Source organism: Lactuca virosa, chromosome 3 (genome assembly GCF_052849685.1).
Source record: "Lactuca virosa cultivar CGN04683 chromosome 3, Lactuca_virosa_CGN04683_v6, whole genome shotgun sequence".
In the NCBI taxonomy this organism is placed as follows: domain Eukaryota; kingdom Viridiplantae; phylum Streptophyta; class Magnoliopsida; order Asterales; family Asteraceae; genus Lactuca; species Lactuca virosa.
The window spans coordinates 331257887-331329975 of NC_136428.1; the positions used below are offsets into that span (position 1 = coordinate 331257887).

The window sequence follows — 72089 nt, forward strand, 5'->3', positions numbered from 1 at the left end:
GCCTCATTGCATAGCTCTCGACAAAGTCATTAGAAGACGACGCACCAATCGTCACTACAACTAATGATACAACAAAGCATCAACTGCCATCATACTTTGGCCCGATCCGGACACAGATTGCCGGCCGCTATGCCCAATTCTGCAAAGTTCAGTACCCTTGCCTTGAGTCGCTTGGCTTCTCAGCCTGACTCCATTATAGTGGCAAGCTCCGCATGCGAGGTTCAGCACCCTTGCCTTGAGTCGCCGGGCTTCTCAGTCTGACTCCATTATAGCGGCAAGCTCCACATGCAAGGTTCAGCCCCATTGCCTTAAGTCACCTGGCTTCTCAGCCTGAATCCATTATAACGACAAGCTCTGCATGTGAGGTCCAGTACCCTTGCCTTGAGTCGCTTGGATTCTCAGCCCGACTCCATTATTGCGGCAAGCTCCGCATGCAAGGTTCAACACCCTTGCCTTGAGTCGCCTGGCTTCTCAGCCTGACTCCATTTTAGCAGCAAGCTCTGCATGCGAGGTTCAGTACCCTTGCCTTGAGTCACCTGACTTCTCAGCCCGACTCCATTGTAGCGGCAAGCTCCGCATGCGAGGTCCAGTACTCTAGCCTTGAGTCACCTGACTTTCTTGCCCGGCTCCATTATAGCGGCAGGCTCTGCCAACAAGGTTCAAAGGCTCGCAACCTTTGCCTATATGATTCTACGCGATGCTCTCCCGCTTGATATACCTAAGATCGTTGACTGCTAAGCCCAAGCTATTCTTCTAACCTTCTCAACATAAGTCGCACATCGTCGCAACATAAGTCGTGCATCGTCGCAACATAAGTCGTGAATAAAAAGTTTATACCATACCTAGCACCACGCTCTCGATGTTTCTTCTCCCATAATCATCATGGTTCTCGTGTGCTCAGACGATTGATAAAGAGTTTTCCATACTACATCCTACCATAGTGGGGTTACTCGCCACCAAGAATGTTATCGCCTTTCAGCATCTCCGTTGCCTCGCCGTTTATCCCTGAACATCTCTATTTCCTGGCACTCGGAAATGGTCTTGCTGCGCAACCCCTACCTATAGCCTTGTTGTGTATCCCTCAACATCTTTGTTGCCTAGCTCTCAGAAACGGTATTGATGCGCAACCCCTACCTTGAGCCTTGCTGCGCAACCCTTAATATCAAACTAATCGCCCAACTCCTGGAACCTCTGCTACTTATATTACGATCAACAACCTTACGGGTTATCAGTTTGACAACATCCATCTCGGACAAGAGTCTTGCTACCTTTTATTATGCCAATAACTTCGTTGTGTATTGTACACCATAATATGATATGGCTACCTACGCTACACACATCAGACTGGGGGGAATCCAACTAGGTATATCCTCAACAGGAAACACCTGCAGGACGGTCATCGATGTATGTAAAGAAAACTATATAGATGGTTATTGGTGAGATTCCATCTGCGTGTGAACACAACAGCGACTACGTCGGATAACAATGTTAGGGACTGAATGGTGAACTTACGCTTCTTAGCTACCTTGGCCTAATGCCTCATTGACATCATTGTCGCATAGCAACCCTGCTCCGCATAAAATTATCAGCAGCCTTGCTCTACGTGATCAAATCAACAACTATGATGTATCTCACCAATCGGATCATACTCTTGATGAGAAGATATCATTAAGCCAGCCCATGCTTGGCTCATTGCGCATCACCACAACTCTCATGGGTGAGTTTTGGTTATTCTTTTTTATTATTTGATGCATTGGTGCTTTGTCTAGTCCAATCTGATCAAACTAGGGGGAATTGATAACACACAGTTTGTATGACTAAGTCCAGTCCAATGTCATTGGCCGCGTACCAATAACATCGGACTGGGGGGACTTGATGATATATGGTCTATTAGCATGGCCTAGACAGCTCTGGCGCACCAGCCTTGCCTGGCACTCCCTTGTCGGCCTTGCTGGGGACTCCCTTACCAGCCTTGCAGGGGACTCCCTTGCCAGCCTTGCATAGCGCTCTCCTGCCGGCCCAGCCTGGTGCTCCCTTGTCGGCCTTGTTGGAGACTCCCTTCTCAGCCTTTCTTGGCGCTCTCCTACGGGCATGTCCTAGTGCTCCCTTGTTAGCCTTTCCTGGTGCGCACCCACCAACCTTGCCTGGAACGCGCTAGCCACCCCGCCCGACGCCTCCAGGCGGCCTTGCCCAACTCCTTGCTAGTTGGGCCTAAATTAGGCTGGCGCAAGGCCTGACCTAATTCCACTTGACCTAATTTTACCCTATAAAGTGAACAGTATCTCCTCCATGGAGGGGATCCTTCCCCGGCGGCTCAGCCGATGCCCTAGACTCCGACCGGGTGGCTCAGCCGCCACCCTCCGTCGTCAGCCACATACACCACTAGTACCAAGATGGTTCTCTCTAGCTAAATAGAACCATCTCAGATCTAACAGATGATCTAACATGATCGTCGGAGCCCGCTCCCAGGGAACACTCCCTGGGGCGGCTCTAACGGCCTTGTCTGTTGTGACCTCGCAGATCCTCTCCGGCGTAGAAGCACATCCTCAGAGCAGGTGGTCAGAGTCGATGTCGCATCAGGGACAATACTACCTTCCACACCAACCTAGTACCTTCCCCAAGGCCAAAACTGGACATCCCTAATTCATCCAATCACAAATCATAACACATAAATACGACACTAACTCCGATCCTAGACTACCCTAGGATCCTCACCCCTCACCAAACCAGGAACTCAGATTATCATAGCAGGTTGCCCTATGTATGCAAGTTATACACAAATAGAATCACATATACTGTCACATAAAGCTTATGCCCTAAACCACAACCAAACAAGGAATAGGAATAAGGCAGATTCCCTCATTTTAGGGCTATGCAATCCTAAACGTGTACAAATTTGAAAACACACACTTAGAAAATAATCCATACAATCATATCACCCTATACATATTATAGCATGACTAAAACACTGGGAATACTTACTTGAGCTTGGCCGATTACGTGCATTGCATTCTCCCCTTTCTCTTACAAAAATTGTTTTCAAGAAATTTAATTTTGGTGTCTTTTTGGGAAAAAGCTATTGTTACCATTTCCTTAGTTTGAGTTCATACACACCCAGAAGTGTGCCCGAATCTCTTAAACCAAGGCTCTGATACCAACTTGTAACAACCAAAATTTTAGAATTTTTTTATTTATTTTTTATTTTTTTAATATAATAAACATCATCCATAAAAAGATATAGAATCCCAATACATTTCCATATTATGTTAAATTCATAGTACAAAAAGCCAAATATGGAAATTTTGGAGAATGCACGCCATGATATCAAGCCGGACCCTTGCCCCTATTAATAGAAGTACCTGAAACATTCAATAAAACTATATGCACAAGATTAATGAGATTCCTAGTCCCACAAATCATGTAATCATATCATGTCATGCTCATACAAATATATACAAATTTGTCGCGGACTCCCTCCGTGGTCTTATTTGGAATGCCATGGGCTACCCCGATGGTCTTATATCCACTTGCCATGGGCTTCCCTCATGGTCTTGCCAATTTCCAAGGGCTCCCCCTTGGTCTTCATACAAACTCATATATAATCAAATAACAACTATTAAACACTCCAAAACTAATCATCTAATATCAAATAATGGGTCGGCCTTGGTGCCTTCGACCCATGAGTGTGGTGAGAAGACTCACCTCAAATGTTGTATGATAATTGGACAAACCCCGGCCCCATAAATCAGCTCTACACCACCACTAAACAGAAACAGTCCCTTAGATACCGATCAATGATTCAAAACTCCATTAAAAGTCAATCTTGGTCAAGTCAAAGGCAAAGTTAAAGTCAACGCTCCGAGTTGACCCAACTCGCCGAGTTATTCCTTAACTCACCAAGTTTCCATAAATCATCGAATCGCGATATTTCGATCCAATTACCGAGTGTCACTCTAAATCGGCGAGTTCCTCCCTTCTCAACAGAATCGGAACAAACTCAAACCAACTCGTCGAGTTCCCTTATGAACTCGTCGAGTTCATCGATCTGACAGCCCACTTAATGCATTAAACCACTAATCTACAAGATAGAGCTCATGAACATAGATCTGGACCTCAAAGGCTAAAAGGTCATGTAAAGTCTCCAACTTTACTCAGATACATGGCCAAATGAAGTCTTAACGGCCAAAACCAAGGCTTAGAAGGTGCATGGAGCTCTTAGGGCCATAAAGTTGGCACCTTTATGCCATGAAAGCTCCCTAAGACCCTAGATCTGAACGGGTTTGTCCATATGGAATGTCCAGCTCCCAATGACCACTTCATTTGGACAAAAACAAGCAAAGGAACCCTATGATGAAGATCTAAGTAACCACAAAGCAAGGTTGAGTCTTTTTACCAGAAAGATGTTGAAAATGAAGCAAGGATTCTGGATCTAGTAGCTCCCTCTTGTATCTTCAGGCTCCCCTTTCTTCCAATGGCTTCAAACACACCACACACTCAAAAATGGCTCACAATCACTCAAAAATGCCTTAGGGTTTCGAGGTAAGGGTTTGGGACAGTGGAGGCTGGAAATGAGGCCAACTTATGGGGCTTAAGTTGTTTAAATAGGGTGCAAAACCCCGAAATTAAGGTTTCATTTCTTTCAGCCAACTCGCCGAGTTGAGATCTCCCAACTCGTCGAGCTGGTTTCTTAAAAATCCACGGCCAGAAGGATTTTTACATGACGAGTTGAGGCTCTCCAACTCATCGAGTTCCAACCCAAAACCCTAAAATATTTAGGAAAGATAATACCTGGACCAAGCGTCACACTTTAGGTCCAAATCACTACCGCTGCTAGGGAAGTAGTGGTAGCAAGAAGTTGGTGATGGCAGTAGCATGAGGTTGTTGGTCATTGGAAGTTCCAGGGGGAAAATTTCATAATCACAAGGGTTGAAGATGGTTAACATTCAGAGACTCTTCTGAGGATGGGTAGTTGGAGCGAAGGTTCGCCAGTTTAGAGCAAGGGTTATGGTCTTGTTACCAGCACAAAGGGATTAAAGATTTGGTGATGTACCATAGGAATTGTTTGGGGTTGTCGGGCTTGCTGAGATTTTGGGAAGTGTTCATCTGGAATTCAGGTGGTTGTGCGATCATCGAGTTTGGCTAGTAATGGAATGTTAATCCTGGTAAGCTCCGGTTGTCAACAGTTTGAATGGTAAAGTTGCGAGATGGATTGGAAATTCATCAAATCTTGAGGTTGGAAGAGTGCAGTCGAATCCAAGTGGGGGAGAATCATTTGGTCTAAGGGGTTGCAATAGAAAGGATATTCGTGTTTCATTGCACATCAATAGTGGCACATGGTGGGTATGTGGATGGACTTAGGTCGAGGGTGGTGTTAGAGCCTCTCTGCCTATTCTTGTCTGATTACGGATTTAGGGTTCGAAGCATGACCCAAACACCTGATTGGGATTCAGTAGGATGAGGGTTTGACTCAAAATGATTGTGGTTGATATGGTAGAGTTGTGATAAGACCATGGGCGATGACCATGGTGGGATAGACATGTCGTAAGACTGTGGGGTGGCTATAACATTCACTGGATTGATAGATGGTATGGAAGTGTTGTAAGTCTGCAATCGGATCGTAGTGTTCTCCATATTGAGGTAGACCATCGTTGGGGTGGTCGTGAGTATGAAGTAGGATCAGTCCGCGCTTTTGGCAAGGCGGTCAATGGGGTCGGAGAGCAAATCTCTGTTTTGGGAATAGGACCATTGGGGTCCGAGGCGGGTTGGACCTGTGTAGCTCTAGATGGGGTGAGACCCATGGGCGTGGCCCGTTCATTGGTATAGACTGGATGGGACTCATGGGCGAGGCCTGTGTGTCTCTGGCAATGCAACTGAGACCTGGTAGAGATTGATTGGGTCAAGGAATTGGATTATGGTTTTAGTGGGATGATTATATGGCCGTGGAGCGACATGGTGTGGTGCATAGGTGAAGATAGCCTTATCAGTTGGATTCTTAGGAACCTTTTTTCTAGGCCAGGTGTGAGACTGGTAGTCTCAACGGTAGTTTGGAGATATTTATATCCCAGTTTAGTGATTGGATGCAGTGAATCAGAAGGTTTCGGGTGAAATGCAAGTGTTAATCCTTGGATCTCAGGTTATGAGTTATGTATCGAGTTGGCTTTTGGTCGAGAATCTTGAGATTATGTTTCAGATTGGTTCCACCTGTGTGGAGGTTAGGCAAGTGATGGGATTTCGGAATTTTAACAGTATCGTGTTGGATCGACAGTTTTGGGATAAGTATTTTGTTCAGCTCAAGAAGGTTTTGGTCGAAGAGTTGGTTTCCGGGAGGGTGGTGTGAAGTGATTTTGTGGACGAAATCTAATTTAAATGGGGGAGAGTTATAACACCCTCTTCGGGATCATTCAGTAATTCAGGTTCCTGGGCCGGAAGTTGATTGTGTAAAGGCTTTGGGCCTTAAGGAGGCGATGTTAAGACCTTTTATAAGGAGGTAATGATGGTTATGAGATCTAAACCTTTGAATTGTGTTTTGGAGTCAAAGGGTAAAACGGGAAAAGTCATAGGCTGGGTTCTTGCATGAAATATGGAATTTTTTTTTGAGAAGTTTTTAGTCTACGATAGTTAGATAATATTGTAGAGCTCCTCAATACCTTTCCGTGGATATAAAGATCGTCAAAATCGGAGTTATAACGAAGAAATTATGCCCGTTTGAAGTTTGGTTGGTTTTGGGTTATGCTGAGTACGTTGGGCATACAGAAGGGTGTATGGTGGGCGTATTGAGGCACCCTGATTACGCTGGGTGTAGCACGAGTATGCTAGGCATACATGATCACTGCCCAAACCCTATTTCATGGTTTGAGCCCTATTTAAGCTCCTTAACTCCCCCAAACCCACTCCATTCTCAGCCTCCACCCCTCCAACACCCCTTCCATGAAACCCTAACCCTATTTGAGCCTTGTATGCTAAAATAAGGTGTTTTTGAGTGCTTTCGAGTATGCATGGTGCACCTTGGAGAAGAAGGAACTTCTTGGAGAAGTGTTAATTGCTTTGGATCTTGTAGATCTGGACTTTGTTCACCTTGATCTATTTTCTAGATGTATAAAGTTTGAATCTTGATGACGCATTTGTTAGATCTACCTAGTTTTGGATGTTATGAGGTTTTGGTCATTTTAGTGCATAAAGTTTAGATCTTGAAAGTTTGTGACCTTCTTTTGGATAAAGTTGGAAACTTTATCCCTCTAAAAATCATTTTGATTCAGATCTAAAAGTTGGAGACTTGTGCTTAAAGGATTAAGTTGAAAAAGATGAACTTTTGGATCCTTTTGAGGCTTAAAGACTAGATCTTGTTTGTTGGGACCATTCTAATGGATAAAGTTGGAAAATTTATACATTATAAAGTTATTATGAACTACAAAAATGTGATCTTGGCCCTTCTATCCCTTCCATGCAAGAGTTGTGATGTCTTATTGGGTTAAGAACTTAGGGTTTTCTTGGAAGTAGTTCCATGTGGTTTTGGGGCGAAATCGGGTTATTGGGCCATAATGGGCTTTTGTCACTTTTGATTTGGGCTTTGGGTTGCCATTTTGGGTTTTGGGCTTTTTATGCATTTTGGGTCGGGCCTTGGTTATGGAACAAGTGAGAAAATGGTAAAATGATCTTTTACCCATTAGGAGGTTGGTTTATGGAGTGGGCCTCGGATTTTTCAATTATCGGGTTAATTATTAATTAAGATTGTATTTCTTTTGTTAGTTGATGAGAGGTTATCCGGTTCAGCGGTCCAATCAGTTATTTGGTTATCAGCAGACTGAGGTGAGTTTCTTCACTGCATTTAGCGAGTCGAAGGCACCAATGCCGGTCCATGGTTTTTTATGTTTAGTATGATTGTTGTATGTGTGACTCTTGCATGTGTTATGTGTTTTATGTTTACCAAGCGGGGCTCGATTTCGGGCGGGGCCCGATACCAGCCGAGGTTTGATGAGTATATTGTATGCTAGTTATTTGTATGTGTTTTTATGATTACCGAGTATGACCCGATGCCGAGTGGGTCCCGAAGGCTAGTCTGTATGCTATTTATCTCTGTGATTATGGCATATGTTGTGTGTTTATATGTTTATACCAGGCGGCGCCCAATGCCAGACGACGCCTGATGACTGACAGATCTGTATACTGAGTGGGGCTCAATGTCGGACGGGGTCCGATGATGGGCAGGGCCTAGTATATGTTGATATGTGTGGTATGTAGTATTTTGGGGAACACACTAAGCTTTGTGCTTACGGTTTTCATTTTATGTTTCAGGTACTTCTGTTTTCAAAAGGAAGGGTCTGGCTTGATCGCAACGCATCCACTCATGTTTCTGAATAATGATGATTTTGGGATTGTACTCTGATAACTGTTTTCTTACAAAGTACTTTTGAATATTTAGAAAAGGAGTATTGAATGTTGACTTAAAGATAATTTATGTTTTGGTTGAATTAAAATCGAAAATTTTACCTCATAACCGTTATCCACTCCTGAGGATTGATGATCTTTTCGACCATCTTCAAGGTGCATCTTGGTTTTCCAAGATTGATTTGCGATCAAGTGATCATCATATGAGGTTTAGGGATGAGGATGTGCAGAAGACAGCTTTCCGGACTCGTTATGGTCATTATGAGTTCGTGGTGATGCCTTTTGGGCTCACCAATGCTCCAGCCGCATTCATGGATCTCATGAACCGCGTGTGCAGACCGATGCTGGATCGATCTGTGCTTGTGTTCATTGATGATATCTTGGTTTATTCTAAGACTTAGGAGCGGTAGGAGGAGCACTTGAGGGAAGTGTTGGAGACGTTGAGGAGAGAGAGAATTTTCGCAAAGTTCTCCAAGTGTGAGTTCTGGTTGCGTGAGGTGCAGTTTCTGGGGCACCTTGTCAACAAAAATGGTATTTTGGTCGATATGGCCAAGGTCGAGGCCGTGATGCAGTGGGAGGTTCTAAGGTCTCCGTCAGAGATTCGGAGATTTCTTGGTTTGGCGGGTTATTATCGGAGATTCATCCATGATTTCTCCAAGATAGTTGTTCCTTTGACCTGGTTGACAAAGAATACGGTTACATTTCGCTGGGGGCCTGAGCAGCAGACAACTTTTGAGACCTTGAGACAACGGTTGTGTGAGGCACCGATTTTGACCCTGCCGAAGGGTGTTGAGGATTTTGTGGTATATTGTGATGCGTCGATCACAGGAGTGGTGTCACACCCCTAAACCAGACAGCGGAAACGTCCGGGGGTGGAGGACTTCATTTGTAGTATAACAACACATGCATTATAGTAATCAGATTACAAACAACCACTGTATTTAAAAGTATAAATATTTACATGTGTTTCAACCTTGCATTATGAAACTAAATTGTTGTACAAAAGAAGAAGACAAGACATAAATAGCTCCATCTTCTCAAAAGCTCGAGGTGTACCTTCCTACTGGTTCCCTGAGAATATAAGTAATTTGAAAAGAGAGTATCAACATAAAGTTGAGTGAGTGCATAAGTATTTATGTTTTGAAAGAATGTCTTTTGTTTCTTGAATATGTAACTGTTTCCAGAAAAACCCTATATTTTCTGCTTTATATGACAAGTAGTTTTAGTTGCATAAAACTGTTCTATTTGTAAACCAATCTTCTGTATTTGTAATCCTTTTGTAAAATTGTATCTATGGGTATGTCTGAATTCATTAACTGTTATTGTAAACTGTAATTTATTATTGTAAACTGTATCTGGTAAACTAGTACTTTGAAATAGTACATAAGTTTAGTTAACTATACACTAACGTATTTTTAATATCTTTTAATGAGTTATTATAACTATACTGACTAGGTGGCCTGACCCAACGCTATGAATGCGCTGAAAGTTGATGATAACAATTGTCACTCACAGGCGTGTATGCCTGACTGTAGCTAGCAGTTCGAGTGCGGGATTGTCATTCCCAATATAGATCTATACACACATTGTTTCGATCCCCTGCTGGAGACTCTGGTCATAATATCAGGACTTTACTATATTGTTTAAAATGAATTAAAAAAATTATACTACTTGACTTATAAAAGCATATAAAAGTTACATGTATAATAATTATGAAAACTCAATCATTCTGAAATAAATGATTACTAGTATATTCTTGAATTAGTACTCTTAACCTGTATCTGAAAGAGTGTATACGCTTGGATAGTTTTGAATTAAACCTTTGTTTTTGTAAAACAATGTACTCTAGTATGCTTGAATCATGAATTAATGTTCTGTGAATCATAAATTATACCAATTATAATTTATATGTACTTTCTGTATTGATACCTAATATTCATGAATACAACCCCTTTCTCAACTTGTTACAAAGGGTAATTGAAACTAAATGAACAAACTTTTATACTTGTATACATATACAAATATATATAAGTAAAATTTAAATGACACTCGGACAAATAACTGATACTTGTAATCCCACATCCAAACAAGGAAAAGGAACCAAAGTGGGTTATCAGTCCTAAATCTTTTAAATCTCATTTATATAAATATATGTATACTAGTATGATTTTTTGGAAAAAATATAAGTTTATAAAATATTTAAAAGAAGTTTCATATTTTGAAATCCATTTTGGTGACTTGATGTCTTTTTGAAACAATCACTTAAAACCACTTGATTTGATGATACTGAAATTCATTTCGATAAGATGTTTGAAACCATTTGTTTTGATAACTGTAACCAATTTGAAATTATTTGTTATAACACAAAATCTTTGTGTTAGACTTGTATTCCCCCCCTTAAAACAGTAAAAACTATGAAAATGTGGGGGTATGAACTAACCTGTAGTGAGTAGTTTGGATGAAAGAGTGATATAGGATGCTAGGTGTCAAGTAAAGACTTGAACACACACACGGCTCCTATTTAACATATAATGACACATATATGTATATAATTAGTGCATAAACAACTAATCATGAAAGGTAACACCCTATTAGACTAGGAAACCCTAAGATTGAAGTACTATAATCACATATGATTGCATACTAAAGGTGTATGGCCATTCTAGGGAGTTCACGGCCATGAGTATACGGCCCTATGTGGTTTCGGCCAAAGAGTTTACGATCCCATGAGTTTACGGCCGTAAACTCATGCTACTTTGTGCATATGGGTGTTTTAAAGGGCTGAAAGCATTGAGGAAGGGTTCTAGGTTCATGTCCAAGCCTTTAGGGAGAGTTTAAGGTCCAAATGCACCCATATTAAGGGTTTACGGCCAAGGGAGATGCTCTTGGCCGTAAACTCTTGTTGTTCTTAGGAAAAGCTTGATTTCAAGGCTAGAATCAAGAGTCTTAACTAGATAACAAGTATATAAGAGGGTACTTACGATTTAGAAGCTTAGAAGAGTAGATTTCGGCCCAAAGAACTTATGTGTTCTTGATGTTCTTGAGGATCTTGAAGATCTAGACCCAAAAGATGGAATTCATGGATGAATTCAAAGGTGATTCAAGAATAAGAGATGTACTAACACATAGATGGAAGAAATCACTTACATTCTTGAGGGTTTTGAAGCAAGATCCTATGATACTTGAGAGAGTTTTCGAGTTCCTAGCCTTGGAAATGGTAAAAGAGAGTAAAAATGGCCCAAGCTTCATACTTATAGGCTAGAGTTTACGGCCACCATGAGTTTACGGCCGTAAACTCATGTGTCCTGGCCGTAAACTCCTCATTGAGGGGTTTATGGCTTGATTGATGGCTTTGAACTTCAGTTGACCCACTCTAACACTTGATCCTTTGATATACTAGGCTTAGAATGCTCTAACAGACTCTAAATAGTGCTAAAAATTAGCAGAAACAAGTCTGACTTTGACTGAATTGAATGGTTGTACAAGATAGAAATTTCGGGTTGTCACGTCATCCCCCCGTTAGAGAGAATTTCGTCCCGAAATTAGATTTTAAGCAATTAAGTAGTTACAAATAACTAAGCTAAAAGTTGAGGATATTTCAATTTCATTTGATCCTCGCGCTTCCTAGTGAATTCGGGTCCCCGCTTTGCATTCCAGCAAACCTTCACTATAGGAATACGGCTTTGCTTTGTTTGTTTGACTTCTCGGTCCATGATTTCTACTGGTTCTTCCACGAAGTTTTGGTTCTCGTCGATCTCGATTTCGTCGAGTGGAATAACAAGTGTCTCGTCGGACAGACACTTTTTCAAGTTCGAGATGTGGAAAACAGGTTGTATGTTACTTAGTTCTTGAGGTGGTTGAAGTTTGTAAGCTACGGGACCAATTCTAGCAAGAATCTCGAATGGTCCTATATACCTTGGATTCAACTTGTCATGCTTTCTAAAGCGTATCATGCCTTTCCAGGGTGAGACCTTCAACATGACGCGGTCACCAACCTGGAATTCCAAAGGTTTTCTTCTTTTGTCTGCACAGCTTTTCTGTCTATCTCTGGAAACTTTGAGTCGCTTCCGGAATTGTACTATTTTCTCTGTGGTTTCACGAATGATTTATGGACCAGTGAGAGTACTGTCAGGAACTTGACTTCTAGCTAACTGCGTATCACCCACTTCAGCCCAGCACAGAGGTGATCTGCACTTGCGGCCATAGAGAGCTTCGAAAGGAGCAGCCTTTATACTAGTGTGATAACTATTATTGTAAGAGAATTCGACAAGGGGTAAATGAGTATCCCATGCCTTACCAAAGTCTATCACGCAAGCTCACAACATATCTTCTAAAGTTTGAATTGTCCTCTCACTTTGTCCGTCAGTCTGAGGATGGTAGGCTGTACTCATGTCCAACCTAGTTCCCAAAGATTTTTGTAGAGACTGCCAGAAACGAGAAGTGAATCTACTATCTCGGTCAGAAATAATAGATATTGGTACACCATGCAGTCTTACGATTTCCTTGAGGTAAGTTCTTGTTAGCTTCTCCATTTTGTCGGTCTCTTTGATTGGCAAGAAGTGTGCGGATTTGGTTAATCTATCGACGATTACCCAAATAGTATCATAACCTCCCGATGTCTTGGGTAATTTGGTTATGAAATCCATTGTAATCCTTTCCCACTTCCATTCAGGTATTTCAGGTTGTTGCAATAAACCTGAAGGTTTCTGGTATTCTACCTTTACCTTGGCACAAGTAAGGCACTTGCCCACAAAGGTAGCAATTTCGGCCTTCATGTTTGCCCACCAGTATAGTTTCTTGAGTTCTAGGTACATCTTGTCTGAACCTGGATGAATGGAGTATCGAGTTTTGTGTGCTTCATTCATAACCAAATCTCGGTAACCACCGAACTTTGGTGTCCAGATCCGGTTCATGAAACAATAGACTCCATCATCCCTGACTCTGAAGTTTTTATCCATTCCTCTCAAAGTTTCACCTGCCACGTTTTCAGGTTTTAAGGCCTCGAGTTGAGCCTTTCTGATCTTTATGGACATATGTGAATGGATTGTCATGGTCAACGACTTTACTCGGCGTCACGAGTATTATTTTCTGCTAAGGGCGTCAGCTACAACGTTAGCTTTACCAGGGTGATAAAGAATCTCACAATCGTAGTCGTTCAGTAGCTCCACCCATCGTCGTTGTCTCATTTTCAACTCTTTCTGATTGAAGATGTGCTGGAGACTTTTATGGATCGTGAATACTGTGCATTTCGTGCCATATAAGTAATGTCTCCAGATCTTCAGAGCGAATACCACTGCTCCTAGCTCAAGGTCATGTGTTATATAGTTGACTTCATGTGTCTTTAACTATCTTGAGGCATAGGATATCACCTTTCCTCTTTGCATAAGAACACATCCAAGCCCTTGATTTGAAGCATCACAGTACACTATGAAATCCTCTGTCCCTTCAGGGAGAGACAGGATTGGTGCACTACACAAGGCTCGTTTCAGCGTTTGGAGTGTTGTTTCTTGTTTTTCTCCCCAGCTAAAAGTTACCCCCTTTTACGTCAGAGTGGTAAGAGGTTTAGCTATGCGAGAGAAATTATGGATGAATCTGCGATAATAGCTAGCAAGACCTAAGAATTGATGGACTTCTATAGGTGTTTTGGGTGCTGACCAGTTTTCAATTGCCTTTATTTTGGAAGGATCGACATGTATTCCTTCAGAACTGACCACGTGACCTAGGAATTCAACCTTCCTAATCCAAAATTCACATTTTGAAAACTTTGTATAGAGTTTCTCTGTTCTAAGAGTTTGCAAAACTTGACGAAGATGTTGGCCATGTTCCTCTTCACTTCTTGAATAAACAAGGATGTCGTCAATGAAGACTATAACAAATTTGTCCAAGAATGGACGACACACTCTGTTTATTAGATCCATGAACACAGCAGGTGCATTCGTTAATCCGAATGGAATCACTACAAATTCATAATGACCATAACGAGTTCTGAACGCGGTTTTCGGAATGTCATCCTCCAAAATCCGTAACTGGTGATACCCGGATCTTAAGTCTATTTTTGAGAAGTAGCTCGCACCTTGAAGTTGGTCGAACAGATCGTCAATGCGAGGCAGAGGGTATCAATTCTTAATGGTAAGTTTATTCAGCTCACGGTAGTCTATGCACATACGGAATGATCCATCCTTCTTCTTCACGAACAAAACCGGTGCTCCCCAGGGTGAGAAGCTTCATCTTATGAAACCTTTGCTAAGGAGTTCGTTAAGCTGGCTGGATTATTCCTGCATTTCTGAAGGTGCAAGACGATAAGGAGATTTGGCAACAGGGGTAGCCCCTGGAATTAAGTCGATTCTGAACTCGACTTGTCGTTCGGGAGGCACTCCTACAAGATCATCGGGAAAAACGTCGAGAAAGTTACAGACTTCAGGAATTTTCGCGATATCTTTCACTTCTTGTTTTTTGTCTACCACGTGAGCTAAGAAAGCACAGTATTCTTTGCGAAGGTACTTCTGTGCCTTAATGCAAGAAATGATATGGAGGTTCGTTTCGGGTTTGTCGCCATAAATAACAAGAGTTTCATTAGTTGGCAAGTTCAGACGAATGGCTTTTTCATAACATAAGATGAGTACGGTTAGGACACAACCAATCCATACCTATTATGACGTCAAAACTCTTGATAGAGACCAGCATAAGGTCTATTGGGAACGAAAAGTTATTCAAGGTAAGAGTACATCCTATGTATATTTCATTGGTGGATTCAGATTTCCCGTTAGCCATTTCGACTGTGAATGTTTCTTTTAATGGTTGGGAGTTTTAATTTAGCAATTGTTTGAAATTATGGCTCACAAAGCTCTTCTCAGCACCACAATCAAATAGAATGCATGCATAAGTGTTGTTGAGAAGGAACGTACCCGTAACTACTGCAGGATTTGCCACTGCTTCTTCCTGGCCCAAGGGTAAAATTCTCCCCACTCCACCTGCATTTCCAGCTTTAGGACAATCTCTCCTGAAATGCCCCACTTCACCACATTGATAGCATGCTTGACCCACTCCAGCAACATGTACTTGGTTAAGTGGTTGGGGTGGTGCTCTATAGAATTGGGCAGTATGCCCTTTTCTGTTGCAGTTACGACACTGCATTTCCCTGCAATTCCCATTATGGTGAAAATTGCACTTGTTGCACTTGGGGAGGTTTCCATCATAAGGCTTGGCTGGTGCTGGATTAACAGGAACAGCAGTAGGTACAATTGTAGCGTTGACTGTAGCCAGTTGTTGTTTCTTTGAGGAATCCTGTGAAAACTTGCCCTTCCTCTTGTTCCGACCTTCTTGCTGTTGTTGTTGTTGTTGTTTCCCTTTGGTTGTTCTGGTGTAGCAACCACTGAGTGTTGATGGACTCCATGGTCGATAAGAGATTGTGCCAGCTCTTTGGCACTGTCAAAAGTAACAGGCCTTGAAGCTAAAACACTTGACTGAATTTGGGGCGACAGTCCCAAAATATATCTCTCAATCTTCTTGCTCTCCAGAGCAACCATCTCCGGGCACAAAATTGCCAGATCACAAAATCTACTGGTATAGGTTGATATATCAGAACCAACCATTGAAAGACCACAGAGTTCCTGCTCAAGTTTTTGGACTTCGCCTCGCGGGCAATATTCCCGCATAAGCATACCTTTGAAGTTCTCCCAGCTGATCGAATTAGCCACTACCAGAGTAAGTGACTTAACGTGACTATTCCACCACGTCAAAGCTCTTTCCGAAAAAGTGCAAGCAGCGAACTTGACTTTGCTACTGTCAGGACAGGAGCAGATTTCGAAAATTGCTTCTGTCTTCTCTATCCACTGCCTTAATGCCATAACTCCCCCAGTTCCATTAAAGGTCCTAGGTTTGGCATTGGAAAAATCTTTATAAGTGCACTCTCGTGAATGCCCATGACATTCACCTTGGTTAGGGGGATTTGTACCAGCTCCAGACCCATTAGCACCAGAAGTGTGGATCTGAGACATAGCAGCAGCTACAGCTGCCGTGACCGCTGCTTGGAATATAGCGGGGTCAAACTGAGGAGGTGGTGGCGGAGGTGGCACAGGTGGTTCATTTACATTGTGACGTCTTGGATTTCTACGAGGAGGCATCTTTTTCTATAAAAGTCAAAAGATACAAAGATGATAAGATATCAAGAGTGAATATGAATTCTGATATATTTGAACTAAAACATATACTTCGATATGAATCTTGGAATGAATTGGAAATAGAAGTCTATGACAAGTACAACTTGTAACTGAATAATATGAAAGTGAATGGTTATTTTTCAATTACTAAGAAAATGCATGTCGATTAAATTGGCATATTGAATACATAAGTATGGAAAACTTGACCCTAGACAGGTCTACAATACACCAAATTCTGAGAAAAATATCGACATCATATAGACCTATCGAAAATAAAATTTTCGTGGTCTTACTGAAAAACCTGAAAAATAACTCTGAAACCTATCCATAGACTTAAATATAACCAAAAGAGTGAAATAGGAAACAAGTAGAGTATTTCCTAATGGCGACGGGTATCATTTGGATGAAACCTCATCTCAGCCATTTGACGCTCCATAGCAAGCAGATGCCTTTCATACACTGTCAGGCGTGCTCGAAGCTCTATGACTTCAGCTCGAGTTTCAGCTAATGCTTGCAATAGAGATTCATTGTCCCTTGTATCTCTCTCACGAGTATATTCAAGACGATTAATACTGATTGTATTAATTCTCACATTGGCATCAACTTCCCTAATTCGGTTGATGGTTGTTCTACCCTGAATTTCATTTCGAGCAACTCTGCTGACTATAATCGGCAGGACTCTGTCTGCTGAGCCTCCTTCGCTTAAGTTGTAGAAGCATCTGTCTCCGTTGTAAGGCATTGGTTGACCCTGCTCTTGACTCCATGTTTCCAAGCTTTCTACCCATAGAAGCGTCGGACCTTGGAAAACCGGACGAGGGTTAGGATTTTGAGCAATTGGTGGTGGATTATAGGCTTCTGATTCGGAATCATTGTCTACAGGAAAGTTTTCTGAAAAATAATCATCTAAGGGAATTTCGTGATTTTCTTCTGGCTCTGCATCTTGTTCTTGATCAGGGAAATAAGGGTCTCCGGGTATGTGAAATCCAACCATTGTTATCTAAGCGAGAATAGGGATAAGAGATATAGAATATAGTTAGTAACGATAAGTTTCTACAAGAAAGACCTACAATTAACAAATAATGTACTAAGTACATCTTGTTCTAGATATTACTATAACTATAAAGTGCATATTAATTATATATAACTTGGTTATATTCGACCTTCGATTAAATGACCCGGCTCTAAATCCACAACCAAACAAGGAACAGGAAATGAAGCCAAATCACATATTCTAAGTCTATATAACTTTAATTATCTATAATTGTAATATACCCTTAATATTTATAGTTCTACCCTTGATTGTTCTACTGATTTCACACGTGTGTTATTAGTATATAGTGCCTAAAATACCCCTATAATATTTTAATCTTTATGTTCTGTTCTAAAGTTCTTCTAAATATGTATAGTTGGTAAGTTTTAGACATGTCGCAACACCACTATCACTCCCAAACACATGTTGGTCATATATCAAATCAATATAGTTGATCAGGCTATATTAATCCCAGATATGATTGCATAACTGCCCAGGTTTGACTGTAATATTCAACATCCAAATACTTTTAAGTTCTCATGATTTGATACTGTACTTGTAGATAAGTGTTAGTATACTTCTTGTAAAAATAATTAAATTTTTAAAAGTATACTTGTAGTCAGAGCTCTCAGCCCCAAATGTATTTATAGTTTGTATATCTTTTATGGATTGATATACTAAGTTCACTATAAACAATGCTCTGATACCAATCTGTCACACCCCCAAACAAGACGGCGGAAACGTCCGGGGGTGGAGGACTTCATTTGTAGTATCACAACACATGCATTATAGTAATCAGAGTACAAACAACCACTGTATTTAAAAGTATAAATATTTACATGTGTTTCAACCTTGCATTATGAAACTAAATAGTTATACAAAAGAAGAAGACCAGACATAAATAGCTCCATCTTCTCAAAAGCTCGGAGTGTACCTGCCTACTGGTTCCCTGAGAATACAAGTAATTTGAAAAGAGAGTATCAACATAAAGTTGAGTAAGTGCATAAGTATTTATGTTTTGAAAGAATGTCTTCTGTTTCTTGAATATGTAACTGTTTCCAGAAAAACCCTATATTTTCTGTTGTATATGAAAAGTAGTTTTAGTTGCATAAAACTGTTCTATTTGTAAACCAATGTTCTGTATTTGTAATCCTTTTGTAAAATTGTATCTATGAGTATGTCTGAATTCATTAACTGTTATTGTAAACTGTAATGTATTATTGTAAACTGTATCTGGTAAACTAGTACTTTGAAATAGTACATAAGTTTAGTTAACTATACACTAACGTATTGTTAATATCTTTTAATGAATTATTATAACCATACTGACTAGGTGGCCTGACCCAACGCTATGAATGCACTGAAAGTTCATGATAACAATTGTCACTCGCAGCCGTGTATGTCTGACTGTAGCTAGCAGTCCGAGTGCGGGATTGTCATTCCCAATATAGATCTATACACACATTGTTTCGATCCCCTGCTGGAGACTCTGGTCATAATATCAGGACTTTACTATATTGTTTAAAACGAATTAAACAAACTGTACTACTTGACTCATAAAAGCATATAAACGTTACATGTATAATAATTATGAAAACTCAATCATTCTGAAATGAATGATTACTAGTATGTTCTTGAATTAGTACTCTTAACCTGTATCTGAAAGAGTGTATACGCTTGGATAGTTTTGAATTAAACCTTTGTTTTTGTAAAACAATGTACTCTAGTATGCTTGAATCATGAATTAATGTTCTGTGAATCATAAATTATACCTATTATAATTTATATGTACTTTCTGTATTGATATCTAGTATTCATGAATACAACCCCTTGCTCAACTTGTTACAAAGGGTAATTGAAACTAAATGAACAAACTTTTATACTTGTACACATATACAAATATATATAAGTAAAATTTAAATTACACTCAAACAAATAACTGATACTTGTAATCCCACATCCAAACAAGGAAAAGGAACCAAAGTGGGTTATCAGTCCTAAATCTTTTAAATCTTATTTATATAAATATATGTATACTAGTATGATTTTTCGGGAAAAATATAAGTTTATAAAATATTTAAAAGAAGTTTCATATTTTGAAATCCATTTTGGTTACTTGATGTCTTTTTGAAACAATCACTTAAAACCACTTGATTTGATGATACTGAAATTCATTTCGATAAGATGTTTGAAACCATTTGTTTTGATAACTGTAATCCATTTGAAATTATTTGTTATAACACAAAATCTTTGTGTTAGACTTGTACTCCCCCCCCCCCCCCTTAAAACAGTAAAAACTAGGAAAATGTGGGGGTATGAACTTACCTGTAGTGAGTAGTTTGGATGAAAGAGTGATATAGGATGCTAGGTGTCAAGTGAAGACTTGAACACACACACGGATCCTATTTAATATATAATGACACATATATGTATATAATTAGTGCATAAACAACTAATCATGAAAGGTAACACCCTATTAGACTAGGAAACCCTAGGATTGAAGTACTACAATCACATATGATTGCATACTAAGGGTGTATGGCCATTCTAGGGAGTTCACGGCCATGAGTATACGACTCTATGTGATTTCGGCCAATGAGTTTACGGCCCCATGAGTTTACGGCCGTAAACTCATGCTACTTTGTGCATATGGGTGTTTTAAAGGGCTTAAAGCATTGAGGAAGGGTTCTAGGTTCATGTCCAAGTCTTTAGGAAGAGTTTAAGGTCCAAATGCACCCATATTAAGGGTTTACGGCCAAGGGAGATGCTCTTGGCCGTAAACTCTTGTTGTTCTTGGGAAAAGCTTGATTTCAAGGCTAGAATCAAGAGTCTTAACTAGATAACAAGTATATAAAAGGGTACTTACAATTTAGAAGCTTAGAAGAGTAGATTTCGGCCCAAAGAACTTATGTGTTCTTGATGTTCTTGAGGATCTTGAAGATCTAGACCCAAAAGATGGAATTCATGGATGAATTCAAAGGTGATTCAAGAATAAGAGATGTACTAACACATAGATGGAAGAAATCACTTACATTCTTGAGGGTTTTGAAGCAAGATCCTATGATACTTGAGAGAGTTTTCGAGTTCCTAGCCTTGGAAATGGTAAAAAAGAGTAAAAATGGCCCAAGCTTCATACTTATTGGCTAGAGTTTACGGCCACCATGAGTTTATGGCCGTAAACTCATGTGTCCTGGCCGTAAACTCATGTGTCCTGGCCGTAAACTCCTCATTGAGGGGTTTATGGCTTGATTGATGGCTTTGAACTTCAGTTGATCCACTCTAACACTTGATCCTTTGATATACTAGGCTTAGAATGCTCAAACAGACTCTAAATAGTGCTAAAAATTAGCAGAAACAAGTCTGACTTTGACTGAATTGAATGGTTGTACAAGATAGAAATTTTGGGTTGTCATAAGTGGGGCAGTATTGATGCAGAGGGGTCGCATGATCATTTACGCTTCGAGGAAGCTGAAGCCTCATGAGGCGAATTATCCGACACATGATTTGGAGTTGGGGGCCATGGTTTTCGCCCTCAATATTTGGTAGCATTACCTCTATGGGGCTTGTTGTACTATTTACAAGGATCAAAAGAGCCTAAGGTATTTGATGGATCATACAAATCTGAATATGATGTAGCGCCGATGGTTGGATGTAGTGAAGGATTATGATTGTTAAATCCTTTATCACTTGGGGAAGGCCAATCTAGTGGCTGATGCTCTTAGCCGTAAGGCGGTCGTGGCTCCGATCAGAGACATATGTTTGAGGATGACCGTGATTACTACACTGTTGGAGTAGATTCGTGAGGCTCAGGTTGAGGATATGAAGGAAGAGCACCGGAAGAGTGAGCATAATGTAGGTAAGGTGGCTTCCTTCAATTATGATAGTTGTGGGTTGTTGACTCTGCATCGGCGGGTTTAAGTTCCGTATTGGGGCGGTGTGCGTCAGGTTTTGATGGAGGAGGTGCACAAAACTAGGTTCTCCATTCATCCCGGGGCGACAAAGATGTATAGGGATCTTCGTCCCGATTATTGGTGGCCCTGCATGAAGCGGGATGTGTCTTAGTATGTAGAGCGGTGATTGACTTGCAGGAAAGTCAAGGCCAAGCATCAGAGAACTCACAGAAAGATGTAGCCGTTGGAGATTCCCATATGGAAATAGGAGGATATTACCATGGATTTTATCACGAAGCTACCCCAGACTGCGTGTAGAGTGGTTTCGATTTGGGTCATTGTGGATCGTTTGACCAAGAGCGCACATTTCATCCCAATTCAGGAGATTATTTCTACAGAGAAATTGGATGAGATTTATATCAGGGAGGTTATGGCACATCATGGGGTTCCTGTTTCGGTGGTTTCTGACCGACATGTCCGGTTTACTTCCAGGTTTTGGAAGAGGTTCCATGACGAGTTGGGCAGTCGTCTCCATTTCAGCACAACATTCCATCTGCAGACCGATGGTCAGAGCGAGCGGACTATTCAGACCCTAAGGATAGATGCGGGCGTGTGTTTTGGACTTTAGTGGGAGTTGGGATATGTATCTTCCATTAGCGGAATTTTCGTATAACATCAGTTATCACGCCAGCATTAATCGACCTCTTTTTGAGATGCTCCACGGGAGGAAATGCAGGACCTAATTTGTTGGGGCGAGGTTGGTCAACGGGTTTTAGGGAGTACCGAGGTGGTACTTAAGACCATTAAGCTGATCCAGCAGGTTCAGAGCAGGATTCAGGCAACTCAGAGTCGGCAGAAAAGTTATGCCGACAGGCGCCGATCGGACTTAGAGTTTCAGGTGGGGGATATGGTTCTCCTGAAGGTGTCACCTTAGAAAGGTGTCATCTGGTTCAGGAAGAGGGGCAAGCTGGGCCCCATGTATATTGGTCCTTTTAAGGTTTTGGCTCGGGTGGGCCGGGTTGCTTATCGCTTGGATCTTCCAGATGAGCTCAGTAAGATTCATAGCACGTTCCATGTCTCTCGTTTGTAGAAGTGCTTAATGGATGATTCCGCAGTGGTGCCATTAGAGGATATTCAGGTGGATGACCGCCTGAATTATATTGAGAGACCGGTGACAATTCTTGATTGGAAGACAAAAAACTTGAGGAACAAGGTTGTGGAGTTGGTGAAGGTGCAATGGCAGCACCGCAAGGGTTTGGAGTGGACTTGAGAGCTGTAAGATGAGATGAAGGAGCACTATCTAGAGTTATTAGGGGCAACGGACTTCGAGGACGAAGTCTGATTCAAGTGGGGGAGAATTGTAACATCCGGAACCCTAAGGTACTAAATTCATTATTTTATTTGCTTTATGAGGGTCCTCATGACGTGAGGTCTTGGGGATCACGTCGTGATAGGCCATTGACCTGTTGGCCAACGTTTCTGGAAACTCATGATGTGAGGCATAAGGTCTCACGACATGAGCGCGACTTAATGACCTAAAAACCTAATTTTCGGGTATTTGTTATCCATCCTCAGCCTCTCTCACCCTCTAAGCATCTGCAAAACCCTAATCTCGACCCTCTTGAAGATTTTAAGAATTTTTGGAGATCCTTGAAGCATTCTTTGGTGGGTTTTAGTTACTTGAAGTGGAAGAAGACCTTGGTTGAGCAATCTCTTGGCGTTTTGGCTTTCACCTTGTAATTTCTTGGAGCTTTTGGACCATTGTAAGTCATCAAGCTTGGACCTTTCTACCTATTTCATTCTAGATCTAAGTTATTGTTGGATTAGTGTCTAAGCCCATAACTATTATTGGTATGTACTTGACCCGATTTGGCATGGTCCATTTGGGTTGCACTTCACCGGAACAATTTATATGGATAGTCTTTTGAGAATAGTATGTTTATGATTTATATTAATAAATTATAAGTTCTAATATATTAATATGGAATCATATTATTTAATTAGTAGTGATCAATAATTAATTTAGAATTAATTTAGTGATCAAAAGGAACTAATTAAATATGGACTCTTATATATATAGTATGGGCCAAGTTCATTTAGGTTGGGCTAAGCCTGCATGGATAGTCCATGGAGTTTTTAACCCATGGATCCTATGGAAATGAAAGGGCATGGGTATTATTAGGGTTTACATGGATGAAACCCTAATCCTCCATACTATATAAACAGGTCTTTGGCACAAGAAATTGCATTAGTGTGTGAGGATACAAGAGTGGGTCATTTCTAGTGTGCTTACTATTCTCTCAAGTTTTTCCAAGGTGTTCTTGGTGATTTGTGATTCCACTTGAGGCTTCCACACTATTGGGTCTAAGCTCTTAAAGATCAAGACTTCAATCTTCATCAAAAGGTATGTCTTATAACTTGTTCATATTACCCAAGTATCAAAGATTGTATGCTAGTTAGGGTAATACCTTGGAAAGTTCAAGTTTGCATGTATAATAGAGAAAACATAGGTCCAAGGTATTTAGGGTTGCATGTACACCATATGAGTGTTAGAATGCTCAAAACCCATCAGTGGTATCAGAGCCTAGGCTTGTTTTCAATTATACTTGATGCAAATTGTTGAAAATGCTGAAAAAATCGATTTTCTGCTGTTCTAGACAGTGGACTCGCCGAGGCCATGAACAAATTCATCCAACTCGTCGAGTTGGTTCTTACACTCGACGCGTTGGACCCCCAGACAGCATATTTTCGAGTTTTTTGGTTGGAATTGGACTAGGAACATTACCCTAAGCTGTTTTGAACTTGTAAACCTGTTTTTGATGTGGTAATGTTCATGCTAATCCAATTTCATAGATAATTGTCAATAGATTCATGTTTTGTATTAGTTTAATGGTTAGGCTAATTACATGAAAATTGTTTGATTTGAATTATCTTGTTCTCATAAGTTGATTTAGATTAATAGAAAAGTTATGTGATAATATGTTTTCAATCCAAATTAATCTAAAAGTTGTTCATAATATGTGTTTTTGTAACTTGTCCTCAAGTTATATGAAAAGTCACATTTATGATTATTAAAACTCATAAGATTTCCATAAGTTATGAAAAATGGAGAGTCTCATTTTTAAATGTTTTAAAGTCTTCCATAACTTGTCCTCAAGTTATGGAACTTGAAGAGTTTTTCATTAAAACTACTTTAAACACATAAGTTATGGAATTGAAAAGTTTTTTAATAGTTCAAAACTTGCCCTCAAGTTTTGGAATTTTCAAAGTCTCACACACACTTTAATTCCAAACCCTAGAGTTTTAAAAGTTAAAATTCAACCCTTATACTTTAAAGTATTATAAGTTAATAATATATATATGTATAAGATCAAGTCAGTCTTACCGTTAGTAGGCCTCATTCACGAAGCCGGTCTATAAGGGGGGGTATAAGGTTAATGCCTATAAAATGACAGTTTAATGGGTGTCCACTCTCACCCACCGCTTCCTTGACTGGTGGAGGGTCGTTAGCCGAACGGGTAGGACAAGGACTATAATTTTCATTATAAGTATAATGATAAATACTAAGTAACTAAACCTTTTATAAATTCCCAATCTTAGTTACTTAGGAAATGTGAATTTGGTGCTAACCCATGAAATTACACTTTGCACTTTGCTTAAGTCGTTAGTGGAGCGCGTGTGGTTAACCGGTACACTAACCTGGATTTAACAAGGTAGGCAAAGGGTAACTTAATGTTTAATCATAGCATCGGTGGAGCGCGTGTGGTTAACCGGAACATCGATTGAGTGGTAAATATTAAGGGTACCAAGTATATTTGCATGGTTATTCACACCTTGTTTTGTGATCCTCGGCATCCCAGTCACAAAATTTGAGAGGGCACAATCGAGATTGAAACATGTCATTGAAAAGTTCAATGAATCTCAAAAGATCTAGGAGTTTCAAATCCAATTAAAACCTAATAAATTATTTCGTTTTTCATGGTGGAAATTGGTGAATCGTCATTCGCTTACCTTCAAATATTTTATAGCTTGGATTACGGAATCCCTCTTCCAAGTTATAAAATATTGTGTTGGGTCCTAGCCTTAATATTTCATATTGGGTGTTATATTATGGACTTTAAATCAACTATCTTGAATATCTCCCAAAATATGTCAGGTTCAGACAATTATGATCTTCCCAAAACTCTTGGAACAAGCTTTCCTAATGAAGATGATGTCCCGGAAATCATTCTTCACTCCCTCCACCTCCTCCAATTATTCTCCTTAACCCACAAGTTCTTGAATAGTTCAAAGTCACTCAAGCCCTATTGGCAAGAAAGGTCTATGTGTGCTCACATATTGACAAGTTGGGAGAGTTGGGTGTCAAAGTATTGATAAAGTTGGTTGTTCAATCACTTTCTAAGTCACATAGTGAGTTCCTTTGGGACTACTATGTAACAGACTATGACATGACCCTAATGATCTTATCTGTTTGCTTGGTGCTGCTGAATCAGCAATGATTTGGAGCTCTGGTAAAGCAAATTTGATTAGTAGATCAACTACCAAACTACCATGGACATGGACAATGGTAACATTGGATATCCAGAACTAGCTTTCTCTTCCCAATGGAAAGGGATCAGCCATAGTCAACTCGGTTGACCAAATGGTAAAGAGAAAGGCAAGCCTGAGATAGTCCAGTGTACCATTCCCAAAGGGTCCATATGGTTCTATTGCCAAAGGAAGGGGCATTGGTTGCGAAGCTGCCCTAACTACCTGAAAGATCTGAGAGAAGGTCAGGTCAAAAAGTTTGACTCAATTTCAGGTAAGTCCACTATCTAACTCTCTTAAGTTCTTATTTGAAGATTCTTAATACATTTTTATGTATGGCAGGATCAAGCAAAGGGAAGGAAGCTTAAAAGAAGAGTATGTTGAATCTGATCGCGAAGATGGATTTCAATCGCATGGTTCGAAGATCGGATTCTTGAGCAACTACTTAGGAGTTATGATAGATTGCTAGAAAATATGTAATATCATAGTTTTTCATTTAAACTTTCATTGTAAGGAAAAAGTTTTTTCTGCATCTAATAAATAAATAAAATTTTTGTTTTATTTTATTGTATCTCCTTGCAATGACATTTATACAAAATTGATGTTTGTATGTTTCTAGCAATAATGGAAATGTGAATTTGATTCTTTCATTTGTGGTAGTGTCTAAATTTACCAAATAAGGAAAGATTTTCATCACCCAAGTTTTCAGTTGGATAGAAACTTGGAATCATGCAAGTTGTATAGTATGATGAATGAAAATCTTCATCTTTTGAAAATTAAGACTAGTTTCTTGTTCTCATGTATATGTGAGTCAAATGAAGGACTAAAGGGATCGAGTACACATTCTTGTGCACTGGTCAAGTCCACCACAAAAGATCAATAAGACTATTCGTCATGATTTACTAAAGCTTAGTAAATATGGTTATACATACAAGTTTAAGTATAATTCTGAGACATTGGAAAAGTTTCGATGTATGGCAGAACGAATGAGAAGAATCAAATTAGGCAGAAAGATAAAAGTTTCTCAAATCTGAAAAGATGGGAGAGTACTTTAGTATCATGTTTTGTGATCATCTTAATGATTAAGATACCATATCACAATTGGTCCTCTAAGGACATCTTAGTGCATTCCTATGGCTAAGAAGAGATATCATGAATTGTTAAAATGGTTAAATCAAGAAGATGAGTCATACTTCGTTCCAGAACAATTCTTAGAGTCATACTCCAAGATTGTAACTTGAGTGACATATCTTAAAGGAAGGTTTATCACACTTGTCAAATGTAAGAGTAAAATGTGTCCTACTCTTGTACATTTGGAATTTGGTAAGTTGTGATGTTTTGGATAAAACAAAGACCAACTAAGGCCAATTGTGTGAAGTGTTTGTCTTGATAAAGAATCCGCACTATCTCTTGAATATTTAGCAAGAGAGTCTTATATGTCAAGAGGACAGTGGGAGTCTTAAAGATCTTGAAAAAGCTTCAAGATCTAATCAAGAATAAAAACCTGTAGTTTATCACTAGCACACGACGTGAGGTTTATAACCTATCGTGTTGACATATTCCTATTTCTGTGCCCATTCCAATTTAAGTTGGCTTTGCATATGAGTTCTGAGAGTTCTCAATTGGTTGCATAACAACTTGGAAGCAATGGCAGGCCCTTGTGCTGCCAGGTGGCAAGGAGTTAAGACACTGCAAGTTCAATCCATATGAGTTTGGATTTGTCACTAACCTTGTCTTGCGATTATGGTTTTCACAAATTCACATGGATAGGAACACATACACCATAAAATCTAAGTGTCACAAGGTTTGTCTCCGATTCATGAAAATGATGGTGAGGAAACACTTTCACTAAGTAGATTTTAAGTAGCTAGCAAGTGTGATATTTGCATTCTCAAAGTCGTTAGTGGAGCGTGTGTGGTTAACCGGCACACTGACATGGACTTGTGAGGAATGGAAAAGGTCTAAACAATTGAGACTATGATTACGGCATCCCTTTTCATAGTTCTGAAATTGTTTAGACACACATGTGTTCTATCTAAGGAAAGGTGTATGATTTTGAGAAAGTCTTATCAAAGCATCTCGTATCAGAATTCTGAACTTTGGTAAGAAAGTCAATAAAGTATTGAGTTCTAGAAGTCCAGTTGATTTCTGAGTACATGTCAAAGCTAGTGGGAGCATAAGTGTTATGCTAATAATCATCATGTTAGTGGGAGCATGATAATTATGATAAGTATTGCAAATTAGCAATGTTAATTATAGAAAAACAAAAGTTCAATTGGGAAAAGTTGTTTTTGCTATAATTAAGGGAGAGAAAATTGTACTTCATTTCAAATCTAAAAGCTTAGATCATGAGATTTTAATCAAATTTAGTCAAGTATATATATATATATATATATATATATATATATATATATATATATATATATATATATATATATATATATATATATGAATGTTATGTTGGAATGGTTCAACATAAGGAAATTCTATATATGGGAACATTATTTGCATTCTAAAATTCGATTATGATTACGACATCCCTTTTCATAATCTGAATTATGAGAACATGGCAAATAGAAATAGAAGTATTATAGCAAAAGACTGGTCTAGTATCATGTCTTTATGTGAGACATCATGAATCGTGTCCAATATGCTTCGGATGTAGGATCGATTGCATGGGCTATAATATTCATATGTTCTAAATTTTTCCAAATGCCTAGAGAATTAAGAGGGAAAAAGTACTAGAACTAGATATGACTAATTTAATTAAGCAATTGTCGAGGACAATCTAAGGTTTACCAAAGATTGGTTGCTCAGGGACAGTTGGAAGTATAGTGTTAATTTTTGGAGAGGACCATATTGACATATTCTGAAAAGAGGCAACTCTTGGTCAGAAGTGATAGTCAAAATGAGAATATGGAAATATTCCCATAGCTGGAAGTTATTCATTAAATCTGTGTAAGATTAGGAAACTTAATGCAAGAAGGATGTTCAAAGCAATGTACTTTGAATTTGAGACTTCGTTTCCATGGAATGATCTCCATTAGAATACTCTGTAATGTCTGTTGACAAGTCTTTGTGACTTTGTGCATAATCATTACAAGAGGATCAATGCATATAAGTTTAGAATCTAACAGATTTAGGTAAATGGCAGGAATTTGGAATTCTTGCATTTGCGGTAAGGATTTGGGATTGTGAAATGAGAATCATTGGAATTATGTTCAATTGATCTATTCACAGAGTAAAGATCATAGACAAACTTAGTGTGCATACTTGGTGTATGGCATAACTAATGTTTAGACAAACATAGTGTGCATACTTGGTGCATGGCATGACTAGTGTTCAGAAAACATAGTGTACATGCTTGGAGCATAGGACAACTATTGTTTTTAATTCAAGTATAAAGTTGATAGTTTTAAACAATATGCAATGAATAATGTGTGATCAATATGGTGATAAATAAAAGGTGTTCTATTTATATTCATATGTTCTGAGACCATATTGGATTCGATTATTCTTGTGTTTCACTTTGCATGTTTTGACTTCCAGAATAACTAGGCCGTTCTGCCCGAATGACTAAGTTATTCAACCCATCCACAATCGGTCATATGTTGGAAGTAGATATGAATCAAGACTGTCATGAAGCTGGTTTGTAGATGTCCAAGGTAGTGGACATAGCAAGAGTTGCTGCAACATTCATGAGTGCTCATAAGTTCTGAGTATTGGATTAAACCTACACTCATTTGACTCACTTCATGGATTTTATCACAAGTGATCATGAGACGATAATATCTTATATTCTTCAAACCTAGAGATATTAGTTTTTGCCTATGAGTTGGTTATGCATTGATTGTACGTAAAAGCATTGGTAACTCGAGGTTATAAAACGTGCCTTTGTGTATGATTCAAAAAGTAGTAGAAAAAGCATATGAGTCGAAGTTTATCCATTCCTTTTACCCTTGAAGGGATAAAAGCGATATTTGTGGGCCCCCCGATGATTTAGTGATGACACCCCGAAGTGCTTGGCCAAGCCTGGACTGATTTGATTTGTTTAATTAGTCGGTTGTCATAAATCAGAAATCGGGAAACAACAAATGCATAGAGAGAATGATTATAATCCATGTCTCAGTCCATATGATATCCAGAATGGAGGAATATATGATCCCTTATCTAATGGACAAGTCATTGACTAAGGTCAGAGTTCGACAGCGGCTTTAAGAGCTACGATTGCTAGTCGGGTTTTGAAGTCATACGCAATAATAGTTTTAGATTTATCCAAGTGGGAGACTGTTGGATTAGTGTCTAAGCCTATAACTATTATTGGTATGTACTTGACCCGATTTGGCATGGTCCATTTGGGTTGCACTTCACCGGAACAATTTATATGGATAGTCTTTTGAGAATAGTATGTTTATGATTTATATTAATATGCTATAAGTTCTAATATATTAATATGGAATCATATTATTTAATTAATAGTGATCAAGAATTAATTTAGAATTAATTTAGTGATCAAAAGGAACTAATTAAATATGGACTCTTATATATATAGTATGGGCCAAGTTCATTTAGGTTGGGCTAAGCTTGCATGGATAGTCCATGGAGTTTTTAACCCATGGATCCTATGGAAATGAAAGGGCATGGGTATTAGGGTTTACAAGAAATTGCACTAGTGTGTGAGGATACAAGAGTGGGTCATTTCTAGTGTGCTTACTATTCTCTCAAGTTTTTCCAAGGTGTTCTTGGTGATTTGTGATTCCACTTGAGGCTTCCACACTATTGGGGCTAAGCTGTTAAAGATCAAGACTTCAAGCTTCATCAAAAGTTATGTCTTATAACTTGTTCATATTACCCAAGTATCAAAGATTGTATGCTAGTTAGGGTAATACCTTGGGAAGTTCAAGTTTGCATGTATAATAGAGAAAACATAGATCCAAGGTATTTAGGGTTGCATGTACACCATATGAGTGTTAGAATGCTCAAACCCATCAGTTATAAGCTCCTTTTTTCATGTTTGAGTGGGATTGCTTGCATGGGGTCCATAAAGTTGGCAACTTTATGGATCATTGACTCATTCTCTTCAACATAGCCGCTGGATCTGAGTTTTGGTGTAGTTTGGGACTCCAAGTTTGAGTCTAGATCTAATTTTCCCCACTTTGGTCTAGTATAAGTTTGAGTCATGCATTGGACATGCATGAATGAAAAGCCCCAGTTTTTATCATCCTTTGGGTAAAGGATGACCTCCTAGAAAGTCCCAAGTCATGGTTGTAAGAATTAAGAGCTTAATGTTTTAAGCTACTCTGTTCAGATCTCACGACGTGAGGTTTCGGACCGTCACATTGTGAGGAAGTTGGCCATCTCTTCTATTTTGTCCGGAGTAGGTCACGACATGACTCAAGGTTGGGTTGCGATGTAAAGAGGATTGGAATAATTTTGGACACATTAGGTTGACTCGCTGAGTCGGGAATGAGTCGAGTTGGTCCTCACAACGTGATCATCGTCTGGTCACGACATGAGAACCTGTTGTTGGAATTGGGACCGTAAATTTTGGACCATGTTGGGCCTTGGGATTTTGTTTTGGTCCAATTATATTTTTGGACTGTTGGTTGAAGGCCCATGAAGGGGTTTGGGCCCAATTTGGAAAATTGGGGTATGATTGGGCATTGGATGATTATTTTGGTAATTAGGCCTTTTGGATTGTGGGTTTGGGCATTAGTCTTGGATCAAACTAGGTAAGGGGTAAAATGGTCTACTTACCCTAATTTTTGGACTGGTGGTTATGGACCGGAGTCCAATTATTAATTAGATGTTATTTGGTACTGGTAGCTCGGAGATTTGCCGGACCATCAGCCATAGATTTATCAGTGTGATTCAGCAGTGCGAGGTGAGTTTCCTTACTATGTTTAGCGGGTCGAAGGCACCAATGGTGGCCCATGATTATGTTATGATAGGGTGTTAGATGTCTGTGTGACTCTTGCATGTATTATGTACTTGTATGCCTACCGGCGGGGCCTGATGATTATTTTGTATTCTATGTATCTTTCTGATTTTTGCATGCATATGTGTTTATATGATATATGTTTATATGTATGTTAGGTGGGTCCCAATATATATACCGAGCGGGGCCCGATGACGGGTGGGGCCCATTATGTGTTTATTATGTATGGCATGTGGTGTTTTGGGGTACTCACTAAGCTTTTTGCTTACGGTTTTCAGTTTATGTTTCAGGTACTGCCTGTTCCAAAAGGAAGAGCTCGGGATGATTGCAGAGCACACACCACCTCGTTCCACATTTTCTTGATTACTCTGATTTGAAATGATGATTGATACTTTTATTTTATCTGGATTTGTATAATGATGTTTTTGGGATATTGGTTTTATTAATTTAAAAATGAAATTTTCGGGTCTTATTTTTGGGACGTTTCACAAAATCTTTAGTTGTTTTCTCTAAAAAAAATTGCTTCCTATTGCACGACCTTTCTCAGAAAAGGCCACTGGTTCTTGGTAAACAAGTTCTTGGTAAACAACGATCTGGTCTCTACTGCATTCACTCAAATCCAAGAACAACCAAACGAATTGTTCTTTCTGTCACTTTAGACAACACTTCTAATTCATATGTATTGTTTTCAAATTCCACTTGTAAATCATTCTCTTGTAATGTTTCTATTTCTATATGGCATAATAGACTTGGACATCTTCCCATGTACATGTTGAAAACTATTGGTTTGTTGAATAAATAGAATGATATCTTTGATAAATCTTGTGATGTTTGTCTAAAGCTAGACAACACAAACTTCCTTTTAATTACACCACCGTTCATTCTTCATCTCCTTTTGTACTCATACACATTGACATATGAGTTCCTTACCTCACCAAAACTTATAATAATCAATATTATTTCAATAATTGTTGAAAATTTCTCAAGAACCACATGGACTCATTTATTAAGCACAAAGAATAATGTATTTGGTGTTTTTAAAGGGTTTATTCAAATGGTTGAAACTCAATATGCGATAAGACTAAAGATGATCAATTCTGATAATGCACTTGAGTTGGGATCAAGTAATGAAGCCAAGCTATTTCTTCAGCAAAAGAGCATAATTCATCAAACCAACTGTATTTTTACACCCCAACAAAATAGGGTGGTTAACGAAAGCACAAGCATTTGTTGGAAACTTCAAGAGCTCTTCTCTTTCAATCAAAGCTTCCTAATTTTTTTTGGGGATATTGTGTCCTCACTGCTACTTATCTCATTAATATTTTCCTTCAAAAATTATCATGGGAAAGAGTCCACTCTTTCTTCTTACTAGAAATCAACCTTCCTATGATCAATTAATGACTTTTGTTTGCTTATGTTATGCAAGTACCCGACAACACAATAGAGACAAGTTTCAACCAAGATTCGTCCCTTGTATTTTTATTGGTTACCCCTTTGTAAAGGAAGCATATAAACTCTATAATCTTGATACAAAGAAGGTTCTAATATCAAGGGATTTCATCTTTTATGAATAAATATTCATATATCAACTCAAAAACAAAGTTCAAACACCATTATTTCCAAATGATGAAAATACCCTTCATGCTGAAGAATCCAATTCCCCTAGCATACAATCTGATTCTTTCACTCCAAATGATTCTTCCGTTACCTCTCATCCACATTCCATTAACTCAGATAATCAGCATTCTCAACCAATTAGAAGAAGCACAAGAAATATCACAACTCCATCTTATTTCCAAGATTATGTCTGCAACATTGCTTCTTGTGAAAGTCCTTCTTTTTCATGTTCTTCTTTTGCTACTTGTATGCACACTTTTACTTAAACTATGTCACCCAAACATGTTTGTTTTAACACCTTATCTATAGCTAGCAAACAATTAATGTGCAACATGGATAAAATTCTTGAACCCTCAACCTATGAAGAATCTGCTTCTATACATGAATGACAAGAAGCCATGACAAAAGAATTTGAAGCTTTAGAGGCAAATAATACTTGGAAAATTATGGATCTTCCTAAAGGAATGAAACCCATTTGTTGTAAATGGGTTTATAAAGTTAAATATAAAGTCAATAGGGATGTGGAAAGATGTAAAGGAAGATTGATTGTCAAATGCTTTACTCAAAAGCAAGGCATTGATTATACTAGAACATTCTTCCATGTTGTTAAAATGACAACAATTCATGCTCTCATTGCTACAACTATCAAGAAAGGATGGCCAATGTTTCAACTAGATGTCAACAATGCATTTTTACGTGGTGATTTAGATGAAGAGATCTACATGAAGCCACCTACAAGAATTCAATCATCCAACCCCTATCAAGTTTGCACACTGTAAAAATCATTATATGGTTTGAAGTAGGCTTCCAGAAAGCAGTATGCCAAATTATCTTATTCCTTGAAGGGAAGAGGTTATCAACACTCGAAAAATGATTACTCTCGTTTTCACAAAACAATGGGATCATTCAAAACTTTTGTTGTTGTATATGTTGATGATTTAATGATTACATGGAACAATGAAGAAGAAATCTCAACACATAAAGAATTTCTTGACACTACCTTCAAAATTAAGGATCTTGGATCATTAAATTTCTTTATGGGGATAGAAGTGTTATACTTTAATTCTGGTGTTATTCTAACACAAAGAAAATATGCCAACGACATGCTCAAGAAATTTGAATACCATACTACTTCTATTTGTCCTTTGCCATCTAATGACAAACTTCTTATTGGTCGGGGAAAAGTAAATTGTCATAAATTCCTCTAAAAATGACATTTTAGCACAATTATTACCTTATACAAAAATAGACATATTTTTTTCAAGTTCACCTTCCAGAAAGTATCCATTTTCAACAAAATGTCCTAACTTTATTCCATTATTATTTGTATACAAATGCCCCCTTTAACGGAAGTACGTTACTATAAATTGCACTAAAAATGATATTTTTGCACAATTCTTGAAGCCCAATCAGCCCGTTTTGTTACCATTTTCACAAAAAAAAATTCTCATTTTAAACCCTTCTTTCTATATCTCAAACTAATCTCATAAATGGAAATACATTGATATAAATTACTCTTAAAATTCTATTTTGTTCACAGTTTTTTGTTATTTCAAAACACCCTCTTTTTACCATTTTTTCATTTTGAAACAATAAAAATTTTAGGATTTTTTTTTGTGAATCCATTTTTACAATATGTCAACATTTGCCTTTAATCGAAGTATTTTGCTAAAGATTGCTCTAAAATAAATACATAATGCATTTTTTCATCTGATCGGAAAACAAACATCATTTTTACCATTTTAACCTTGCCAACATAGTCTTATTTTTACCAAAATGTCATCATTACAAATCATTAATGAAAGAGCCGATCAGGCTTTTGCACTTTTAATCTCCACAACATATTCGTATTTTAATGAAAGTGACTTGTTATAAATTTCTCTTAAAATCTTCAGTTTGCATATTATGCATGGATCTAAAAAAAATTCCAAAACAGTCCAATTTTAACAAAAATCTATACATGTTAATCCAATTTTACATGTTATTAAAACACCCCTATAATGTAATATATCTTGCTAAAAATACCTTACAAAATAGTAATTTTGCACCATTTATACCTTATGTATGGAAAACATATATATATATATATATATATATATATATATATATATATATATATATATATATATATATATATATAATTTCGTTGTTTATTGCATTTTCAAGCTTAAAGCTAAAATCGGATGCAATTTTCAACCTTACATTGTCATAAATTGAGAAATCATTATTGGGCTGTGGACTGAGTTTGAAACAAAAACTCAACATGCCATTTCCTGATCATAGATACATTCAAGAGTTATTAATTGTGTTAATTCAATATGAGCTTAACCATGATCCTCCTATTCTTGAAGTTGAGCATCAAGATTTGCAATCCAAATTAAATGTCGAGCAAAAAAATGTTTATGACACCATTATGAATGTGGTTAACAACAAACAAGGTGGTATCTTTTTCCTTTATGGTTATGGAGGAACCAGAAAAACATTTGTTTGGAAAAGTCTGTTGCTATTAGATCAAAAGGTGAAATTGTTATCAATGTTGCTTCAAGTGGAATTGTAGCAATCCTGCTTTCTGGTGGCAGGACAACGCATTCAAGATTTAATATACCAATTAACTTGATTGATGACTCGTTTTTTCAGTCGCGCTAGACAACGATCTTGTTGCACTACTGAATAAAGCGAGACTTATAATTTGGGATGAAGCTTCGATGATGAATCGCCATTGTTTTGAAGCATTTGACAGGACACTTAGAGACAGTATCCGTTAATCGGACAGACATAAACCATTTGGGGCAAGACCATTGTATTTGGAAGTGACTTTAGACAAATTCTTCCAATAATACAAAGAGGCAATCGTACGTATATTGTGCAGGCATCATTGCATTAATCCAGACTATGGCGTGAATGTATCGTTTTACGTTTAACAGTAAACATGAGGTTTTAGGTTGGTTGTCCAACTAATGATTTGGATGAGACAAAAGCATTTGTTGGATGGATTCTTAAAATTGGTGAAGGTAATATTGGTGGTCCTAATGATGGTGAACTGAAGTTGAATTTCTAGAAGACATTATCGTTCGCTCTACAGGTGACCATATTCATTCAATTGTATCGACCATTTATTAATCTTTTAAAAACCATCTTGACGATCCATCATATTTTCAAGATAAAGTTATGTTGGTCCCTACAAATGAAGAGGTCGATGCTATCAACGACTACATGTTAGGATTGATGAAAGATGAAGGAAAAACTTATGTGAGTTCAGGTTCTTTATGTGAGACAGAGTCAGCAGATTGTTTTGAGGAATCAATTTACTCTCCGGATGTGTTGAATGCTTTTAAGGCATATGAAATTCCCAACCATAAACTTACACTAAAAATCCAGTTATGTTGTTTCGTAATATCGACCAAATCAAAGGTCTATGCAATGATACTGGGTTACAAATTGTTAGGCTTGGAAACATGTCATTGAGGCACAGATTATAGCTGGTAGATTCTTCAATGAGACTACTTATATACCTCGCATGAAGTTAACTCCGTCTGATAAAAGAATCCCCTTCCATTTTCAGCGGATGCAATTCCCCATAGTTATTTTTTTGTTATGACCATTAACAAGAGTCAATGACAGTCATTATAAAATATTGGATTGTATTTGCGTAAACGCGTCTTCACTCATGGTCAGTTATATGTAGTTGTTTCTCACATGACAAGTAAAAAAAGACTTGAAGGTTCTTATATGTGACAATGAAGGTCGTCCAACTAATAAAACAAAAATATGTTGTCTACAAAAAGGTCCTTCAACGATTAGAGATAATCTAACATTTCATTTTATTTTTTAGACATTTCAGTATAATCAATAACGCAAAGTCTCTTTATGTTACTTTATCTTATTTTTTTATTGTGTCGGCTTTTTATGACTTTATATGTTTTTTTTATACATTCCCCCAGGTAAGGTCATAATCTAGTTTACTCTAAACTAAATAATAAGATTTAGCTTACACTAATACTAAAGATGTTTCTTGATGATTATTTGACTATTTGTAATTCTACTATTTCATATAAAATTCTGAATATATATCTTTATAGCGTGTTTTGAATGTAAAGACGCCACCTTATCTTCATCATCTAAAACAACTCTAAAGAGCTTGTCCAAGTTCCATCAGTACAATACAATCAACTTCCATGTAACAAATGCAGCCTAACAGTGAACCACTTTCATAAACTATAAATAAAAGGCATATGTTGCGGATTGTAATTTTAATGAACAAAAGGAATATATAGAAAAGAATCTTACAATATAAAATATATAATCTTACAATATAAGGATTTGAACCTATAGCATTCAAAATGTTCTCTTATGAGACGTGATGTCAGTCCTTTCTTAATAGAAGAAGATAACAAAAGGGGAGGATTTAAGGCAAAAGGCGATATGGTAAAAAATAGTGTCTCAAAGATAAAGCCACCTCTCTCTTTCTCGAAAAAAAAAAAAGATAAAGCCACCTCTCTTCTACTTAACATATTAAGACATTTTGTATGTATTAAGTCAAACATAAACAATACTCTATATCTCCCCGAATTAAGTATTGTCCTCATTTCTTTAGGTCCACTAAAACTTCATATCACAAAACATAACAATAAAATAACCTCTTGTTAAATTACCAATAATCTCCACAAGAACATCCACCATCTTTAAAATGATGAAACCTACTAGCATCACGAACAATAATCTCCCTCTTTTTAATCGCCGATATATACTTAATAGCAACATGACAATCATTACACACCCGTAAATTCTTCATAACCCTAATCGGAACACAATCCGGTGTATTCATTAAAGCAAAAGCAATTGCCAATTTCTCACTATGATGAACCAAATCATCTTCCTTTTCCTCAAGATCCATATCATGCAAAACGGACCCCATATCCGGTTTATACCCTAATAACTTCATCTCTAAAGTAAGTTTTTTCAAATAAAGATCGATTTTTTTCGAATCTTTATGGGATTTATCACTCATACAAAATTGATGAACCTCGTTCTTCATCTCAAACCAACTTACACCGGGTTCCTTTTTTACCCCTCTATCTCTCATCTCCTTTCTAAAATCCGACACGTTTTCCCATTTTTTAGCGGATGCTTGTATGTTGGAAAGTAGGATGTATGATGCCGAGTCATTAGGATTGACTTTAATGACTTCTTGACCGATTCTCTTTGCCATGTCAGCGTTTTTATAAATTCTACACGCGGATAAAAGGGTCTTCCATATAATTGAATCCGCCTTCACAGGCATAGTTCTAATGGCATTTTCCGCTTCGTCTAAATGACCAAATCGCCCTAGGAGATCAACTAAACAAGTGTAGTGTTCTAATTGAGGCTCCAATTTGTATTTTTCTTTCATCATATGGAAAATTTCAATCCCTTTGTCTTTCAATCCACAATGACTACAAGCATAGAGTAAACTCAAAAACGTGACATTATTTGGTTCTAATTGTTCTTTTTCCATTAAATTAAATAAATCAAGCGCCTTTTTTCCCATTCCATGAAACCCATAAGCTGCAATCATTGAACTCCAAAGTACAGTATCCGGGATTTTTGTTTCTGAAAATGCTTTTAGAGAATCTTGAATACACCCACATCTTGAATACATGCTAACTAAGGAACTAAGGACAGAAACTGATGACGTGGCACCGGATTTTATTGACTCTGCGTGAATCTGTTGACCTTGACCAAGTGTTGCTAACTGGGAACATGAACTTAGTATGCTTACGAATGTGATTTTATCTGGTTTAAATCCTGACATTTTCATTATGTAGTATTGATTCAAAGCTTCTTCTGAAGATCCACTTTGAACTCTTCCTGTAATAAGTGTGTTATAAGCAACTACAGTATGAAAGGGCATGGATTTTATCACCTTTTCTCCTTCTGATAAACTTCCTGATTTGATGTACATGTGAGCAAGTGAACTCCCTACAATCACATTAACTTGGACTCCTGTTTTAACAGCATAGGCATGAACCTGTTGGCCAGCAGTTAAGCTTTTTAAGCCAGCACATCCACGAAGAACACTGCCATTGATGAATTCTAGATGTAAGAAAGGCATAAACTTTTCAAAAAGGTGGAAAAGAAACCAAGAATTGATTATTGATCTCACCTGCCAAGAGTAAATTCATCGGGATAAAACCCCAAAACGTGCATCTCCGAGAAAAGTCTCAAAGCTTCCTCATTACATTCAAAATCGGTGAAACCTGCAATCAAGGCATTCCATGTCGCGATATTTCTTTCGGGCATTTCATCGAACACTTTGCGTGCTGTATCCAAGTCGCCACTTTGCACAAACCCTCCGATCAATATGTTATACGACATGATGTTTTTCTTGGGCATTACGTCGAACAATGAGTGGGCAGTCTGTGATTGACCGAACTTCAAGTACGTATTGAGGAGGTGGTTGGTGACGAACCTGGTTGAAGAACACCCGGACGTGATTATCAACGAATGGAGTTGTTGAACAAGTGAGAGTGAGTTGAGTTGTATGCATGATTTGAGGAGGTGAGAAACAAGAGATGGATCAGAATATACTTCGGAACTGAAGGTCTTGAATGCTTCAGTGATTCGACCTTTTGAACAAAGGTGTAGAAATTTTTCTGGAGGTGGTTTTGATGGAGGATATTTAATGGTTCTTGTGGTAGTAGAATAAAGGCGATTGATGGAGCTTAAACCGACATTGGAGAGCTTTTGAAGGTATAACTTGTCCATGCATCAACATACCAACTCTTCTGATTAGTTGCCGTTTTGCTGAGTTTTAGTTGGGTCTTTGAGTTCTACAGGAAACATTGGCTAAATCCTAAAAATAGGTATTTTTAATGACTTTGAAGTTGCAAATTGTACCTCAAAGATTAAGAGAGTGTTTTTGATTTTTAAAAATAGGCATGATAGCATTTATGGTTTTCAATATGAAAATTCATATTTATTGCTTCGTTTATCTTTTATCTAAGTATATATATGAGAGATTGTCAGTGAGGTATGAACAATAATGCTCAAATCATATTAAACAGATGTAGAAAGTTGTATATCCACCATCCACCTAATGATAAAGAGACTTTCCATAAATAACAGTATAAGCTGACATAAGAAATAACAGCCCACAATGGTTCAACCACAAGTGCTTATAATCCAGAATAGAAGAAGTTTCACTTAAAAAGTATGGTTTAACTTTAACAATTGCTTATATAAAAATATTCAACATAAGCCGAAGTTTCCAACTTTTAAATTAAACAACTAGAAAAAAGCAAAAAACTCCAACTACTCCTATCACCTTCTCCATACCTATACATGTAACATGTTACAACAACACCATTACAATTACACATGATTATTCAAACTTAACTAAAAACCTTAAGCTTCCCGACTTCACAACACCAAAAAAACCCAAAAGTCCATTTGACCCTTCAAACAGGAAGCAATGAAAAACCATGAGAATAACCATTTTATTTTTTATCAAAAAAAAAAAAAAACACCATAAACCGCCCGGAATCTCAACAACTGCCCATCAAGAAACAGTTACTCCCGCCCGAACTGCCCATCCCAAAAGTAGCATCTCTCACAAGAAACTTAACATTTCGAGTCCCAAGAAACTCCAAAATCTCCAAACACTCAATCCAATCCGATTCACAAACCAACAAAACCCATTCCTCTTCATCGTCTTTATACTTAAGCTGAAAAGTCCCTCTTTCTATCTTAAACCTTTTCCCAACTTCTTCATACAGCTGAAACCATCCAGACAAAGGGTCATACTTAAACCTAACTGTATCTTCTTTATATGTAGCCTTTACAGTTATCATCTTATTATTATTCCCTTCATCTCCAAACAACATTTCGTTTTTTGGTGATTTAAAAATCGGAGAACTCGATGAACTTCCATTCATCATCGACCCGCTTGAGGAATCCGTCATGCTGGAAGAAGTTGATTGGTTGGATTTTTCCATGTCATCACATGTGTCCATGTCATCACAACCCGAGCTTTGATCTGGTTTCGAAAACGTCCATGGAGTTTTTAAACTGTTTATGGAGTTTGTCACGATCGGGATGGAAGTTGACTTGTTGACTATCGTGTACGATTCCTCTTCAACTTTGACTGATTTTTGGGTGTCTTGGTTGACCGAGTTGACCGGGTTTGCGGGTACGAGTCCACCGGTTGTTGGGTCGAACTTTAACCCGCCTTCCACTCCTTGTACTGAGTCGAGAACCGTTTGTATTTTTTTTAACGAACGATTTACTTTATTTATTTTTCGTGATGGCCATCGGGAAATCCCGTGTTGTCTGCATATCCTTTTCAGTGTAGTAGGACAAACTACAAAAGTACAAAACAAGAAACGATTTTCATTGTTGTTTATAACATGTTTAGTCTATATAATAATAACTTTATAATTTTAAAACCTCCCACTCAAATGGTAAAATATTATTATTATTACCTCCAATTGCTTTAGCAGCATCCTTAAGGCTCCCAGAAAAGTATTGTTGTAGAACACTTAAACTAACATTCTTCTCTGCTGTACTTCGCTTTTTCTCTGATTGTCTCCTTGATCCACCTACCATCTACAAGCCAACACAACATTTAAGTCAACATATATATATATATATATATATATATATAATTCAAACGGTAATATTACCTGATCAGGTGGACGAGGTCCAATCCTAACATCAACAGATTCAGTGCCATTAACAGAAACTTGATCACCAGGAATCAAATTCCCCTCAACATATTTCTTCTCAGAAGAGCTTCTTGATACCTCCAGTGGCAATGAACTTTCATCTACCCCCATCTGAAACCCAGCATCCACCCCACCCCCACCTACCCCTGACAATTCACTTTCCGAAACTGTCCTCAAACTCCTACAAATCCTCTGCATAGTCCCGGATAAATTATTCAACAAAAGTTGTTGTTCTGTGGAGCCTTTCATGTTAACAGGAAGAAAAAACTCCAAGATATAATCATCATCACCAGTGTAAGTACTCCTGAGTCTAATTGCAACAGCAGCATTTAGGCCATATTTTCTTGCATGTTGGACAAGTGGGTATTGGTGAATATGGTAATCTTTCACATCAGGGAAGAAAAAAGGGTGATTTGATTGAAGGGCTTTTCCAGCAATTCCTTGTCCTTCTTCAAGGTGATGTTCACTGCATGCTTGAATGAAGCCTTGCATTTCTCGTTCGTTGACGTAACAGGCATCCGTTTGGATGCATAGGATTGGTTTTTCTGATGAGTTGAAATTACGTTTTTGCCCTCCGACACGTACTCTTATGGTTTCGTCATGGAGTTTTTCGTTGTAGCTACATGGGATCCATGTTAGAGCAACGGGTAGTCTGTGTGCATGGCATACTGCTCGAAGAACATCGGTTATTTCGGATAGTGCAGCCATTTGGTTTTTTGAGAGGCACTGCAAAAATGAAAAAAAATCAAGACTTTGCGTTCCAAGAAACATAAGGGTAAAATGGTAATTTGCTCTTATGGAGCTAAGTGAGAGTTGAATGAGTTTATCAAAAGATCAACATTTCACATTCAAGTTGATCGTATAATGCAACATAGTATATGGAACTAAGCAGCATAGTGGACTACATGCAAAAGAAACACAAGGGTAAAATGGTCATTTATGCTTATTCACACGGTTGATTTAGTCCAAAAAATAAACAGTCTTTGTTCATACAGCACTTACTCCAGACATACATTAGTGTACATTCAACATTTAAGCTATTTTAGCTATTTTAGATACTTTCCTATTTTCTATAGTGATTAAACCATTATACTTTTTTTGCCTGTTTAAGAAAGAAAGTTTTCCAGCTTTCCCGGATCTGATATCAAGGAAAAATAATATAAAAACATGGATTCGAGTTCCATAATTATCTCATGAAAGAAAGAAATAATTTCATAGAAGATTATCCAGATTTAAATTGTGCTCAAGAAGGGTTTAGTTGGGTTTTGTAAGAAATACTACATTGGGATAATTTAAACAATTTGACATTATATATACAAAGGAAATCTATTTAACCTTGTAATAAAATGTATCCAGAATACAAAACTCCAGCCCTATTAATCAAATACCTGCTTATATAGTCGAGGACGTGCAACACTTTTCAGGTTCACACTCTGCAAAAAAGATTAAAAAAACCAGAGGTTATAATTTTACAACAGCATGGATTCACAAACTATGCAGAAAACAAGAAATCAAGACTGAGTGCATGATCTTTTACAAGAAAAGATTAACAACACAGTTGGTTTACCAAAGGATTACAGTAACTGCACTAAAGAAACAAAAGAAATAGTAACAAAAAGTTTACCTCAAGAGCACGTGAAACATGATCCATCTCTGCACTGAAATCAGCCTTCTCTTTCATTGTAACAAGTTCAAGAACAGCACAACAAGATGTATCATATGAGTCATCTTCAAAAATAGGTAGAGCAATAGATCCTCGGACTTCATGAATAAGTGCAAGATCTTTACGCAAGTATTCACCTTTATTATAGTGGGAAACATTTGAAGTCCACTCAGGAACTTTTGAGCTGAAAACCCTACCAGGAAGCCCTAAAAAGCCACCAGGTTTCACTTCAGCTGAAAACGTGAAGCCTCTGGAAACTTCTCGATATCCAGCCAACATCTGATCAAGCAAATAAGGCTGCTCACACGTGCTTAATATATACTTATCACCTTCCTTAATTGGAACCCAAACTTGAGCCAAAATCCCTGCTCCAGATGAATCTTTGAATAAAGACAATGCTTTCAGCATCTTTTCAGCAAGGGGTCGACCACCTGGTGACCTATGGATGATACCATTTCCATTTTCTTGAATGTTTTTCTGTTGACAAGAACTTCCATTTCCATTTTCATCAGAGGAATTCACAGGTATGGTGAACTGGGTGTCTGGGGTAGGAAAGGATACTCTTTCTACGCCATTAATTTCTCCATCAGTGGGGAGAAAACCGGATTTGACTTGTTCTGTGAAGTTTGTGTAATCATAGGGTGCATAGCCGGCTGATAGGGCAAAAGATGCTAACATCTGATCAGCTGCTGAAGGACTTGTACACCACCCAGCGTAAGTATCAAAGTTCATGAGCTCAGAGAAGCTGTTGAATGGGTCGTCTGGCCTTGTGAAACCATCCATGGATGCAGGATTCTCCATCTGAGGTCTCGGAGAAGCCCAGAAACCCATCGGCTTATCTTTTGATGGGGAAGGGAATTCCATTTTGAAGATTATTCACAGCGAAACTAGAATTCCTACATCTGCTAGTTTCAGTTTTGTAACACTCAACGATAATACGATCCCACCGTGGAGTTTTTTTATCTCGATCTCACCAAGTCGTAATATGTGTCGGAGACTCAAATTCAACGAAGCTAACACGGCAGACGAAATCAAATACTAATCGGTGCACAAGTCAAGGGATTTCCGAAGATATTTAAAGGGGAATAAGTATAAAACAAACCTGGGATGAAACAAATTGGCCTCTTCCAGTTGCGAATTGCGGAAAGCCACAGATGTTCATATCAATAACACCAATCCAATCTCAGATTCATGACTTTTACTGGCTGAAGAATCCAAGAAATGACCAAACATACAACCAATCAATGAAATAGTAGTTTAACTATTAAGAAAAATGAATTTTAATAGTTGGCAAGCAAAAAAAATACCGAAACTAAGGAACCCTAAACTGTAAAATTGAATCGATATCTGGTGCTTATAGCTTCCAAAATTACCGACCATTACCGACCAAAGGAAGTTGACAAAGAAGCGAGTTGAAAACCTCGAAACTATGCGAACCCCAGACTCCGGGAGAAAGAGGATAGCTCTGAAATGGCTACGGGAATTGAGAAATGAGGTGGACTCATTCCAAAAATAGAATGTGCACGTCAGAACACAACAGAAAACTATATTACTACCGCCTATAAAAGGAGGCAGGCTTTGTTTTGTTGCCCTTTTACACTGGGTGATAGACACCCCTTCTCGTCATTTTTATAAAAAATCAACCTATGATAAACTACTTGTAATCAGTTTTTTCGGAAAACAATGCAATTTCAACCAATAAAAATACTTCAAAATTAATTAGGGTTGTCTAAATGGTAAAAAGGGGTGTGTTTTTAGCCAACCCCTTTACATTTTACTACACAAACACAAAGGGTTGTAATCATTGGTTTTATTTTTGGGAAAAACCAAAAGTTCAAAATCTGATTATTATTGAGCAAACATAGAAAGTTGAAACTTGGAACTATTAGGCAAGGGCGAGTGGGTTGGATATCGAATCGACAAAAGCTAGGTATAATGTTTAGGCTGAAACTCGGCATGGCAACTCGTGAGGGTAACAGATTGAAAGATGAGAAAAAAAATGTTTTTTATTCAAAAAATAGAAAGATGACCACTTTTCAAATCTATCCGCTTTTCTAATCATAAATTTAATTACATATCATATATATGTGTGTTATGAACTCTGATTACTATTGTGTTTTGATTCGATAATTATGATATTCAACTATAGTGATTTCACTAATAATGATACCCCTATATTCCAAAAAACATTGGATTGAGCTCCTTTTAGCAAAAATCATCAAGAATATGGAAGTCGAGTTAAACATGTTTGTTAGACAGAAAGCAGTTGTTGAGTGTGTTCGAGCACCTCATGCTCATGATTTTCTGCTAACTATCATTATTGATGGTCTCAACCAACATATGTCTCCTGTGGAATACCGTACTATCTTTCGATACTGCCTTATGATTCCTCTATTCCCACGTCAACGGGATATGCCCAATTTGTCGCAAGGCATGTTTGGATACATGCGGTTCATTGTAGAGAGCTCTCAGACTTCAAATACTGACATGTTGTGGTCAGAGATGTTCTCTTTGACGTATGTCGGCGTACAAATATTTTCGTTAAAAATAAGCAACTGTGAACTTTTTGACTGGCCCGCTGGATGGAAGATCCACACTCATGCTGGCTGACATTTTGGTCTTTGGATGGATAGGAGGAAACAAGCTTGTGGATCTTACTGGGGTCTCCCCTCTCCTGGGTTTGAGGAGTAGGGGTTTCACAGCGGGACATACTGCTTTGAAAGTCGTCGCATGCAAAGTGACAAAACACGAGAATGCATATATTAAAAATCAACATGTGTTTATACATTCCGCATTTGATACCTTTGGTGTCTCGCACTAGAGGCAGTGGAGCTCCTCAACAGAGTCCAACGTGTCATGTATAGTGTAACATTTCGTTTGAAATTAAGTAAATAAATCATAAACCCTAAACCTCAAGATGTAAATTTATATTTATATATTATTTTATTTTAGTCCTAAATCCATAATATTTTAGCATGGTGTTGGTTCCGGGAGTAAAATGTCATAATTTTGGGTTTAATGGGTTAAAGTGGAACATCCGGGATGGTTTTTGTAAAGAAATTCCGAAGTCAGGGGATGTTTGGTAAATATTGGAGTTATGTTGAAAAGTTTTGGTGGAAGAGGGGCCAAACTTGAAAAAAAAATGGGTTGATGTTTAAAAGGAACACGAGTTTAGACCCGGAGCTCCCTTTCCTTCTCGCTTCGAGATACATCATCGGGAACCCTAACCCTAGATCGTTATCTTCCAGCCACCACCATCTTTGGAGCACCCCCATCCGCCACCCGCTACTTCACCGCTGGACGTCGACCACCACAGCCCGCTGCCGGTGACGTCGTAAGCAGCCGGAGAGACCACCGAGACCGAAAGAGAATGCTGTGAACGACGAAGATCAGGTCGTGAGCCACCGGAAGCACTCGGTAAGCTAACTGCAACCCATTTCTCTCATTTCCTTGCTCTTTCCGGTGAGTGTGACGTGGGCTACGTCCTCACTGCCGCTGCCGGCCTCAGCTGTCGTTTCTGTTAGCTCCGACGTCGTCAGCCGCCAAGTTGGTGGCTGAGGGTTGTGGTCTTATGCCGTGTTATGCGTTGTGCTGCTAGAACCGTGAAGCTTGTGGATGAGACTATATTTTGGCCGGAGGTGAGACGAACCACCATGGCAGCCAACCATGGTGGCTGCCGCTAAGTTTCTTTCTCTCGCCACCACCAGCCACCGTGAGAAGGTGGCTGTGTGCATGATTTGGTGTGTGTATGAACGTATTTCTTGAGTTTAATGTTGTATGGATTTCTCTTGGCCAGGAAACCGAAGGAAACTCATCACCACCACCATGAGGTGGTGGCTGCCACATTATGTCGTCGTTCCGCCACTGCTAGCCACCATCTCCGGTGGTTGTGTACTTTCGGGTGCGTTTGGACTGATGTTTCGAGTACTATTGGTGTTGTTTTGGCCTAAAATCATAACCATCACTACCATGAGGCGGTGGTTGCCGCCGTGAACCACCGCCAACCACCACTGCCTGAGGTGGTAGTGGGTGGTACCTGACTTATTAGACTTTAATTAATGTAAAAACTTAACCATTGGACTAATTGGCTTGTGATTGGGTTAGAAACCCTAATTAGGGTTTAGAAAACCCTAATATTGGAGATGTTAAGTTTTGGATTTGTCGGGACTAGCGTGTTGGACCAGTGAATTGAAGTTATGACTTATGCCCGATTACATTGTATGTTTGGCCTAGTGGAGTGATGAACTTAATGGATTAAGTCCTTAATGGGTTAAGTAAGAAAACTTAACCCTAATTGTCATTTTATGTGAAAACCCTAATTGTGTTGGGTTTTGAGATGGGATTTTCTTTTGGGCTTAGGTGTTTGGGTTCTTAATGGGCCATCTAAGAACAAGTATATGGACTAGGGTTTTTGGATGGGCTTTAGGGTAAGGCCCATGTGAGGGGTTTGGGCCCAATTTGGAAAATTGGGCCATAGTTGGGCCTTGGTTGATTATTTGGCTTTTGGGCCTTCAGAGTGTGAGTTTGGGTCTTGGTCTTGGACCAAGCTAGGTTAGGGGTAAAATGGTCCTTTTACCCCAAGTGTGGATTTATGGTTATGCCTTGAAACCCAAATGGTTAATTGGGTGTTGTCTTGATGTTGATAGCTCGGGAAGCCGGCGGGGCAGCAGCTAAGGATTTCATTCGGGAAGCTTCAGCATTCGAAGTAAGTCTCCTCATCATACCAATGGGTCGAAGGGACCAAGGTCGGCCCATGTTATTTAGTTGGGATGTTTATTGCATGTGTGCTATCCATGTGTTAGGTATTTATGTGAAGACCATGTGGGGGTTCCCATGGCAGTTAGTTATGTGTGGTATGCTAGTTGTCTTCGTGAATCTTACATGTAGTGGTTAATTGTGAATGATCTGTCAAAATGTTATGTATGTGTACGAAGACCATGTGGGGGTTCCCATGGCAGTTAGTTAAGACCATGTGGGGGTTCCCATGGTGGTTAGTTTATTTAGTTGTGGTGTTTATTGCGAATGTGATATCCATATGTATGCATTTATGTTAAGACCGTGTGGGGGTTCCATGGCAGTTAGTTAAGACAATGTGGGGGTTCCCATGTGTAACAACCCGTTATTTTTCAAGTCAATAAAAGTCAAACCCTTTAAATAAAAACTCGAATTTTATTGATTTTGTTGATTTGGTTAGGAACATAAGGGTTAAATATGATTTAAATTATATAAATGATGTTTTTATATAAGTATTTGGAATAAAATACACTTAAAAATCGACATTTTTCCCTTTGGAAACTGAGAACCCTCAGACCGAAAACCTCTTTTCGACCGAGAACCCTCGGACTTGAAACCCTTCGGACCGAAATCCCCTTTCCGTCCGAAAACCCAACCGCTATATATATTTTTCCTCGAAAAATAAGTCATTTTCTCACTTTTTTAATCGAAAACACTCTCATTTTGCTCTCAAGTATCATACAAGAACCTTCATATCTTCAAGAAAAATCCTTCAAATCGTCATAATTTTCACCAGGAACACCAAGAACAATCTTCAAATCTTCAAGCTGACTGAAAACACCTTAGACCGAGAACACGTTTCGGACCGAGAACCTGGTTCTCGGTTGAAGTTTTTAAGACCGAAATCAAGGATTTCAGTGAAGGCTAGACCGAAAACCCTTACCAACGCTCCAAATAATTCTCGGTAATTATTCCTTACATAAATTAAGTGTTGTCTAACACTTTAATTAATTATTTCGCTAATTTAAATATGATTACGTGTTTAAATATTATTAGGATACCGTTATTTCCGCGTATGCTAGCTCGAGGATCATCTCTACAGTTCCACTATCCAGACGCGAACACACTAGAGGTGAGTTCATACCCCTACGTTTTCACTATTTTCAATGTTTCTAGGGGGAATACTAGTTAAACACAAGTACTATTGTGTTAACATTTAAACGATTTCAAACCATTTGCAATTGTTCAAAATCCGATTTATCGCTGCATTTATCAAAACATATTTTTATATATTTTAAACCCTTTTGTAATATGTCGAGCAAAAGGGGTATTTTTCATAAATCTCTCACTACCGCTTTATACACACTATTAAATTGCAAATGCTTCAGTTCATTACAAGGTATACACTTAAACTATAGTTGGTATAGTTTATGAATCACTACACTATCTCGCTAAGTTCAATAAACAATACAAGTACACACATTCAAACTATAATAGGTATAGTTTGGGAGACACTACACTATTTAAAAGCTCAAAGAACACTATACAGGAACAAATTCATACATTTAAACTATAATATGTATAGTTTATGGAACACTACTCTATTTCATTAATTCAAGTGAACACTACTAAATAATTATTTAAGTATAATTATTTTACACTACAAAGTACACTACTACAAGGTTATACATATGGTTCCAAGTACAAGAGAACACTACTACACTACACGTAAACTAGTTAATACAGGGTTGTGAGGAACTACTTCGGGGTACCCATCAGGGTACCGGTTCAAGTCCTATAAATTATAACCAGAGTCTCCTGGAGGGAGAGCGTGAATTTGTGTATAGATCTATACGGGACTAACAATCCCACACCTGAGCTTCTTGCAACACCTAGGCCGGCAGGCCTGGGGTGACAAATATCATAACATTCCGACGCCTGGAGAACGACGTAGAGGCCACTAGGTCATATCAAGCATGGTTATATGAAACTCACAATAGTATCAACTAAAACATTTGTTTACGGGATTAACACTACTTCAAATGGTTTTATTTTAAATAATGAAACTACAGTACACTATTTTACACTACAGCTGGTGGATTTCCAGACTCTCATATAAATGGTTTTATTTTAAATAATGAAACTACAATACACTATTTTACACTACAGCTGGTGGATTCCAGGCATTCATACAATGAGGTTTTCATACAGACACTACTACAATACACTACTTTTCTAGTACAGAATACACTAGTACAACATACAATTTCAAGAAACATTCATGACATAGTTTTATTTATTAATAAGACTACAATTTACTAATACAGACTACAGGTTACTATTACGAAGTACAACTCACTATTTCAAAGTACAAATCACTATTACAGAATACAGTAACTACATACATTTTGGTCTTAAGGACTAAGACTATATTTTATTCACTACAGAAAATATTGGATTTTCTGGAAGTACACTATAACATTTTCAAAGAACAAAGACAAGTTTTCCATCTCAAATACATACTTATGAACTCACCAACTTAAATGTTGATACACTTTCAAAACCACTTGTATTCTCAGGGAACCGGTAGACAGGTACACTCGCAGGTTTTGGGAAGACTGAGCTTTTAGAGTCGCGTCTTTTATACTTTTGTTATACATTTTTGATGTCATACAAACTATATATTGAACCGATGTAAATACAATATTTTATCAATATAATGGTTGTGTTTGCTTTGATTACTATTATGCAATTGTTGTGATACTAAACATGACGTCCTCCACCCCTAAATGTTTCCGTCGTTCCAGTTTGGGGGTGTGACAGATTTGTTGGATTAGATGTCTAAGCCCATAACTATATTTGGTATGTACTTGACCCGAAAGTAGCATGGTCCATTTGGGTTGCATATCACCAGGACAATTTGATAGGATGGGCTTTTGAGAAGAGGCTATTTATGATTTGTTAATATATTATAAGTTCTAATATATTAATATGAAATCATATGATTTAATTAGTATTGATCAAGAATTAATTTGGAATTAATTTTGTGATCAAAAGAGACTAATTAAATATATAGGGATTGATTTGGTAAATCAATGATTCTTATAATGTGGGCCAATTGTTATTTAGGATGGGCTAAACCAATATGGTAGTCCATGGATAGTCCATGGAGGTTTAACCCATGGATCCTAGGTAATATGAAAGGTCATGGGCATTAGGGTTTATATGGATGTAACCCAAATCATGTCACACTATATAAGAAGTCCCTTAGCATCCAAAATGGCACACTAGTGATTCTTGGAGTTGCATGAGCTGATTTTGAGCTGTCACAACTAGGAATTCTGATACGCTGTAAACACTTAACAAAGAGTGACATTGTAGTTAAAACTTGAAAACAGGTATTGTGTTAAATCAATGACAACAAAATTCCTATACAAACTTTCAAATAGTCAACAAAAGTTGGAAACCCTAAAATCCCCGGTTTAAGTCCATTTTGGATTAGGATTTTCTTATTGGGCCTAATGGACCAATAAGCTTCCAAATTGACTATTTTGGGCTTAGAACTCCTATATGGGCTCTAATTGGACCCACATTCTTTTATTTTAACATTTTGGGCCATAATGGGCCTAGAATGAAATAAAATACCCTTATTGGGCCATAACAAATTTAATTAGCCCTAAAAGGCCATAAAACTCATACTTTGATGTATATTGGGCCCATATCTTGGACTTAAGCACTCAAGGCCCAAACACTCTCCTCTCTTCTCTATCTCTCGGCCCAAGTAAAAAAAAAGAGGAATTAGAGGATTAAGGAGGATTAGCCACCTCCTTAATACCTATGGGATATCCAAGCAATTTCACATGTTTCCATGCACATCCTTTCATCTCTCTCTCTCTCTTCTTCTTCTTCTACTACTCTCGGCCGAGAGTATCACACACACACACACAATTATTTCACTTAAACACTCTCAAGAACACACTACAACTCCTTCACTTCTCCAAAAATTTCGAGATTTAAGAGCTTTTCAAGTAGGATTTTCCATAAGAGTCATCATCTTAGGTAAGTTGATGCTTAAATCCATGATCTAATTACTTCATTTCATCAAAAATCTCCTCTTAATCTATTCAAATTCATGATCATGCCTCTTAGAACACATCTAAGCCAAAGATCTTCCAAGAAGGCTTGCTAGGACCAAATTTTCTTCCATTTCTTCTTCAAATCGAAAACAACAAGCAAAGGTGAGTTCATACCCCTCTATTTTCGGTTTTTACAAGTTTTATGGGGAGAATACAAGTAAAATGTGTAGATCTATGTGTATGTGTATGCTATGTATGATTTCATGTATGTATGTGTGATTTTATGTGGTTATGTGTTGAATATGTAAACAAAAAGGAAAGAAATCTCGAGATCTATGGCATAAGAAGGAAAACAAACATGATCTAAGGTATATTACACTAAACAAGTCAAGAAAATTACCCTCTAAGATTTAAAATCAACATATTGCAACATAAAACCAATTTTTGGGCTTAATTTGTAAAATAAACAAAAGTTGGGTTAAAATTGCCATTCACGGTTTTCTTAAGGATCAAAAGAGTCAAAACAGTTAAAATAAATGTTTTTATGAATGTTATACTCTTCAAAGGACTAGAAATGTAATTTGTAGCTTAATGGGCCAATTTTTGGGCTTTTCGGCCCATTGAGCCCAAAATTGCGAAAAACCAAATTTTCAAGGGGTTGAATGATAAATTTCACAAAACAGGAGGTAAAAAGTGTAAACAAAACCAATTCAGGGGTTAAAATGCTTTTCTTTTCCAAAAAGGATAAAAAATGTAAAGTTTTTGGAAATTGGGCCAAAAATGTAAAAGTTGCGAAAAGATTGGGTTTTAACTGAAAATTCTGTATTGGAAGGGCTGAAACTGCCAAAGAGTAAATTTTGAGCTAAAAACCTTTATTTAAACAAGTCTATGGTCAAAAATGTCAAGAAAATGAGTTAAGGGCCTAAAATGTCTTTTCTTTATGTAAGGGACTAAAATTGTCATTTTTATTAAAGAAAGGGTTGAATGGGTCAAATCAATATTTTGAGTCAATTATTTTGGTTTTAAGACATTTGGGTTAAAGAGAATACCACATTACAACTTATGAAAATAGAAGGAAAAATATACATATATTCTCAATTATCGTTATAAACAACCGACAAGCTTCGTGCTATTGAGATTTTAACAATTTTTCAATCAAACTTCCGACCATTATATTATACCTAAAACACGTAATTATTCAAACAGTTGGACTTGAAAGATCTTAATCATGCTTAATGGGCATTTGTGACCCATTAACGTGACTTTTGGGTTCGACGATAATAACACATGTCTATTGGGCCTCTTGTGACCCAATTACATGTTTAAGGGACCCTCAATGGCTTATATGTGCTATTGGGCCTTGGTGGCCCGTTAGCATTGCTAGTAAGGTCCAAATTTAATCAAATATGAAATGGGCTATAACCAACAGCCTTAAATAACACGCGTAATTAGCAGGACCTTGTATTCCTCTTCTCTGTGTCTGTTAGGCTTATTTGAAATCAAAGTAAACAAATCCCGGTTGTTAATCAACAGTAATCAATTTTGTTTGGATTAAGTGAGTAATAACGGGCGACACCTCTAAGGGTCGTTCGTAGTCTGTAGTTATAATCAAAGTCTCCTAGAAGGAGAGCGAGAGTTTGTGTATAGATCTATACGGGGGTGACTCCCCCACACCTCAGCTGTTCGCTTCAGTTAGACTCGGCCAGTCTAGGGTGACAAAATCTTAAGATCAATCCCGGCATACATTAGGATGCCAAGACAGACGAACTAGTCATTATTATGCATGGTTATAACGACTCACATAATTAATTAAATCCAATACCATCCGAGTAATCAAGGAAGAGTAATCAAAATCATTCGTTGTGGCGGTATAGCAATTTGAAAAACAATTATATTTTATGTTATAGGAAAACATCGGGTTTTTCGAGGAAATCAACACCACTCGCTTGTATTTTTCTATAACTATAATACAAAACTCCCTTTTATACACGTTTTGAAATCATTCATGCATCAACTTATGGATCTTCACACTTTGGTAAACAATTGTCTTTTCAGAAAATATCGGATTTTCTGGGTTTTATAAACTACACAAATCATTTTTATCACAACCCTGCTTATGAACTCACCAACATTTCATATGTTGACGTTTTTCAAAATAACTTGTATTCTCAGGTAACAGGTAAGCTGCAGGGTAATATCAAGTATGTTAGGAAGCTATGTTTTGAAAACTCTTAAACAATTTATGTTATGGATGTGTAATATTTAAAACAATGTACTGGATGTGAACAATATCAGTTGTAATGTATTGATGCATGGTGATGTTTATGTTATGATTCATTTATATCCATTGTGATGATATTCAATTTAAGTCACGCGAGCCCTCGGACGTTTCCGCCGTCTGGTTCGGGGGTGTGACAGGTTGGTATCAGAGCTCTGTTTATAGTGAACTGGCATATCTAACCACACATTGATATGCAAGTATAAACTAAAGAGGGACTAAAACAACTCTGAACAAAACAAATAAAACACAACGACAAAACATCTTTACTTATTCGATATAGGAAAAAGAACATAATACCAAATCAAATAAGATAATACTGACATCTTGGTTAAGTCGGGACTGTTCTTAGTTGTATTAAGGGGTGGATGTAGCCTGATCAACTACATTTTCTCCGAAGTACAACTATTACATACCCCGGTAAAAACCTCGATGGACGGTAAACCTAAAAACATACCCCTTGTTACCAAGAAAAGAACATCAACTCAATCTACATAATAATTAAAACATCTTAGGAGTAATAATAGTTTATTCATATACCTCCTCTCAGTCACCATGGAAGGAGAACACCAGGGCATTCAGTTTCATCAGGCCTTAGTGGCCCACAGAATGATCGAGGACGAACCCGAGGGAGACCAAGGGGGAGCACACGGCATTGGGCCCGACTAGTACACAGACACAGACTACGAGTTTGATGGGACCGACGACGACATGGATGAAGAACAAGACTCAGGCAAGGATTCTGCCACATCACCTACTAGTGAGATGCAGCAGGACCACCCCGCCCCACCAGGAAACCCCTCGAGGGAGAATCGCTCTCCGGAAGCTGAGATTGCTGCTCTGCGGCAACAACTATTCGCCATGGAAGCACGAGCGGTGCAAGCGGGACATGAGAGAGATGAAGTCATTGGAGAAATGACTGAGATGGCCCAGTTGTTGGCACAACACTTTGGTATATGACCTCACTACCGTCGTCGAGCGCTCCTTAGAGTGTTAGGACTAGTCATATCTATCGTTAGTATTATGCTTATATGATCTATGCTATGTACCATCGACTCTATGTTTAAGTGATTACACTACTCATAGAGTCGTTACGCTGCCGAACCTGAACCACTTATATGTTGGATAAGGTGTCTAAGTCCATAACTATTTCTGGTATGTACTTGACCCGACCCGGCATGGTCCATTTGGGTTGCATGGCATCATGCATTTGGATAGACTAAATAAGAGAAATAACACTTGTGGTTTATTAATATATTATAAGTTCTAATATATTAATAGTATTATTTAATTAGTATTGATCAAGAATTAATCTAGGATTAATTAAGTGATCAAAAGATGACTAATTAAATATATGGGTTGATCATGTAAATCATCCATAACTTGTATAGTGGGCTAAAAGGCTCCATGGATAATCAAGTTGGGTTAAACCCATTGAATGCTCCATGGGAGTTACAAACCCATGAGTCATGGAAATGAAGAGTCATGCCACATTAGGGTTTACATGGTGTAACCCTAGATGTGACACACTATATAAGCAACATGTTCTCCACCAAAATCGGCAACACTAAGAAACAAGAGGGCTAGAGCCGATTTTGCAAGTGTAAGATTCTCTCAAAGTTTACTCCTTTGTATTTGGTGTCGTGTGAAGCATTTGAGGCATCACACTTGGGGTGCTAGGCTCACAAGGTTTCAAGGATCATAATCAACAACAAGGTATGTTATTCTATCTTTCATTCAAGTTAAAAATGTTCCCCATGTATGCTAGATAGGAATATAACCTTAGAATTCAACTTTGCATGATAATTAGACAAACATAGATCCAAGGTTATTAGGGTTGTATGTACACTTAGGAAGTGTTAGAATGCTCAAAACCCCTCAGTGGTATCAGAGCCTAGGTTTGTTTGTTGTTTTTTTTGTGCAAGTTACTCGTCGAGTCTGTTCTTGCACTCGACGAGTAGAGGCTGCAGTTTTCAGAATTTCGACATTTGTTGCTGGAAATGGACTAGAAACATTACCCTAAACTGTTTTGATGTTTTAAAACTTGTTTTAGATGGTGTAATGTTTATGCTAATCCATTTACAATGGCAATTATCAAAATTACAAGTTTTTTAAGTGTAATTTTTGATTCTTGAAAGTGTTCATATTCATGTTCTTGAACTTATGAAGATTAGATGATCATAGGAATTGTTTGTAACCTTCATGGTAGTTTAATTCATGATCATAATGTGTTTTAATGGAGTCCATAACTTGTCCTCAAGTTATGGAAAACCAAAAGTCTCACTTTTATTAAAACCATTAAAAGAACACAAGAGTTATAAAAATGAAGAGTCTTCATTTTTATTACTCAATTAATTCATAAGTTATAAGAAATGAAAAGTTTTGGAAGTTTACAAAACTTGCCCTCAAGTTTTGGAACAAGTAAAGTATTGATTAAAACTTTAGTTCCAACCCTTAGAATTTTAAAAGTTAAAATTCAACCCTTATACTTTATAATATTATAAGTTACTAATATATATATGTATAAGATCAAGTCGTCTTACCGCTAGTACGCCTCATTCACGAAGCCGGTCTATAAGGGGGGTATAAGGTTGTTGCCTATAAAATGGCAACTTAATGGGTGTCCACTCTCACCCACCGCTTCCTTGATCGGTGGAGGGTCGTTAGCCGAACGGGTAGGACAAGGACTTATAAATTCTCATTAAAAGTATGATGAATATTATAAAGTAACTAAATGCTTTTATTAAATTCCCAATCTTAGTTACTTTAGGAAAATGTGGATAAGGTTCTAATCCATGAAATTACACTTTACACTTTGTTTAAGTCGTTAGTGGAGCTCGTGTGGTTAACCGGCACACTAACTTGGACTTAACAAGGTAGGTAAAGGGTGACTTAAAGTTTATTATAGGTCGGTGGAGCTCGTGTGGTTAACCGGCACATCGATTGAGTAATAAACATTGAGTATACCAAGTGATTTGCATGGTTACTTCACACCTCGTTTTGTGATCCTCGGTATCCCAGTCACAAAACTTGGAGGGCACACTCGAGATTGAAACATGCCTTTGAAAAGTTCATTGAATCTCAAAAGAATCTAGGAATTTCTAAGAACCAATTAAAAACCTAATATCTATATTTCGTTTTTCATGGTGGAAATTGGTGAATCGTCATTCACCTACCTTTCAAATATGTTATAGCTTGGATTACGGCATACCTCTTCTAAGTTATAATATATTGTGATTGGATCCTAGCCTTAATATTACATTTGGGTGTTTTATTAAGGACTCTCTTAATATCTAAACTAATCTTGTTCTCTTCTTTCAGATGTCTTCAAACAATGCTGCTTCTGGCTCTAATCCTAATGGCTCCTTTACCCTTATGAACTTGTGTGGGAAAGTCATTTTTGATGGATCCAACTTCAATGAATGGATCAGAAACATCAGGATGATTACCCGCTACGAGGACAAAGAATATGTCCTTGATAAGGAGCTTAAGGAGATTGATGAGACCACTGCAACTCCCCAGGAGATCGCTGACTTCCGGGCACATGAAAGGGATGCTACAAAAGTGGCATGCATCATGTTGGCCACCATGACAGCGGAACTCCAAAAGTCCTATGAGGACTTCTACCCTTTTGAAATGCACCAAGATCTGATGGAAAGATACCATCAAAGTGCACGACAAGAGAGGTATGAAATCATATGCTCTATCATAACAACCATGATGAAGGACGAGGAATCCGTCACGAGCCACATGCAGAAAATGCAAAGGTATGTGGATCGGTTGCTGAAGCTTAATGTGAACTTCCCTGAGGAGCTTGCAATAGATATCATTTTGCACTCCTTACCATCGTGTTATGATCAATTCCGCATGACATATCACATGAATAAGGAAGATGTCACACTCAGCAAACTTCAGGGACTCCTCAAGACCACAGAAACAGGTCTTAAGGGTAAGTCGGTTGTTAACACTCCTACTCCAAACTCCGCCCCGATTTTGGCAATCAGGAAAGGTCGAGGGAAGAAGAGGAAGAGCTCTTCGAAGGGTACCAAGGCTAGGACCCTTGATGGCTCTTCTTCAAGTGGAACCAAGAAAGGTTTCGTCACTCCTTCTTCTGACCCTAAAGAGGCTGAATGCTTCTATTGCCATGAAAAGTCACATTGGAAGCGGAACTGCCCAAAGTACCAGCAAGATGTGAAGGATGGGAAAGTTAAACCCAACCATGCAGGTATTTACACTATCTTATCTAATAACTCACCCCATTCTAACTCTTGGGTCCTTGATACCGGTTGTGGTATTCATATCTGTTCTGATTTGCTGGGACTAAGAAGAGGCGAGAATGTGGAGCATGGAAGAATAAACTTAATCATGGGGAATAGGAAAGTTTTACCTGTCACCAAGATTGGAGTTTATACTTTATCGCTAAGTAGTGGGTTTAGTTTAGATTTGAATAAATGTTGTTATTCGCCAGAAATTGCAAGAAATATTATTTCCTTTCATGCATTGTATAAACAAGGTTTCACCTTTTCATTTGATAATGAAGTTGGTTCGATTAATGCTTTCTTTAATAATGTTCTTTATTTTAAAGCATTACCTTGTGATGGTGTGTATGAAACTGTATCTGTGGTTGATAACTTAGGAAATAATGTATTGTGTATTGATTCTGTTAATGATAATAACTTGGATAAAGCATCATTATGGCATTGTCGTCTTGGACATATAAGCAAGAAACGCATAGGCCAACTCCAAAAGGATGGAGTATTGGAGTCATTTGACCTAAAGTCAGATGATAGTTGCGAATCATGCTTACTTGGAAAAATGACAAAGTCACCCTTCACAGGTTCTTGTGAGAGGGCTGAAGGTTTGTTGGATCTTATACACACGGATGTGTATGGGCCCTTCAAACATGCCACAAGGGATGCTAATCGTTATTATTTGACTTTTACTGATGATTACAGTAGATATGGATATGTCTACTTAATCAAGCATAAGTCAGAGACTTTTGAGAGGTTTAAAGAGTTTAAACAGGAAGTCGAGAATCAATTGGGCAGGAACATTAAGATGCTTCGATCCGATCGAGGTGGTGAGTATCTTAGTTCAGAGTTCCTCGACTATCTTAGGGAATGTGGGATTGTCTCACAATTGACACCTCCCAGGACACCGCAGTTGAATGGTGTAGCTGAGAGGCGTAATCGAACCTTGTTGGATATGGTTCGTTCCATGATGAGTCGAGCTTCGCTACCAATCTCATTTTGGGGGTATGCCTTAGAGACTGCCGCCCATATCCTTAATCTAGTTCCCATAAAGAAAGTTGCCAAAACTCCTCATGAGATGTGAACTGGTAAAGTACCCAAACTAGACCACATTAAGATTTGGGGTTGCGAGGCTTTCGTGAGACGCGAGACTCATGATAAGCTCAAACCTCGAAGTGAGAGGTGTATTTTCATCGGCTTCCCACAAAAATCCTTTGGTTACCTCTTCTACAGACCTAGTGAGAATGTGGTCTTTGTAGCTAGGAGGGCTTTCTTTCGAGAGAGAGAGTTCATAAGCCAAGGAGACAGTGGGAGGCAAGTTGACCTTGAAGAAATTCAAGAGTCAAGTGGTGAAGGAACTTCAAACCCTAGCACTCAACTTGAGGAGGAAACTCCTGTTGAGCCAATTGACAAGTCTGTACCTCTGAGGCGTTCCATAAGGGTTAGGAATGCACCTGAGCATTACTATGGATTCCATATTACTGTGGAAGGTGATACACTTATCAGTGATGAGACACTGATAGGTCTGGATGAACCTAACAGTTACACGGAAGCCATGGCAGGCCCTAAGTCAGCCAAGTGGAAAGAGGCAATGGACAACGAGATACAGTCCATGTATGACAATCAAGTTTGGAACTTGGTTGAGAATGTACCAGGTCGTAAGACTGTAGGGTGCAAATGGATCTTCAAGAAGAAGACCGACATGGATGGTAATGTACACACTTATAAGGCACGACCGGTTGCAAAGGGTTTCTCACAAACTCCGGGAGTTGATTATGATGAGACCTTTTCTCCAGTGGCCAAGATTAAGTCTATTAGGGTTCTGTTAGCCATAGCTGCATTTCATGACTATGAAATATGGCAAATGGATGTCAAAACCGCTTTCCTTAATGGAAAGTTGGCTGAGGATGTTTACATGAGTCAGCCAGAGGGTTTTTTCAATACAGAGTACCCTAATAAAGTGTGTAAGCTTGAGAAATCCATTTATGGGTTAAAGCAAGCACCTCGCAGATGGAATCTTTGCTTTGATGAGAAAGTCAAAGAATTTGGCTTTTCTAGGAGTGAAGATGAATCTTGTGTATATGTCAAGGCTAGTGGGAGTATAGTTAGCTTTTTGGTATTGTATGTGGATGACATACTACTCATAGGAAATGACATCCCAACTCTGCAGGAAGTTAAGTCCTGGCTTGGGAAGTGTTTCTCTATGAAGGACCTAGGAGAAGCTGCCTATATTCTAGGGATAAGGATCTTGAGAGACCGGAGTAAAAGACTAACTGGACTTAGTTAGAGTACCTACTTGGATAAGGTGCTGAAGAGATTCGGCATGCAGGACTCCAAGAAAGGAGAGTTACCTATCCAGAGTAACGCCAGATTGAGTAAGACACAAAGCCCTAGTACTGAGGCTGAGATAGCAGAAATGAGTCGAATACCTTATGCTTCGGCTGTAGGATCGATCATGTATGTTATGACGTGTACTCGACCTGATGTAGCCTTTGCTTTGAGCATGGTTAGCAGGTATTAGGGGAACCCTGGCAAGGCACACTGGACTGCGGTAAAGAATATCCTCAAGTACCTACGGAGGACTAAGGACTGGGTCCTTACCCTCAGTGGGAGTGAAGACTTGAGAGTTGTAGGGTATAGTGATGCTAGCTTTCAGACTGATAGGGATAATTTCCGCTCTCAATCAGGCTGGTTCTTTACCTTAAACGGAGGAGCAATTTCTTGGAAGAGTTCCAAGCAAGAGACAGTGGCTGATTCAACTTGCGAATCAGAGTATATAGCAACTAGCGAGGCAGCAAAGGAGGCGATATGGCTGAAGAACTTCATTGGAGACCTTGGAGTTGTACCAGCTATTAAAGAGCCAATGGAAATTTTCTGTGATAGTGAAAGTGCAGTTGCCTTAGCCAAGGAACCAATGGATCACGGGAGATCCAGACACATCGATAGAAAATACCATTTCATCAGACATCGAATAGAAGAAGGACTCCTCGTGGAAAAGAGGGTATCATCGGATGAGAATCCAGCAGATCCCCTCACGAAGGGACTGACTCGGGTTGAGCATCTCCAGCATGCTCGGAGCATAGAGCTGAAGGATGATATTAGATTTAGTAGTTAGATAACCTTGAAATTTGTAAAGTGTAATTGACATTAGATGATGAATAAAAGGTGTTTTATTTATGAGTAAAGTGTTGCTATCTCTTGTCGATCGTTTACTATATTTCTTTTGCATGTTTTGACTTCCAGAATAATTATGTTTGGTATATCATATTATTCGAACCTCCACAGTCGGTCATATGTCGGAAGTAGGTATGAATCAAGACTGTCATGATTGGTTGCAGAGGTCTAAGTTGTTGGACATGGCTACAACACTCATGAGTGCTCATAAGTTCTGAGCATTGGACTCAACCCACGCTCACTGGAATCACTTCATGGAATTTATCTCAAGTGATCGTGAGACGGTAATATCATATAAGTCTTCAAACCTAGATATATGATTTGTTACTTATGAGTTGGTTATGCATTGATTGTACGAAAACGCATTGGTAACTCGATGTTATAAAACATGCTCTTGTGTATAATTCAATGAGTAGTAGAACAAACATATGAGTCAAAGTTTATCTGTTCCTTCTTGGATTAGAAGCTGATATATGGGCCCCTCGATGATTTTGTTTTGACCTATGTACCGGGCCCGGTCAGAACTAAGTTGATGTGTTCAATTGAGTTCTATGTCAAACAAATCGGAAATCGGGAAACAAACTGCTGGACACAAAGTAAGAAACTGTTCCATGTATTTGTCCGGCTGATATCTAGAACAGAGGATTATATGATCACTTATCTGAAATGGCGTATCATCATCTTCTCAGTTCTGAGAAACCTTGAAAAGAGCTACGATTGCTGATCGATTCCTGAAGTCATACTTGCAGTTATAGTTATTAGACTTATCCAAGTGGGAGACTGTTGGATAAGGTGTCTAAGTCCATAACTATTTCTGGTATGTACTTGACCCGACCCGGCATGGTCCATTTGGGTTGCATGGCATCATGCATTTGGATAGACTAAATGAGAGAAATAACACTTGTGGTTTATTAATATATTATAAGTTCTAATATATTAATAGTATTATTTAATTAGTATTGATCAAGAATTAATCTAGGATTAATTAAGTGATCAAAAGATGACTAATTAAATATATGGGTAGATTATGTAAATCTTCCATATCTTATATAGTGGGCTAAGAGGCTCCATGGATTATCAAGTTGGGTTCCACCCATCGGATGCTCCATGGATGCTCCATGGGAGTTACAAACCCATGGGTCATGGAAATGAAGAGTCATGCCACATTAGGGTTTACATGGTGTAACCCTAGATGTGACACACTATATAAGCAACATGTTCTCCACCAAAATCGGCGACACTAAGAAACAAGAGGGCTAGAGCCGATTTTACAAGTGTAAGATTCTCTCAAAGTTTACTCCTTTGCATTTGGTGTCGTGTGAAGCATTTGAGGCATCACACTTGGGGTGCTAGGCTCACAAGGTTTCAAGGATCATAATCAACAACAAGGTAAGTTATTCTATCTTTCATTCAAGTTAAAAATGTTCCCCATGTATGCTAGATAGGAATATAACCTTGGAATTCAACTTTGCATGATAATTAGACAAACATAGATCCAAGGTTATTAGGGTTGCATGTACACTTAGGAAGTGTTAGAATGCTCAAAACCCCTCATTATGTATGCTCTTATGAGCAATTTTTCATGTATCAAAGTACGGATATTATTAATGAAAGATTTTATGTGTTTTATTGTGAAGTTGTGATCTGCTATGTGTTATGTATCCATGATTGTATGCTAATTTGTGAAACTACTTAAGTTCATGCAATACACCTAGTTTATAGGACCACAATCTTACAAAAATCATAGGCACTCAAAATCTTTTCGTTCCATGACAGAAAGCTGCCCCAACGACCAACCCGTGGAAACCCTGGACCAACCCCACCCGAAGTCAACTCAGCTGCATTCCAAGCAGCTGTATCTGCTACGGTTACTGCAGCCATGGCGCAAATCCACCAAGGGAACAATGGTGGAGGCAATGGACAAAGGGCTGGAAGTTCGAACAACGGAACAAATCAAGGACCTACCAAGACATGCTCCTACAAGGATTTCACCAACGCCAAGCCACGAACCTTTAATGGCACGGGTGGAATGATAACCCTAAAGAGATGGATGGAAAAAGTGGAATCAGTATTTGAGATATGTGAATGCCCCGAGGAGGTGAAAGTGAAGTTCGCCGCATGCACATTCGTTGACCAAGCTCTCACTTGGTGGAATGGACATGTAGAGGCCATGACTCTCCCCGTAGCCAATGCTATGCCGTTGGCGGAGTTGAAAGAAATGCTGATGGCCGAGTACTGCCAGCGAGGCGAAATTCAGAAAATGGAGCAAGAGTTATGGAATCTCACCGTCCGAAACTCTGACATAGACGCATACATATCAAGATTTAGCGAACTGTCATTGTTGTGCCCTGGCATGATTACTTCAGAGGGAAAGAAAATCGAACGATTCATCTGGGGATTAACCTCCCCAATTCAAGGAAATGTGATAGCTGCAAACCCCGAAACCTTCGACAGTGCCAAGAGGTTGGCCAAGAAACTATACGATCACAACAACAAGAAGGGCGAGAAGCCAGTGGAAACTGAGAGCAAGAAGGAGAGTGACAACAAGAAAGGAAAGAACAACAAGAGAAAAGGGCGACAAGGCTCAGAGTCGTCAAAGAAACAACAAACAGTGACAGTCAATGCTGCAACCACCCAAGTACCCTCCACACCACATGCTCCAGCCTCAGCTAATCCAAGTGCCCCTAGGCAGTATTCTGGGAATCTCCCAAAGTGCAACAAGTGCAGTCTCCATCATAATGGTGAATGCAGGGAGATGCATTGTACCAGTTGCAATCGGAAGGGTCACACGGAAAAATATTGCAGGACCTATCCTCCCCAGAACCAGCAACAAGGAAACAACAACAACAACAACCGCAACAACAACAACACCAACAACAGCGGCAATAATGCAGGATCAAGCCCCACCTGCTATGGATGTGGAAAGACTGGGCATATCCGTCGAAACTGCCCCAACATCAACAAGCCTGGGAATGGAGGAGCAGGAAGAGTGCTGACCATGGGATAAGGAGAAGCGGTTCAGGATCCCGCTGTTGTCACCGGTACGTTTCTCCTAAACCACACTTATGCATGCATCCTATTTGATGACGGGGCAGAACGAAGCTTTGTGAGTAATAAATTCAAACACTTGTTAAAACAACAACCCCAAAAGCTCAATGAAACCTTTACGGTAGAAATGGCTAATGGGAAAACAGAATCCACTGGGGAAATCTACATCGGATGTACCCTGACCTTGAACCATCACGTCTTTCAAATAAACTTAATGCCTGTTTCCATTAGGAGTTTTGATGTGATTATCGGCATGGACTGGTTAAGCCCCCACCATGCTGAAATTATGTGTCACGAGAAGGCCGTTCTCCTTCACCTCCCAAATCACGAAACCCTAATTATATACGGAGACAAACCCAACACGAATCTTCATCTTATCTCATGCATTAAGGCACAGAAGTACCTACGAAAGAAGGACTTGACGTTTCTAGCTCATATAGTGGATAAGTCCAAAGAAGAGATCAGTATTCGAAACATCCCTGTGGCTTGCGATTTCCCGGATGTATTTCCTGAAGACCTTCCGGGGATACCCCCGGAAAGACAAGTCGAGTTCCGAATTGACCTCGTGCCAGGAGCTACACCCATCGCCAAATCACCCTACAGATTGGCTCCTGCGGAAATGCAAGAGTTGTCCAGTCAACTCAGCGAACTTTTGGACAAAGGATTCATCTGACCCAGTTTCTCACCTTGGGGAGCTCCGGTTCTCTTTGTTAAGAAGAAAGACGGTTCCTTTAGGATGTGTATTGACTATAGGGAACTTAATAAGCTCACTATCAAAAATCGCTATCCACTTCCGAGAATCGACGATCTATTTGACCAACTCCAAGGAGCAAATTACTTCTCTAAGATAGACCTGCGATCCGGATACCACCAACTCAAAGTCCGGGAAGAGGATATCCCCAAAACCGCTTTCCGAACTCGTTATGGACATTATGAATTTGTCGTAATGCCCTTCGGTCTAACGAATGTCCCTGCCGCATTCATGGACCTAATGAATCAAATCTGCCGACCATTCATTGACAACTTTGTCATCGTTTTCATCGACGATATCCTCGTCTATTCTCGAAGCGAAGAAGAACACGGCCGACATCTCCGACAAATCCTGGAAACCCTGCGAACCGAAAAGTTATACGCAAAACTTTGTCATCGTTTTTGGGTCATGTTGTTAGTCAGGAAGGGATACATGTGGATCCCTCTAAAGTCAAAGCCGTTGAAGGATGGGCGATCCCAACAACACCCACCAAAATTCGTCAATTCTTAGGTCTCGCAGGCTACTACAGGAGGTTCATTCAGAACTTCTCCAAAACAGCCAAGCCCCTTACCTTGCTTACGCAAAAGGGCGTACCCTTTGAATGGACGGATAAGCAAGAAGCTGCATTCCGGACTCTGAAGCAAGCACTCTGTAGTGCACCGGTACTATCACTACCGGAAGGAACAGAGGACTTTGTAGTTTACTGTGATGCGTCGAATCAAGGGTTAGGCTGTGTACTCATGCAGCGTGGAAAGGTGATAGCTTATGCGTCCCAGCAACTAAAGACACAGTTATACCACCCATGATATTGAATTAGGAGCTGTGGTCTTCGCCCTGAAAATTTGGAGACACTACCTTTATGGTACCAAGTGCATCATTTTCACCGACCACAAGAGTCTCCAGCACATTTTAAATCAAAAGGAGTTAAACATGAGGCAACGAAGATGGGTTGAACTGCTGAACGATTACGAGTGCGAAATCAAGTACCACCCAGGTAAAGCTAACGTAGTAGCTGATGCCTTGAGTCGAAAGGATTACTCGAATCGTCGTTTGAAGACTCTCTCGATAACCATCCAATCCCACCTGACCTCGCAAATCAGAGCAGCCCAGTTAGATGCCATGAAGGCAGATAACAAAACAAGCGAAGCGTTACGTGGAATGGAAAAGAATTTCGAAGTGAAGGAGGATGGAACATATTATTTCATGAACCGCATTTGGGTCCCTAAACTTGGAGGATTCATAGAAGTAGTCATGAATGAAGCCCACAAGACGCGATACTCCATCCATCCGGGTTCAGATAAAATGTACCTGGATGTCAAGCAGCATTATTGATGGCCTAACATGAAGGCAGAGATTGCCACTTACGTTAGCAAATGCCTCACATGTGCTAAAGTAAAGGTGGAATATCAGAAGCCCTCGGGATTACTACAGCAACCAGTAATTCCCGAGTGGAAATGGGAAAGGATTACTATGGACTTTGTGACCAAACTACCCAAGACGACTGATGGTTTGGATACCATATGGGTAATAGTTGATAGGTTGACAAAATCCGCTCATTTCCTACCAATAAAAGAATCATACAAGATGGAACGTTTGACAAGGATCTATATCAAGGAAATCGTGAGACTCCACGGAGTGCCCATATCTATCATCTTAGATAGAGATAGTAGGTTTACTTCACGCTTTTGGCAATCGCTTCAGAAAGCTATGGGAACACAACTTGACATGAGCACTGCCTACCACCCACAAATGGATGGTCAAAGCGAGCGAACCATTCAAACGCTAGAAGATATGCTTCGCGCATGTGTGATAGACTTTGGAAGGTCATGGGATACCCACTTGCCTTTGATCGAATTCTCATACAATAACAGTTATCACTCAAGCATCAAAGTCGCTCCTTTCGAGGCATTGTACGAGCATAAATGTGGATCACCGTTGTGTTGGGCTGAGGTAGGGGACACTCAGTTAGCAAAAGGACAAACATCGGACAATGCACTAACGGGACCAGAAATCATACGCGAGACGACCGAGAAGATAATTCAGATCAGGGCCCGACTGCAATCATCACGAGACAGACAAAAGAGCTACGCCGATAAGCGGCCAAAGCCCTTGGAATTTAGAGTCGGGGATAGAGTGTTATTAAAGGTCTCTCCCTGGAAAGGGGTGATTCGTTTTGGGAAGTGGGGAAAACTAAACCCTCGATACATTGGACCCTTCGAGATTCTTGCCCGAATCGGTCCAGTGGCTTATAGACTGCAGCTACCCGCTGAGCTCAGCAGTGTACACCCCGTATTCCATATTTCCAATTTAAAGAAGTGCTTATCCGACAAGACCATCGTCATTCCATTAGAAGAAATCGAAATCAACGAGAATCTCCTGTTCATCGAAGAACCAGTCGAAATCATGGACAGGGAAGTGAAGCGTACTAAGCAAAGTCACATTCCGATTGTGAAAGTTCGATGGAACGCGAGACGCAGACCAGAATTCACATGGGAACGCGAAGACCAGATGAAGCAGAAGTACCCTCATCTATTCTCACGTTCTCAAATCTAGCTTTCAAAAGAATTTCGGGACGAAATTCCCTCTAACGGGAGGATGATGTCACAACTAGGAATTCTGATACGCTGTAAACACTTAACAAAGAGTGACATTGTAGTTAAAACTTGAAAACAGGTATTGTGTTAAATCAATGACAATAAAATTCCTATACAAACTTTCAAATAGTCAACAAAAGTTGGAAACCCTAAAAATCCCGGTTTAAGTCCATTTTGGATTAGGATTTTCTTATTGGGCCTAATGGACCAATAAGCTTCCAATTTGACTATTTTGGGCTTAGAACTCCTATATGGGCTCTAATTGGACCAACTTTCTTTTATTTTAACATTTTGGGCCATAATGGGCCTAGAATGAAATAAAATACCCTTATTGGGCCATAACAAATTTAATTAGCCCTAAAGAGCCATAAAACTCATATTTTGATGTATATTGGGCCCATATCTTGGACTTAAGCACTCAAGGCCCAAACACTCTCCTCTTTTCTCTATCTCTCGGCCCAAGTAAAAAAAAGTGGAATTAGAGGATTAAGGAGGATTAGCCACCTCCTTAATACCTATGGGATATCCAAGCAATTTCACATGTTTCCATGCACATCCTTTCATCTCTCTTTCTCTCTTCTTCTTCTACTACTCTCGGCTGAGAGTATCACACACACACACACAATTATTTCACTTAAACACTCTCAAGAACACACTACAACTCCTTCACTTCTCCAAAAATTTCGAGATTTAAGAGCTTTTCAAGTAGGATTTTCCATAAGAGTCATCATCTTAGGTAAGTTGATGCTTAAATCCATGATCTAATTACTTCATTTCATCAAAAATCTCCTCTTAATCTATTCAAATTCATGATCATGCCTCTTAGAACACATCTAAGCCAAAGATCTTCCAAGAAGGCTTGCTAGGACCAAATTTTCTTCCATTTCTTCTTCAAATCGAAAACAACAAGCAAAGGTGAGTTCATACCCCTCTATTTTTGGTTTTTACAAGTTTTATGGGGGAGAATACAAGTATAATGTGTAGATCTATGTGTATGTGTATGCTATGTATGATTTCATGTATGTATGTGTGATTTTATGTGCTTATGTGTTGAATATGTAAACAAAAAGGAAAGAAATCTCGAGATCTATGGCATAAGAAGGAAAACAAACATGATCTAAGGTATATTACACTAAACAAGTCAAGAAAATTACCCTCTAAGATTTAAAATCAACATATTGCAACATAAAACCAATTTTTGGGCTTAATTTGTAAAATAAACAAAAGTTGGGTTAAAATTGCCATTCACGGTTTTCTTAAGGATCAAAAGAGTCAAAACAGTTAAAATAAATGTTTTTATGAATGTTATACTCTTCAAAGGACTAGAAATGTATTGTAGCTTAATGGGCCAATATTTGGGCTTTTCGGCCCATTGAGCCCAAAATTGCGAAAAACCAAATTTTCAAGGGGTTGAATGATAAATTTCACAAAACAGGAGGTAAAAAGTGTAAACAAAACCAATTCAGGGGTTAAAATGCTTTTCTTTTCCAAAAAGGATCAAAAATGTAAAGTTTTTGGAAATTGGGCCAAAAATGTAAAAGTTGCGAAAAGATTGGGTTTTAACTGAAAATTCTGTATTGGAAGGGCTGAAACTGCCAAAGAGTAAATTTTGAGCTAAAAACCTTTATTTAAACAAGTCTATGGTCGAAAATGTCAAGAAAATGAGTTAAGGGCCTAAAATGTCTTTTCTTTATGTAAGGGACTAAAATTGTCATTTTTATTAAAGAAAGGGTTGAATGGGTCAAATCAATATTTTGAGTCAATTATTTTGGTTTTAAGACATTTGGGTTAAAGAGAATACCACATTACAACTTATGAAAATAGAAAGAAAAATATACATATATTCTCAATTATCGTTATAAACAATCGACAAGCTTCGTGCTATTGAGATTTTAACAATTTTTCAATCAAACTTCCGACCATTATATTATACCTAAAACACGTAATTATTCAAACAGTTGGACTTGAAAGATCTTAATCATGCTTAATAGGCCTTTGTGACCCATTAACGTGACTTTTGGGTTCGACGATAATAACACATGTCTATTGGGCCTCTTGTGACCCAATTACATGTTTAAGGGACCCTCAATGGCTTATATGTGCTATTGGGCCTTGGTGGCCCGTTAGCATTGCTAGTAAGGTCCAAATTTAATCAAATATGAAATGGGCCAATGTGTCCTTCGTATAACCAACAGCCTTAAATAACACGCGTAATTAGCAGGACCTTGTATTCCTCTTCTCCGTGTCTGTTAGGCTTATTTGAAATCAAAGTAAACAAATCCCGGTCGTTAATCAACAGTAATCAATTTTGTTTGGATTAAGTGAGTAATAACGGGCGACACCTCTAAGGGTCGTTCGTAGTCTGTAGTTATAATCAAAGTCTCCTGGAAGGAGAGCGAGAGTTTGTGTATAGATCTATATGGGGGTGACTCCCCCACACCTCAGCTGTTCGCTACAGTTAGACTCGGGCAGTCTAGGGTGACAAAATCTTAAGATCAATCCCGACATACATTAGGATGCCAAGACAGACGAACTAGTCATTATTATGCATGGTTATAACGACTCACATAATTAATTAAATCCAATACCATCCGTGTAATCAAGGAAGAGTAATCAAAATCATTCGTTGTGGCGGTATAGCAATTTGAAAAACAATTATATTTTATGTTATCGGAAAACATCGGGTTTTTCGAGGAAATCAACACCACTCGCTTGTATTTTTCTATAACTATAATACAAAACTCCCTTTTATACACGTTTTGAAATCATTCATGCATCAACTTATGGATCTTCACACTTTGGTAAACAATTGTCTTTTCAGAAAATATCGGATTTTCTGGGTTTTATAAACTACACAAATCATTTTTATCACAACCCTGCTTATGAACTCACCAACATTTCATATGTTGACGTTTTTCAAAATAACTTGTATTCTCAGGTAACAGGTAAGCTGCAGGGTAATATCAAGTATGTTAGGAAGCTATGTTTTGAAAACTCTTAAACAATTTATGTTATGGATGTGTAATATTTAAAACAATGTACTGGATGTGAACAATATCAGTTGTAATGTATTGATGCATGGTATGTTTATGTTATGATTCATTTATATCCATTGTGATGATATTCAATTTAAGTCACGCGAGCCCTCGGACGTTTCCGCCGTCTGGTTCGGGGGTGTGACAGGTTGGTATCAGAGCTCTGTTTATAGTGAACTGGCATATCTAACCACACATTGATATGCAACTATAAACTAAAGAGGGACTAAAACAACTC

The 72089-nt window shown here is 38.5% G+C and overlaps 2 protein-coding genes across 3 annotated transcripts; both read right to left on the bottom strand.

Moving 5' to 3' along the window:
• Positions 1–37781: 37781 nt before the first annotated feature.
• On the bottom strand, positions 37782–40485 carry LOC145167420 (pentatricopeptide (PPR) repeat protein). The gene is made up of 2 exons (XM_079086624.1): positions 39689–40485; positions 37782–39602 (listed from the first exon to the last, which is right to left on the bottom strand). The coding sequence occupies exons 1-2, from the start codon at positions 40288–40290 to the stop codon at positions 38195–38197; spliced, it is 2010 nt and encodes a 669-aa protein (XP_078942750.1). The 5' UTR covers positions 40291–40485; the 3' UTR covers positions 37782–38194.
• A 237-nt stretch (positions 40486–40722) lies between these two features.
• Positions 40723–45450, bottom strand: LOC145167421 (protein NLP8-like). 2 transcript variants are annotated; one of them, XM_079086626.1, is made up of 7 exons: positions 45219–45450; positions 45014–45116; positions 43873–44924; positions 43637–43681; positions 42207–42974; positions 42006–42129; positions 40723–41884 (listed from the first exon to the last, which is right to left on the bottom strand). In XM_079086626.1, the coding sequence occupies exons 3-7, from the start codon at positions 44773–44775 to the stop codon at positions 41070–41072; spliced, it is 2655 nt and encodes an 884-aa protein (XP_078942752.1). In that variant the 5' UTR covers positions 44776–44924; positions 45014–45116; positions 45219–45450; the 3' UTR covers positions 40723–41069. The 2 variants fall into 2 exon arrangements, with proteins under 2 accessions (XP_078942752.1, XP_078942753.1); XM_079086627.1 differs by having other exon boundaries at positions 45332–45445.
• Between the last annotated feature and the right edge of the window lie 26639 nt (positions 45451–72089).

What these genes read in the sequence shown, in the direction of transcription:
- LOC145167420 (XM_079086624.1), bottom strand. Translation starts at nt 40,290, where the DNA reads ATGGACAAGTTATACCTTCAAAAGCTCTCCAATGTCGGTTTAAGCTCC. An exon ending in GATGAATTTACTCTTGGCAG is followed by an intron (nt 39,603 to 39,688) that starts GTGAGATCAATA and finishes CATCAATGGCAG; the next exon opens with TGTTCTTCGTGGATGTGCTG.
- LOC145167421 (XM_079086626.1), bottom strand. Translation starts at nt 44,775, where the DNA reads ATGGAATTCCCTTCCCCATCAAAAGATAAGCCGATGGGTTTCTGGGCT. An exon ending in ATGTTTCACGTGCTCTTGAG is followed by an intron (nt 43,682 to 43,872) that starts GTAAACTTTTTG and finishes TCTTTTTTGCAG; the next exon opens with AGTGTGAACCTGAAAAGTGT. An exon ending in TGCTGCTAAAGCAATTGGAG is followed by an intron (nt 41,885 to 42,005) that starts GTAATAATAATA and finishes GTACTTTTGTAG; the next exon opens with TTTGTCCTACTACACTGAAA.